Raw genomic sequence first — 72,089 nt, forward strand, 5'->3', positions numbered from 1 at the left:
GAGCCTCTTCTCTCTGATCTGAGAGTCGACGGTTGCTGTGCTGATATTGGTGAAGCTTCAGGATTTTGTTATATTTTACAATACAAGAACAGTGCGTAGCCTTTATGTTTTAAAGTTACTAACAAAAGAAAACTGTGGTGTAATAATTGACATTTGAGGTATGACTTATTTTTGTCAAAAGAATTGTAAAGTAGATTCTCACTGGATTTTTTTTCTATTAGTTTTGAAATGATAGATTTCTTTAATGTCTGATTCTTGTTTTATAGATGGGACCATCTAAACCCCAGGAAAGGTAATTCTGCTCAGACTCATATGATGAAATCTTTGCACTTCATTCATATATATATATATACAGGGGTGCCGCTAAGGGGGGAAAAGTTTGGACGATTCTAAGGGCCCACACACTTTTGGGGCCCCCAGAGATCGATGTTATTAATGGAATGGGTGGGGTAGGGGGCCCAACCTCATATTCTTTCATAGGGCCCAACATTTCTAGCCGCGCCCCTGTATATATATATATAACTGTATTGCATTACAATTAATGTCTACAAACTGGATAATTCTGACTAACTTCTTTAAATGTATGAAACGGCTGTATAAATTCAGTGCTGGTCTGTGTGTCGCTGCAGTGAAGTGAGAATCGAACACTCTCTGAATAAGAAAGAGGAGTTTGTAGAGAGAAGAAGAAATTATGTTCTACAAACCTGAAGAAACTTCAGATACAGTGCAGTGAGGTAATAAACTTCATTTATCTGCCTGGATATTTATAAATGGTGTTTTAGCTGATCACCATCAATTGTTTGGTCATTTAAACTGTGTGTGTTTCAAAATGAGGTGCCAAACATTGCATTACTGGGATCTGGAGGAGGAGAAAGAGCCATGGTGGGTTTGCTGGGATCCCTGGATCAACTCCAGAAAACAGGTCTTCTGGACTGTGTGCTTTATCTCAGCGGAGTCTCTGGATCCACCTGGTACACACACACACACACACACACACACACACACACACAAACAGAATGTCATAAATGAGAGCATATGTTGTTCTGCTGTAGGTGCATGGCCTCCTTATATCAGGAGCCGGACTGGTCCACCAAACTAGAGACTGTGAAAGACAAGATCGTCCCGAGACTCAGCGGTCCTGCAGTCAGCTGGGGAGATGCTCTTGCCAAACTGAAGAAATATTACTATGAGAAAGACATATTCAGCTTGACTGACGTCTGGGCAGTGATGTTCGTCACGACAATTGTGAAAGAGGTCTGTAACTATTCATAATACAACCGTCAATGATGTATGATACGATCTTAATGAGGTGCTCACATTCAGTCTTAAAAAGTGCTATTTTTAGCGTTGATCTGAGTGTTTATAATGGCCAAGGAGCCTGAAGCACAGAGGACACAATACTGTAACATTCTTCTGATTACAAACTATTGCAAATTTGCATGCAGTGTGGTTCAAAAGTCTGAGACCATACTGAAGTCATCAAAATAAGATATAAAAGTTCCTAGCAGGTTGTTTTTACTTTTCACTTGAGCTTGTTTGTGACTGAATATATTGTCCCGGTTCTCTCTATCACCAACATGATAAATAACAGCTGCATAATTTTACTTCAGATAGAAGAACACACACTCTCAGAACATTGGGACCAGCAGAGTAAAGACCCGTTTCCCATCTACACAGCGATCGACAAGCAATATAAACAGAACAAAGATGCAGGTGTGCAGGTGTGCGTGTGTGTGTGTGTGTGTGTGTGTGTGCGTGTGTGTGTGTGTGTGTGTGCAAGAGAGACCTACAGAGTTAATGTGTTTGTGTCAGCTGTTATATGGACGTGTTTCTGTCTGCAGACCCCTGGTTTGAGTTCACTCCATATGAAGCCGGTTATTCCCTCACTGGAGCGTTTGTGGAAACATCCGACTTTGGCAGCAAGTTTGAAAATGGCCGTAAGATCGAGAACCAGCCAGAGATTGACATGCTGTACCTGCAAGGTAATAAACTCTGTGACAGGAGAGTTTATTCATATTTATAATATAAACTTGGATTCTCCAGATTCTCCTTTATACATTGACCTGAATTAGAGAATCGTCTAAAATGGATCAATAGTATCTGGGATTGATCTGGCGATAAGGGCTTTCAAATCTAAATATTACAATTAGAATTGTTTAAAAAGCAATTTCACCAACACACAGCGGTGCTGTTTTTCAACATTTTTGCATGACAATTTTATGCATCAGTGTTGCGTATCTGCTCCGAGACTTGAGTGAAGATCCAAACGCAGTGACAAGCAGAAAATCAAAACCATACAATGAAAAACCCCAAATGACTAAAATATTTATAAAAATTATACATTGGTTTACTGTAGTAAACACTTTTACACTTAAATTCTTTTCTGCAGCTCTGTGCGGCAGCACTTATGCTAATGAAGACGAGAAAAATAAGTTACTCTTGGAACGAATAAAAGGTGCAACTTCATTTGTTCTGAAGATTCAGTTTTGTCATCAGTTCTCTTTCATAGGTTCACTCAACGCTGCGGAAAGCGCAGTGGGATATCCTCTGGATGTGATGTGCCGATTGCCTGAAGCCCTATAGAATCACGCCAATTCATTGGCTGATGGCGCTCGCGCAAGCTGGCTCCGCCCCGATGCTCTTACGTCGTAGCATGACGAACGCGCGCGCGCCATCCTCTCCTCAGATTTCTCTGCCTTCACGAAGCGGTCACATCTTTCCCTTCGTTCGGTTTTTCTGAGCCCGAATTTTTCTAATTCAACTACAGCTTTCGTCTTCAGCGACTGGCATAAGTGGAACTCTGTTCTCCTTACAGTGAAGTGTCATGGATTATCGACGCTGTTCTCCGCCATGCGTTCGTTTCATTTCGAACGACGACCCTCACAGTAAGTGTGTTAAATGTATGGGTTTTTCGCATGCGCGTGAGGCTGTATTAGGATTGTCAAAATGTAAATTTTGTGACAATCTCCTTCTGAAAACCCTCCGCTCTAGACTCGCGGTTTTTGAGAAGGAGTCATTCGTTTCCCCCCGTCGCGCTCCCGAGACCGCTGAGGCCTCTCGTGGATCCGCGGCCTGGGGCTCGGATGTTGAGCTCGAGGATATTGAGTACGAGCAGACGGGCCTCGCCCTTTCTCTCCCTCCCTCCCCCGAGCACGCACGTGGCGCGGTTGAATTCGCGCATGATTATTTATGCCCCAGCCCGGGAGCCCGCGAATCGGTTTCTTTCGGTCTGGATGACGTGATTTACACTGCAGCTTCCGACTCCGAGGATTTCGGGCCTGCTTTGACTGATGACGTTATCCCGCCTAGCGGCCAGGACGCGCGGCCTACTCCGGCCTACACTGAGCTTATTGACGTGCTTTCGCGCGCTACGGAGAAGCTCTCTATAGACTGGCCTGTTGAGCCCCGCGAGTCTCAACCGTCCAAACTCGACGAGAGATTCCTTAGTGGCCCTAATTCTAGGCCAGAGCGAAGAAAGCTGCCCTTTTTCAGCGATCTGCATCACGAGATCTCCAGATCCTGGAAGCAGCCTTTCTCCGCACGCCTAACTAATGCGGCAGCCGCTGACTTCACCAACCTTGTGGGTTTTGTGGAGCAGGGTTATTCCAGCGGTCGAGGACACGCTGGCTAACCACCTCGCCCCGTCGTCTGCACCGTCCTGGAAGTCGTGTCCCCTCCTTCCTTCCAAAGCTTGTAGGACAACTTCCTCCCTTATTGGGAAGTCTTACATGGCGGCTGGTCAAGCAGGCATGGCCCTGCATACCATGGCCATCCTTGAAGCCTACCAAGCGGACGTCCTTAAGGACATGGACGAAGGAGAGGGACTGACGCCCGAAGCTGTCAAAGAGCTTCGCAAAGCCACAGATCTGGCCCTAAGAGCCACCAAACACACTGCTCGGGCTGTAGGTCGCTCTATGGCGGGCTCGGTTGCCGCAGAGCACCACCTCTGGTTGAATCTCACGGAGATCCGAGAAAAGGATAAGAGTTTTCTTCTGGACGCCCCTATCTCCCACTCAGTTCTTTTCGGGGAAGCGGTCAACACGGTGGTTGAGAAGTTCCGTGCCGCTAAGTCTCAGTCGGCCGCGCTCAGGCAGTTTATGCCAGGGAGATCTAGAGAGCCAAGAGACTCCAACCCTCCCCCTTCTCAGACCGAGAACGCTCTGCTCATAGGGTTGAATTCCCTACTAGAAGGAATGACCCGGCTCATCCCCCACCAACTACGGTCTGGGGAGCCCGAGGTCGTCCGTTTCCCCACCAGAGCCCTCACAAGCGCCTTCAGCTGAAGCGGTCCAACAAATCGGCCGCTCCAGCCTCCTCGAGCCGTTCCTGACCTGCAGGTCAGAAGGAGGAGAGCCGCACCAGATCTACGAGGTTGGGACAGACCGCGCAAGCGTTTCTGCCCTCCTCCAACCGGCTCTCCTCCTCCAACCCTGTCACCTTCGCCACCCAGTGTGTTTCAAAGTGCAGGTCCTGTTTCACTCTCTTCACCCAGTCCGGAGCAGGAGGAAGGAGACGCGTCTTGCTTTCTCCCCTAACTCCCGGTTACTTCTATCCAGGTGGTGGTACCCCCCAGTACGTGTCAGGACGCCAAGCGCTCTCCTCCACGGTCAACCACGCCTCCCCATGGACAGCGCGACACCCTATCTCAGGTATGTCCCCTGCACTGCAACACTCCTCTCCCTCTATCACATTTCGTTCAAGAATGGGAGCGTTTACCAGGGGTATCGCCTTGGATCCTTCGCACAGTTCGGCTCGGCTACACGCTTCAGTTTTGTCGCAACCCCCCCTGCTTCGACGGGGTCTTTCCTACTGTAGTCGACAGCGCCGCTCAGGCTTCTGGACTGCAGCAGGAGATTTCATCCCTTCTGCTGAAGGGGACGATAGAAGAGATTCCTTCGGGGGAAGTCGAACAGGGCTTCTACAGCCGTTACTTCCTGGTCCCGAAGAAGGGAGGCGGCCTGCGGCCGATACTAGATCTTCGCCGGTTGAACTTCTCTCTTTACAAAGGGAAATTCAAAATGTTGACGCTGAAGGCCATCATATCTCATATCCGGCTGGGGCACAGTAGACCTCAAGGATGCTTATTTCCACATCCAGGTCGTACGGCGACACAGGAAGTTTCTCAGGTTCGCCTTTGGAGAGAAAGCGTACCAGTACAGGGTCCTCCCCTTTGGCCTCGCTCTATGGCCAAGGACGTTCACAAAGTGTATGGATGCTGCTCTGGCCCTGTTGCGGCTCCAGGGCATCCATATACTCAACTACCTGGACGATTGGCTCCTTTTAGCCCACTCCAGAGAGTTGGTGACTCACCACAGGGACATTGTCCTCCTTCATATTCAGTGACTCGGTTTGAGGTTGAATACGGAGAAGAGCGTTCTTACTCCAGCTCAGAGCACGGTTTTCTTGGGGGTACACATGGACTCCGTTCTTATGCAGGCCCGTTTGGCTCCTGCACGGATTTCCAGTCTGGAGACATGTCTGTCCCGCTTTGCGCTAGGCCACCATGTTTCCGTGAGCACCTGCCGGCCTCCCCTGTGCTACCTCTAGGGCTACTCCACATGAGACCTTTTCTGTGGTGGATGAAGCTCTCAGGGGCTCGGCCCACGGGGCCAGCCCTTCGCCTATTGAAGGTGTCGCGCAGTTGCTTTCGCGCCCTGTCAATCTGGCGGGACCCCCTCTTCCTTCAGAAAGGAGTCGGTATGGGTGCGGTATTCCGTCGTCAAATGGTTACGACGGATGCCTCTCTGACCGGCTGGGGAGCGGTTTTCGAGGGCAGGCCAGCGTGTGGGGTTTGGACTGGCGAGACCCTCTCGTGGCACATAAACAGCTTGGAGCTGAGGGCTGTCTTCCTGGCTCTTTGCCACTTTCTCCCTTTCCTCGAAGGGCACCATGTCATTGTCAGAACGGACAATATGGCAGTAGTGTCCCATGTAAACAGACAGGGGGGTTCACGTTCGCGCACCCTAGACAGGCATGCGCGTCACCTTCTTCTGTGGTCCCAGGACAAGTTCCTCTCTCTGAGAGCAGTTCATGTCCCAGGGATTCTGAACCTCGCAGCAGATTTCCTGTCGAGGCAGAAGCTCAGGTCTGGGGAATGGATGTTGAACCGTCAGACGGTGGCCTTGATCTGGGAGAGGTTCGGAAAAGCGGAAGTGGACCTCTTTGCATCTCAGGAGTCGTCCCAATGCCCGCTTTGGTTCTCCCTGAGCCCTCCAGCTCCGTTGGGGATAGATGCATTCGCCCACCCTTGGCCGATGCAGAAACTCTATGCCTTCCCGCCCATCAAGCTGATCCAGGCGGTTCTGTCCAGAGTGAGAGAGAGCGGAGTCCGCCTCCTTCTGGTAGCCCCATTCTGGCCGTCCCAGCCATGGTTTTCGGAGCTGATCCCTCTGTTGGTATCCTCCCCCTGAGAGATCCCGGTCAGGGAGGACCTGCTTTCCCAGCTTCAGGGCAGGATATGGCATCCTCGCCCCGACATTTGGAAGCTGTACGTTTGGCCTATCAGAGGCCATTAACTTTAAGCTTTGATCTCCCAACCGACGTTCAGGAGACCATTGCGAGTGCTAGAGCCCCTTCTACGAGGAGGCTGTATTCCTCCAAGTGGAGGGTATTCGAGGCATGGTGCTTAGCACATGATAGGGACCCAGTTGGCTGCCCAGTAGGCTCAGTGCTGGAATTCCTGCAGGAAAAGTTTGCTTCCGGAGCGGCTGCTACCACTCTCAGAGTATATGTCGCAGCTATTGCCGCTCATAGAGAATCAGATGAGATTCCCTTGGGGAAACTGAGGTTAGTTTCGCCTTCATGCGTGGGGTTAGGCGCCTGAAACCGGCTCGCCCCCCTGGTGTTCCCTCGTGGGACCTGTCAGTCGTCCTGGAGGGTTTGACAGAGGCTCCCTTCGAGCCCTTGGAGTCAGCCCCTGAGCGGATTCTGACTCTTAAGGTTGCTCTTTTGTTGGCTTTATCTTCACTAAAGCGGATGGGGGATTTGCAGGCTATCTCTATTAGTGAGTCATGCTTGGCCTTCGCTCCTGGCCTGGTTAGGGTTACCTTGAGGCCAAGGTCGGGGTATGTACCCAAGGTTCTTTCCACGGCGTTCCGCTCTCAGGTTGTTAACCTTAACGCTTTCCACCCTCCTCCTTTTGCCTCTGAGGAAGAAAGGAAACTTAACCTGCTCTGCCCGGTCCGTTCTTTGAAGTTGTATGTAGATCGCTCAGGCGGTTGGAGGAAATCTAACCAGCTCTTGGTGTGTTTTGGTGCTGGCCGCCGCGGGCTTGCGACATCAAAGCAGAGGATTTCCCACTGGGTAACGGATGCTATTTCGCTGGCTTACGAGGTGCGTGGTTTGCCTTCACCTCTTAGCATCAGAGCACATTCCACCAGAAGTGTGGCTTCCTCTCAAGCTCTTTTTAGAGGGGCCCTCTTGGAAGACATTTGTGTGGCGGCAGGTTGGTCCTCTCCGCACACCTTTGTGAGGTTCTATAATTTAGATCTTGACATGACTCCAGGTTCCCAGGTTCTATCTGCTTGAACCTGTCATGGTTATTATTATTTGGTCTGTTACCAGTTATGGCAGCGCTTAAGTTTGGCGAGTTTGGTATTTCGTTCCCACTGCGCATTCCGCAGCGTTGAGTGAACATATGAAAGAGAACATCTCTGGTTACTTGCGTAACCTATGTTCTCTGAATAGGGAACGAGACGCTGCGTTCGCTGCCAAGCTCCTCGCGCTGCCGACAGTTCTTCTTTTCGGCAGAGAAATCTGAGGAGAGGATGGCGCGCGCGCGTTCGTCATGCTACGACGTAAGAGCGTCGGGGCGGAGCCAGCTTGCGCGAGCGCCATCAGCCAATGAATTGGCGTGATTCTATAGGGCTTCAGGTAATCGGCACATCACATCCAGAGGATATCCCACTGCGCTCTCCGCAGCGTCTCGTTCCCTATTCAGAGAACATAGGTTACGCAAGTAACCAGAGACGTTCAGTCATCAATTGAAACTAATTCTGTTGTTTTTTCCACCACAGAGTTCTTAAAACATGTACCTCTAGTTGAAACGGAGATGGTTGAGGAAATGGGGAAAGGTAAAGCATTACAGCTTTTATGTATTGATAAGATCTTTATTTTGTGTCTAATGATCTGTTTATGAATGCCAGCAGAGTAAAAATGTAAACGCTTTAAAGTCCCCATGAAATCAATTTAAGTTTTTTGGCTTAGGGGGGGAGCGCAGGGCACAACCTAACGCGGGGTTAAATGTAACGCGGACCTTTTACATAGTTAGTCAGGATCAAGCAGATTGTGTTTCCGCTCTTTTTCTCCTGCTGCCAGAAGACGCTCTCCCGCGAATTTGTGGAAAGTTTTGATAAGATTTCGTGAAGATACTGGACAAAGAGTGTTTTGACACCATGCAAGTAAATTTTTTCATCATAGGTTTTTTTCGGTTTCTGAGTGTGGTGTGTACGTCACCAAATCTAACTTTATCTGACATTAATCACTGTCTTGTTTGCTAAAACATAGCACCGTTTTGAAACATGTCAGCAACTGTTAGCTAGGCTTAAAATATGTTTTACACAGCGGGGTTAGTTGTAGCACAGTGTTACAACTAAGCCGCCAAGTGTACAATGATAATCAAATGAAAACGGGAGCCACACAACGTTTCAGGTTTGAGTATTTATTTATATATTTAACTTTGTTAGACTTTCACAAACAATGTTGGAATTTTTGTTTTGTTTACTATGCATTGATCACTTGTTTAGCCTGTTTTTAATGAAATAAACCATTTAATTTTATTTTAAGCTCGTTTTTATTATTTTTCACTGTTATTATTAATAATAATTTTACATGCAGCTGCCACACACAAATGTAATTCAATTGCAATTACAATATTTGATGTTTTTTTTATTTTTTTTATTTATTGCAAAACTGTGCAGCCCTTTCCTATATCTCTATCCATGATATTGATCCATAACAGAATGATGATTGGATTAGGGATGGATATCTATCTATACAGATGCACAAACAATATCAAACTATACAGATACAATAGTACTGAATGATGTGTGTTTCACACAAGTGTTACAACTAACCCCTCTGTCTGTTACAATTAACCCCGCATATGGGGTAAGTTGTAACATTTAGACTTCTGTCACTTTCAGTGCAACTGTACGAAAATGGTAGGTCCTAGAAAAAAACTTTAAGTGTTCATTTGTAGCAGATATGTGTATGTTGCTTGTGTAAAAAGAAAGATGAATCTAACTTCATTATTTTTTTAATAATTGAGCCAAAACCAAAATATGTTAGGTTGTGGCCAGCTCTCCCCTATAGTGAATTAGTTAGATTTGTTGAATATGTTGGACTTAACATATTGTTGACTTTTAGACTTCAGCTCTAAAACAATGAAAATTCGCATTTTAAAGATTATATTTCAGCTCTCTAGAATCTGAAGCTCCGCCCCTTCATTATAAACAGATGCTGAAGCTGCGGCTGAAATCGGTCACTTGTTCACACATTTGCTATTGTCTACATGGTGAATGGCACCTAGGGGATAGGGAATGATTCAGACAGTGTAATTATGCTTTGTTGATCCGAAAAAATCATCAGGCCCAGACAAATTGGAGCCTTTTTTTTTTTTTTTTGAAATAGCTGCAGATTTGATAGCCAACCCAGTTACATATTTAATTAACCTTTCTTTAGCTACGAATCAAGTACCAGCCATTTGGAAATCTGCCAATGGGCTCCTACTTCAAAGGTGGCGATCCTGCAAATATAAATAATTATAGGCCTATTGTAAATTGTCAGTATTAGCTAAGTTAATGGAATCACTCATCAGTATGCAATTAAAAGATTATTTAATTAATAATAATATTCTCAATGAATTTCAATCTGGTTTTAGGAAACAACGTAGTACAATAACAGCTGTTTCAAAAGCTGTCAATGACCTGATTAAAATCTTGGATAATAAACAGCACTGTTTATTGACTTGACAAAAGCTTTTGACACAGTAGACCATAAAATACTCCTTCAAAGACACATCTCTATTGGACTATCAGAAAAAGCAGGGGGATGGTTAAACAATTACCTGTCAGGGAGAACACAATGTGTACAAATATTTGTTAAAAATATTTTAAAAGGGGTGTCTCAAGGCTCAATCCTTGGGCCTCTTCTTTTTGTTTATACAAATAACCTCTACAATATAAAAAATACAAACTATAATTTCTATGCTGATGATACTGTTCTTTATTGTTCTGGGTCCACATTAGGTCAAGCAAACACAAATTTAATTTAAATCTGCTTTTAACATCTTGCAATATAATTTGGCTACTTTAAACTGGTTCACAACTCTAAAAAAAACTAAAGTTATGACCTTTAGTCTGGGAAAAGCAACTAAAAAATGTCCCAAATATTTGTACACTTTCTGGTATAGAAATCGAAGTAGTGTCACATTACAGATATTTGGGCATTACTATTGATCAATCGCTGTCTTATACAATGCATGTCCAAGATTTGGTTAAATTGAAGTCCTGTTTATCTTTTGAAGCAAAAAAAAACAACTAGTAAAAGCAACATTCTTATCTATCTTGGAATAATGGAGATATTTTATACATGCATTCAACCTCCAAATGTCTTCATGCTTTGGACACTGAGGCCTAGCCTGGCTACGCCCTCCTACGCACTTCCGCTCAATTTCATTTTCCTTCAGTACTACGTCTGGGATTGCGCTGTAGACTTTGGTTTTCTCCGATCAATTTTTTACCGGGCCAATCAGCGAACAGAGGGAGTGGCTGAGAACGATGACGTTGATGTCGACTCGTGCGTTATTTTGAGTTGTAGTTCAAAATAAGAAAGATGCGAGCGAAGCCATTCGGTCCGTTGTGGCAACGCTGCCGAATATCAAGAAGTTAAAGCCGGATTAAGAACAATCTTTGCTTAATTTTGTGTTTATGGCCATCCTCCCACGGTGTTCGGGAAAAGACATATGTCACGACCAAACGTTAGCGATTGGTTATGGCAGATAGAGTGACTCTGGGCAGATCCAATAGTTTTAGACTTCAATAGAATACCCGCCTACAAGGAAGTTAACGCTTGTCAATGGAGCGGTGCCAGACTCTCTGTACAAATGAAATGTACGAGAGTCTGGTAGAACCAGGCTAACTGAGGCCCTGTTTACACGACAACGATTCCGGGTGAAAACATAAAAATATTTTATCGGATGTGCCTTTCGTTTACACGGCGACGGTGTTTTGGGGGCTTAAAAACGCAAAAAATTGAAACCACCCTCCAGAGTGGAAATCTTAAAAACGCTCCACCGTCGCGTTCCCGTCTAAGGGGTAAAAACGCAAATCTGCTCACTGGCTCTTGTCGCGTACGTGTTTACGTCACAGGCATGCGCCAGTACAGGAACATAAGAACCAACATGTCAGATTATTTCCATACGTCGGACCTTCAAGTTGCCCTAGCAGCTCTGAAAAACGTACAAGAGTCTTTTCAGCAGTTGTACAAAATATTCTCAGATATTGGTGTTGTTGTGTGGCAGTGCTTCACATTACTGCCTGGAGTGCACACTACATCGAATTTGACATGCTTTTCTGTCACCAAATGCACGTGGATTTCCCCCTCATAACGCTCATCTAAACGCAGAATAAAAAGTGATAACGCAACGCCACTTTTGCGTTTTCTCTTCAGATCGTTTCCGTGTAAACATAGCCTGAGCCTTGAGATTCATCACAAATTTATAATCTCTCACTCAACACGGTTTACTGTATTCTCGGGTAGGGTGGTTCTCCCTCTCCATTCCGCGTTGGATGCACTAGCATCTTTTTATTTATAAGGCAGTATTAGGACTCCTTCCACCTTATCTGAACACTTACATTCTCCCAAGGTCTGCAGGGAAATATCATCTGCGCTCACAGTATTTGTTTTTATTGACAGTCCCTAAAGCCTGCACTGTTTTTGGCAAAAAGGCTTTTAATTTTGGAGCACCATCTGCATGGAATCAGATTCAGAATGAGCTACACTTGAAGGAGTTGATTTAATTTTATTCTTTTAAAGGACCTTGCAGAAAGGCTGTCTGTTCTTAAATTAAATTGATTTAGGACCCAGGTTTTTTTATGATGACATTGTTGTTTGAATATGATGAGTGAAAGTGTCTATGTATTACATGTAAGTGTTTCTGTATCTATTTGTAGGTGCGTTGCTGCCACTTGCCAGGACTCTCTTGTAAAAGTTTTTTAATCTCAAGGAGTTTTTATCCTGGTTAAATAAAGGTTTGAATGAATGAACCACCGCAGCTCCGATCCAGAGACACAATAGCCCAGAGCGGATCATGTGATCGAGTCGCCGCAGACCAGAAAACGTATAGGAGGAGAAACGGTTTAGGATTAGGAGGAAACTGTGGCTTTACTGAGCTCAACGGATCTGAGCTGTGATATAAAACAAACGCTATTTTTAAAAAGGGAGGAGCTGTTTGATATGTCCCGCCCAGTTTTCCTGTTGTAGTGTGTAAATTACGTACCCATTGAATAATGCAGCACGTTTCAAGGCACTGCACTGGGCATTTAATGATGAAAAATAAAAGTGAGCCATAATGATTGTAATAACTTGGAGGAGACAAATCCATTCAAGGCAGTTAATTTACTCAAGGAACATCAAGCCAGCAGTACACTTGAAAACAGTCCAGGTGGAACACATGTCTACTCACAGTTTCTTCTTTGCTACTCTTAAGCCCAAAGCCAAAAAACATTAGATTGCCCCCTACAGGTTAATCTACCAAAAGCTCACTCTACAACATCCCCTTCCCCCTAAGTTTACAATATAATTATCATATATGAACTTCATGTGACCACAATACAGTTACAATTTTTAAAAAAAATTTTTTTACCTAATTTCATAATCTTCCAAATGACCAGGCAATTTCCTGGTTCTTTGTGACCTTCTCATAATCACAACAGGACTAACAGATTTGTCCCTTTCAGTTATTATCTCAGCAGCTTGAGAAGAATCCCCAGCTGCTTCAAAGGGATCGACGTCCTCCGGAATGTCCTCAGCCCCTGTTGTCTCTGAAGCAGAAGCAGAGTTGTCAAAAAAGTCATAATCAGGAGATTTACCCTCCATTTCCTCCCCTGGACGTTTCACCCGCAATTCCTGTCGGCCATGAATTTGATCCACATGTCTTCAGACCACTCTCCCATCGCCCAGCATCACTTTATAAGAAAGTGGTCCAGTCACAGTCTCTATGTTCCCCGGAATCCATTTCGGTCCATAGCTAAAGTTGCAAACCAGAACTGGATCTCCCACACCAAAACTACGTTCGTGGGCCTTCTTGTCATGATGTGCTTTTTGCATCTGTTGTTGTTTCTTAATCTTCCTAGTCAAGTCAGGATGCATAAAGTCCAGAGAACACTGCAATTTCCGTCCTTGTAAAATTTCAGCTGGAGAGAGACCGGTGGTGGTCTGAGGAGTAATCCTATAGCTGAATAACACTCGGGCCAATTTAGTTGCAATCGTCCCTTCAACACATTTTTTTAGCATGCCTTTAATAATTTGTACGGCCCGTTCCACTAACCCATTACTCTAAGCATGATAAGGTGCAGAAGTCACATGCTGAACTCCATTTTTGTTCAGGAACTCTTTAACTTCAGCACTAACAAAACAAGTAGCATTATCTGATACAATAATCTCCGGTAGTCCCTGGTTACTGAAACTTTTACGCAAACATTCAATGGTGGCAGCAGATGTGGCTGAGCTCACGGGATACACGTCCATCCATTTTGAATGTGCATCAATCAAGACCAAGAACATTTTACCCATAAATGGTCCAGCATAATCCACATGCAATCTTTGCCATGGTTTTTCTGGCCAATTCCAAGGATGCAGTGGGGCTACAGCCGGAACGTTCCTATGTTCTTGGCACAGATGACATGTTTTAACCAACCTTTCAACATCTTGATCTAACTTGGGTCACCACACGTAACTTCGGGCCATAGCTTTCATCCTGGACACTCCTGGGTGACCCTGATGCAATTGTTTCAGGACTTTTGATCTACCCACTCTGGGAATGATGACCCTGGCCCCCCAGAGCACACAACCATCCTGTACACTTAATTCATATTTTCTTGATGTAAAAGGGTAAAACTCTGCTCCAATTAACTCATGCCCACCACGTTGCACCATTTCTCTCACCCTGGATAATACCGGATCTTTTTGCGTCCACCCTCTCACTTGTTCTGCAGTTATCAAGGTTATGTCTGCATTCTCCAGCATCAGGACTCTTTCCTCCTGTTCAATGCCTGATTCCGTTGACACTCGTAACCGACTTAGAGCATCTGCATTTCCATGATCTTTTCCCGGCTTGTAGATGATGTTGTATTCATAGGTTCTTAGTGTCACAGCCCATCGCTGGATCCTAGGAGATGACATTTGGGGAACAGATTTTAATTCATTAAATAAGTACAACAAGGGTTTATGGTCCGTAACTATAGTAAACTTCCGACCATACAAATACTTATGGAAGCGTTGTAAGCCAAACATGATGGCCAAATCCTTCCTTGTCCAACTGCGAATAATTCCGCTCCGCTTGATTAAAAGTCCTTGACATAAATCCAATGGGTCTCTCACTACCATCCGGCATCTTATGCAAAAGAACTGCACCTAGGCCATAAGGGGAAGCATCACATGATAAAATCACATCCTTCTGGGGGTCATAGAGGACCAGAACTTGTACTGAGTTGATCATTTCTTTGGACTGAGCAAAAGCAGCCTCTTGTTCCTCCTCCCAGTTCCATTTTCCATCTTTTCGCAGCAATTTGTGCACAGGGGCTAAAATGGTAGACAAGTTGGGTAAGAACTTATTATAGTAGTTTAACAGTCCCAAATAGCCCTCAACTCTGTCACATTCTTTGGTGAGGGAGCGTTTTGAATAGCAGTCACCTTTTCTGGTACTGGGTGGAGGCCAGTCTCATCTACTTTATGGCCCAAGAAAGTTACCTCTTTTTCCATAAAGGAACATTTACTCCGTTTCAACCGCAGTCCTGCTTCCTGCAATCTTTCCAATACTCTGGCGAGCGTTTGGAGATGCTCCTCATCATCACGACCAGTCACCAGGGTGTCATCCAGGAAAACCGCCACATACGGAAGATTTTGCAATACTCCCTCAATGGTCCTCATGAAGATGGCAGGACTAGAAGACACTCCAAAGGGTAAAACACGGTAAGTAAACAGGCCCTTATGGGTATTCACTGTGACATATTTCTTGGACTCCGCATCTAATGCAATCTGGTGGTAAGCATGGCTCATATCCTGGTTGGTAAACTTTTGTCCACCTGACAATGTTGCAAACAAATCGTCTATTCGAGGAATGGGATATTGTTCCAACTTTGAAACTCTATTCACTGTTAGCTTGTAGTCACCACATAGTCGTACAGTATTATCCGATTTTAAAACCGGCACTACAGGGGCAGCCCATTCAGAGTGTTTAACAGGTTCTATGATTTTTTCTTTTAACAGGCGTTCTATTTCAGCTTCTACCTTTGTCTTCATTGCATAAGGAACTGGTCTGGCTTTGAAAAATCTGGGGACCGCTTCCTTGTCCACATAAATCTTTGCCGGTGGACCTCTCAATTCACCCAATTCCTCTTTAAACAACTCTGAATGTTGGCTAAGCACTTCAGTCAAGGTTACATTTTCCACCCCTTGAATCTTATGTATGGCCTCCCATTCCATGCCCAATTCCTCAATCCATCCTATACCCAAGAGGTGGGTCCTGTTCCAGGTACTACCACTACCGGTAACTCCTTCATGGCTCCTTTGTGTCTAACTTCCACTTGCGCAGAACCTAACACTGTTAAGGTTTGGCCAGTATAGGTTTTTAACTTCAAAGAACAGGCCTTTAATTCTGGAATTTTATGCTTTGTCCATAATTTGGAAAAATTTGACCCATTCATCAGAGTCACACCACAACCGGTATCCACTTCAAAAGGTATGATTGACTCATTAACCGCCAATGTGATAGTCAGAGGAGCAACCTTTGCAATCTCGGTTTCTTTCAAAATGTGAACTGTAAAAATACCCTCTTCATCAGATGCACTTTTTTCATCTCTGCCCACATAATACGATCTCTGTCCTCCTCTGGTCACAACTCTCTTATGTCTTTCTCCCCCTTGAAAGTTTGTGTCTCTGCTGGAACTTTTTCTATTTGCATACTTTCATTATGTGCCCTTGTTTCCCACATTGGTGACATTTCTCAGAAACAAATCTGCACTCATTGGCCAAATGTTGCAAACTTCCACATCTGTAACATGCTCTGCTTTGACTTTCGTCCTGCTTTACTGATGTTTTATGCACTCTCATTGACATGGATGTTTCTGAGCGTTTAGCTTGCAAATCCCTTACATCCTTATTGGCCGTTTCCATTGCTTGAGCTACTTTCAAAGCCTTTTCAAAGAGTTAGATCCGCTTCTGCCAACAGTCTACGTTGAATACGGTAATCGTTTATGCCACATACCAGTCTATCCCGAAGCATTTCTGTAAATTTTTCTCCATAGTTACAATCATGAGCCAATTTCCTTAATACTGCCACATACTCAAGTACAGTTTCCCCCTCTTCTCTTGATCTTGAATTGAATTTAAACCGTTGTACAATTTCACTAGGTTTTGGGTTGAAATGCTCTTTAAGCAATTCTACTAATTCACCAAATGTCTTTGTTCCTGGTTTAACTGGGCTCAGTAAATTCCTCAGTAGACTGTATGTTTGACTTCCTACAGTGCTCAACAATATAGCTTTTTGCTTGACTACTTCTGTAATTTCATTTGCCTCGAAGAAATGCTGCAAGATCTCACAATATTCCTCCCAAGACTGAGATTGACTATCAAAAGGTGTGACTGTTCCTACCATGTTGGCCATCTTTTCCCAAGCTCCAACTTGTATGGATTAAACTTATTCACACTTTTCCCTCTTCAAGGCGTTTCTTCTCTTGCTTTCATCCTTGTCAAAATGTAATAACTTGGAGGAGACAAATCCATTCGAGGCAGTTAATTTACTCAAGGAACATCAAGCCAGCAGTACACTTGAAAACAGTCCAGGTGGAACACATGTCTACTCACAGTTTCTTCTTTGCTACTCTTAAGCCCAAAGCCAAAAAACATTAGATTGCCCCCTACAGGTTAATCTACCAAAAGCTCACTCTACAACAATGATAATATCAACTGATAACTGAATGTCATAGATTTGGAGATGGAAAGCACTTGCATTCAATAAATTTTATGTTCATGTTTGTTTGTATGTTTGTTTGTGCATTTCTTCAGAAAATACAAACTCTCCTCCCGTAGACAAATGTCACCAAGTACTCATGGATCTCATGGACATGAATATCTCGGTTTTGAAGGGCAAAGATCCATCTGCTCCCGATAAATCCATCAGAACAAAGCTGAACGGTAAGATTTTGAAAAGTGTGCTAGAAGGTATATCTTTAATGGCTTTTCAGCATCATTTAAACAGAAAAAACAAACCACAAGTTAACTTATGAAACGGTAATATGCAAAAACATCAATTTGGCCAACAAAAACTATCAGAAGATGAACAAACCTGAATCAGATTAAAAGAACTCAATCATGTTCTCCTCTTTTCACAGAGATCTCTGAAGGCAAACATCAGCTGAGTTTTCAAAAGAAAAAACTAAATCTCCCTGATAAAGAAGCTGCAAAACGGTAAATGAAACAATACACTGTGGATTTGTTTAATGGTTTGAGTAATTTCAGGCCTTTTGGTTGGTTGAACTTTCTTTACAATGTGTTGATTTGTATAACGTACTGAATTTTTGATATTCTAGCCAGATTAATGCATAAACTGAAATGTGTTGATTCCATAAATCTTCCAATTAGCTTCAACAAATGGTTTGATGCCAAAGAGGAACCTTTAGACACGCAATGATGTACTTTAAAGCTTAAACTATAATTAAACCTTTTTTCAGAAGAACCATATGGTCAACTAAAATCATATACAGAATATAAAACCATATCAGAACCATTTACTGAATTTAAGAACCACTGTATTTGTTTTACAGATCTTTGGGCGAGTATTTTTAGATGCATGAAATAGTGGATCTGGGGCTGAAAATATGACTTCCTTTACAACATGAAAGGTGAGAAAAGAAACTCATAGACAGATTCTAACTGGAAATTCATTGTGAATAATATAAAAATGCTGTGATCCATCAGATAAAGCAGTGCCCGCTGCTCTTCTGGAAAGTGAGACGAGAGACTATATAGACGCTGGACTGTTGCTGAACTCGCCCTATTTTTCAGTGCTGAGAGAAGAGAGAAACATCGACCTCATCATTTCACTGGATTAAAGTGCTGGTGATCCTTTCAAGGTATTATAGGCACAGAGACTCGGTTCATTTAAAAGGGAAAAAAATACCCTAGAAATCATCGTTTACTCACTCTCATATCGTTCCAAACCCGTGACTTGTCTCCAACAGGGGGTATTTTTTTGACCACTTTTTTTTTTTATTATTATTTTTAAATGTAAAGGTCCTTCTCAAAAAATTAGCATATTGTGATAAAGTTCATTATTTTCCATAATGTAATTATAAAAATTTAACTTTCATATATTTTAGATTCATTGCACACCAACTGAAATATTTCAGGTCTTTTATTGTTTTAATACTGATGATTTTGGCATACAGCTCATGAAAATCCAAAATTCCTATCTCAAATTAGCATATTTCATCCGACCAATAAAAGTGTTTTTAATACAAAAATAGTCAACCTTCAAATAATTATGTTCAGTTATGCACTCAAAACTTGAATGGGAATCCTTTTGCAGAAATGACTGCTTCAGTGCGGCGTGGCATGGAGGCAATCAGCCTGTGGCACTGCTGAGGTGTTATGGAGGCCCAGGATGCTTCGATAGCGGCCTTAAGCTCATCCAGAGTGTTGGATCTTGCGTCTCTCAACTTTCTCTTCACAATATCCCACAGATTCTCTATGGGGTTCAGGTCAGGAGAGTTGGCAGGTCAATTGAGCACAGTAATACCATGGTCAGTAAACCATTTACCAGTGGTTTTGGCACTGTGAGCAGGTGCCAGGTCGTGCTGAAAAATGAAATCTTCATTTCCATAAAGCTTTTCAGCAGATGGAAGCATGAAGTGCTCCGAAATCTCCTGATAGCTAGCTGCATTGACCCTGCCCTTGATAAAACACAGTGGACCAACACCAGCAGCTGACATGGCACCTCAGACCATCACTGACTGTGGGTACTTGACACTGGACTTCAGGGATTTTGGCATTTCCTTCTCCCCAGTCTTCCTCCAGACTCTGGCACCTTGATTTCCAAATGACATGCAAAATTTGCTTTCATCCGAAAAAAGTACTTTGGACCACTGAGCAACAGTCCAGGTCAGGCGCTTCTGCCGCTGTTTCTGGTTCAAAAGTGGCTTGACCTGGGGAATGCGGTACCTTTAGCCCATTTCCTGCACACGCCTGTGCACGGTGGCTCTGGATGTCTCTACTCCAGACTCAGTCCACTGCTTCCGCAGGTCCCCCAAGGTCTGGAATCGGTCCTTCTCCACAATCTTCCTCAGGGTCCGGTCACCTCTTCTCGTTGTGCAGCGTTTTTCCCCACACTTTTTCCTTCCACTCTGGGAACAGCCTATTTGTTCAGAAATTTCTTTCTGTGTCTTACCCTCTTGCTTGAGGGTGTCAATGATGGCCTTCTGGACAGCAGTCAGGTTGACAGTCTTACCCATGATTGCGGTTTTGAGTAATGAAACAGGCTGGGAGTTTTTAAAAGCCTCCGGAATCTTTTGCAGGTGTTTAGAGTTAATTAGTTGATTCAGATGATTAGGTTAATAGCTCGTTTAGAGACCCTTTTCATGATATGCTAATTTTTTGAAATAGGAATTTTGGGTTTTGGAATTGCTAACCACAATACAACCATACCATTCCCGCTCTGACCTTCAAGTAGGCTGGGGAACCCATTTACAAGGAGCATAATCCTACACTAGCTGATAACAGATTCCTCCGTTATCTCGACACCTTAATGTGGAGAATTGTTTCCCTCAAAAAAAAGGAATACTTGAATATGAATGAATAGGATGTCGATCCCTCAACATTGAGAAACCAACTTCAGAGAACGAAGTGAAAAAAGCGCGTTCCTTCCCGTTACCTACAATTGATTGAAATGAATTGTAAGTCTACTTTTTGAAAGGTAACTTTGAGAAAATTCAACATGTGAATACAGGGGCTGTTCACACTGAAAAATTTTCTCTTTTTGTTTTTCTTAAACAATGTCTTTGAAGACGACCATTTTTCTGTCGTCCTTTTGCTGCCCAACACATTTTTTTAAACAGTCGCCCTTAAACGACAGAACAGCACTACAGTAAAGACAACAGAAGAAGAGGACAGAAGGATAATAGTAAAGACGACATAAACAGAAGAACATACACATCAACATACTAATTTAACTGAACAACTAGGCAATGACTGTAGACATTACAAGGACAAATGTATAGTACGAAGCACAAAGCAGTCGACTAATTTTTGGCACAGATGGTACCTCATACACGACAGCTATACATTCTATATAGTATAAATGTGTGTAGTATGTATACTACATTCGCCATGTTGTCATTATCATGTCACCTACCAGTGTAAGTTGCGTCACTTCACTGCCATTCACAAATCCTCTCCCGTGGCCTCATGGGATAGTAGAGTGTCAATCGCAGGCACACTTCAGAATCTCGCCAGAAGTAGTAGGCCATCCAGGTATCCAAATTCAGACATACTTTTTTTGTCACACACTGTTTTTCTCCTACTATATAGTTTTTGTTTCTTTTCATGAACTTTCTTATTGTTTCTATCAGTTACAGTTGGTACTCAACCAGAATAATACTTTTACCGCTGCCGTTCCTGCGAAAGTGAGAAAGCGAACCAGAAAGTGTCCAACTTCACGTGTCCATTTGCAGCTCCTCCCGCCTGCACTAGGCAACTCTCGCCGATCGGTTACATCCAGCAGCAGCCGATGTCGAACTCACCTAATAAGTGTCCAACATCGGCGGAAGTCGGACACTTTCTGGTTCCCGAAGTGACCCCGCTCACATGGTTTTTGCATACTTTACCACAGCTGAAGTAAAATAAATGCAATATTTGACAAATACACAGATGTTTCAGAGACATTTTCATTCAGCACTTTATTTACTGCTTCATACAGCGTCTGTTTGAACAAGGATAAAGTTCAACATAAGCCTATAGCTATACTATCAATGAAGTGGAGTCTACGTTTTTTTAATCAGTTTTATTTTGATAAACATGACACAATTATACTTCGAGACTACATGAAAAGAGTGTTTACCTTATAAAAAACTGATTTCTGAGTTTTAGTGGAAACTAAAGCTGTGAGAATAAACACACGTGATCTTTGTCATGCGGTGAATCCGGCCAATCGTAGAACAGCTGTGTCATCATCAGAGCGGCGCTGCTCTTAAAAAGCTGCGCTGGCCTTTAGACTTATAAATAACACAAAAAGTGCAATATTTTTATGCATTATGATGATGTATTCAAAGATACGACTTAACCTTATTATGCTTTTCTTTTCTATTTTTTTGTGTATGTATAATTACATAATTTGATGTATGCAAATCCAGGATATTTATGTTCCCTTTCAGGAACGTCGAGCTGCGTGAAACGCTGCGGGAACGCATATTGCGTTGTGCGTCATGAAGCACGTATGGAATCAGGCCAATGGCGAGACGGAACTTCACGAGTGATGTCATCGATCAGGAAACTATAAAGCACACCCCTGAACACAATGGCGACAGCTTCTGTTGTTTTCAGCAAGCGCTCTGTGTGTGAATCTGTCCCTGTGTTTTGGTCTGTTCTTAGTGATTGCTAGGCAGGAGTTTTTCACTTAAAAAAAAAAAATATATATATTCACATATATCAGTATGACGAGCGAGCAGCAATACAGAAAGTGTGTTCCCCCCTGTACTCGTTTTCTCACGGGTGGGGATACACACGATCTGTGTGTTGTTTATTTGGGAGTACAGCATGCCCAGTCAGCTCTCGAGGGGGCTGATTGTGAGCATTGCGAGCGTTTTCCATTAAGAACGCTCCACTCCCGCCGATCACTCTTCGAGGAGAGTGGTTTCGGTTCGCGCTCCCCACGGCTCGGGTCCCGCTTCTGTCGAGGCAGAGCGGCGGCGCCTGTCGTGCGGATCGCAAATGGATCTGTCAGCGGGGTTTGAGACGGGCTCTGCCTTATCTCAGCCTTTACCTGCCAGTTCCAGTGCCTCAGTTCCGGGTGTGGAAGCATGCATTGCGGTTTCTTCCCCCCAGGCTGAGGCACCAATACTGCAGCTATCCAGTTCTAAGGAGCTGGATGTTGTCAGTATTGAGACAGGGGATGTTGAGGACTCGTCACCTCATTCCCCTGAATACGAGGAGCTTATGGAGGTGCTCACTCGTGCTGTGTCAAAACTAAGCATTTGTGGCCAGCTGTTAGGCAGGAATATGTTTCTAAAAGCAAGCTTGACGAACGATTTTTGCCTTCCCGCGTTCAGCCTCCACGGCGGTGCCTTCCGTTTCTTCCCGATCTCCACACCGAGGTGTAGAGGTCGTGGAAGAGACCCGCCTCTTATCGTGTGTTTAGCCCCCAGACTTCCACATATTCTAATATATCGGGGGCTAAGTTATATGGTTATGGGGCGATGCCCAAGGCGGAGGAGACTCTAGCTAGCCATCTTTCTGCTGAGTCTTCCTCGTCTCTTAAGGCACCAGCTTTACCCACCAAGCCTCTCAGAAATACTTCGGCTCTGGTGGGTAAGGCTTATTCGGCGGCTGGTCAGGCTTCGGCGTGTCTGCACACGATGTCAATATTGCAGGCATACCAAGCCGATCTTTTAAAAGATATGAGTGAGAGTGAGGAGGTCAGCACTGACGTAGTTCGAGAACTGCGTCAGGCTGCAGATTTATCTCTGCGTGGCACCAGGGAATCGGCTAAACTAATGGGCCGTTCTATGGCAGCCCTGGTGGCCGCAGAGAGACACTTGTGGCTTAATCTGTCTGATATGAAGGATAAAGAGAAAGCTTTTCTTTTGGATGCTCCACTTTCTCCATCTGGTTTATTCGGTGACGCGGTAAACACGGTCATAGATAAATTTCAGGAAGAAAAGAAACAAGCTGCAGCTTTTCAAAAATTCCTCCCACTTAAAGTTCATGTCCCAGGGTTTGCTGGGCGAGGGCAGACCAAGCCGTCGACTAGTTCCTCATATAGGGCGCAACAAAGGCAGAGTGTCGCGTCTCGTGGCCCCCCTTCTAAACAGTGGGAACAGACGCGACAGTCTCAGGCGAAGCCTTCTAGTGGTAAGACTGATCTGACGACAGTCATTATGGCAAGAAAGGGTTCGTCTAAGAAGTCCTGATGCCACTGTTGTCAGGATGCTGAGGGTGGTCCCCACCGTGAGAGGGAGGTGTTCACCGCTTCAGACGGTGCCCGTTCTCTCACGGTGCCCTCAGGGGTCCCTTCTGCCAACCCTGCCTTCGTGTCGGGGCGCAGACGGGCCCAGCGAGCGCTTTCCCGAGGGACGCTCGCCCCCTCTAAGGAGGGGTTTAGAGCAGTCAGACCAGTTGTCCCCTGCCGGTGCGCCGTTACAGGGCGCTGTGTCTGCTGCTCAAAATATTCCAGAGGCCAGCCTCGAGAGGCTGGTACCCTTAGTAGATTTTCTGGCAGAGTGGAAAAGTCATCCAAAAATATCTCAGTGGGTTCTGCATTTGATAGAAAGGGGTTATGTCATTCAGTTCAGATCTCCTCCTCCTCGATTCAACGGGGTCCTGCCCACCGTGGTGGGCCCCGAGCAGGCTCTGGTAATGGAACAAGAGGTGAAAACGCTCCTTCAAAAGGAGGCTATAGAACAGGTTCCTCCTCCCAGCGAGGAGTCGGGTTATTACAGCCGATATTTCATCGTTCCAAAGAAGGATGGGGGGTTGCGTCCAATTTTAGATCTGCGCCTATTAAATCTTGCTGTAGCCAAGCTCAAATTCAAGATGCTTACGCTAAAGCAAATCGTGTCACAAATCAGGTCCGAGGACTGGTTTGTCACGATAGATCTGAAGGACGCATACTTCCACATCTCCATCCTTCCGCAACACAGGAAGTTCCTGAGGTTCGCTTTCGGGGGCGAAGCGTACCAATATCGTGTTCTTCCGTTTGGCCTAGCTTTATCTCCCCGCACGTTCACGAAGTGCATGGACGCAGCGCTAGTCCCGCTGCGGCTCCAGGGCGTTCATATACTGAACTACATAGACGATTGGTTGGTGCTCGCTCAATCGCAGCAGCAAGCGGCTCGGCATCGAGATGTCGTCCTCGCACACATCAAAAAATTGGGGTTGAGGCTGAATGCCAAAAAGAGTGTTCTATCTCCATCACAGATAACATCTTTTCTGGGGGTACTATGGGATTCTGTGGCAATGCGGGCTCGCCTGTCGCCTCCCCGCATCGCTTCGATTCTCTCAGCTGTAAAAAGAGTAAAGCTACCAAGGAGAAAAAGACGTACTATTAAATGTATAAAAAATGTACTTGAGTATGTTTTTAGTACAATACAAATATACTTTAATACATTTTTAATACATTTAACAGTACGTCTTTTTCACCTGGGTAGGCCAGTTGCTCACTGTAAAGCAGTTCCAGAGACTGCTGGGTCTGATGGCAGCAGCGTCCAGTGTTACACCCTGCGGCCTGCTGTACATGAGACCATTACAGTGGTGGCTCAGGACCAAGGGGTTCTCCCCGAGGGGAAACCCCCTCCGCGTGATCAAAGTTACACGGAGTTGTCTCCGTGCTCTGGTCATGTGGAGGGATCCTTGGTTTCTGTCCCAGGGACCTGTGTTGGGAGCTCTTTGTCGTCGTGTAACGCTAACGACAGATGCTTCCCTCACAGGCTGGGGGGGGGCGATCATGAGTGGTCCCCCAGCCCAGGGTCTGTGGCAGGACCATCATCGATTTTTGCATATAAATTGTCTAGAGATGTTGGCAGTGTTTCAGGCTCTGAAGCACTTCCTGCCAGACCTGAGAGGTCATCATGTTCTTGTCCGGTCCGACAACACATCGGTGGTCTCTTACATAAACCATCAGGGGAGTCTGCGCTCTCGCCCGTTATACAATCTGGCTCGCCGGATCCTTCTATGGTCCCAGAGGAAGCTTCTCTCATTGAGGGCGATTTATCTCCCGGGGTATTTAAATCAGGGAGCGGACATCCTGTCGAGGCAGGGGCCGTGGCCCGGGGAATGGACACTCCACCCTGAGGTGGTGGAGCTCCTTTGGATGCAGTATGGTCGTGCCGAGGTAGACCTATTTGCGTCCAGGGAGACATCACACTGTCCACTGTGGTTTTCTCTCAGTCATCCAGCCCTGCTGGGGTTGGACGCTATGGTGCAGGCGTGGCCGAGGTCACGCCTGTACGCCTTTCCCCCGATTGCTCTGCTCCCAGGAGTTCTGGAGAGGGTTCGTCGGGACGGGGTCAGTCTATTATTGGTAGCCCCGTTTTGGCCGGCCCGAGTATGGTTCACGGACCTAGTGTCTCTTCTAGACGGCTCTCCTCTGGAGATTCCGATCAGGAGGGACCTTCTCTCTCAGGCGAGCGGGATGATACTTCACCCCCGCCCAGAGTTGTGGAACCTATGGGCTTGGCCTCTGAGGGGGCCTAGCTCGTAGGGGCTGGTCTCTCAACCGTGGTTGTTGAGACCATCCTTCATTCCAGAGCTCCTTCCACGAGGAGGTTATATGCCTTGAAGTGGAGGCTCTTCACTTCTTGGTGTGGAGAACACCTGTTGGACCCAGTTAACTGCCCAGTGGGTGCAGTGCTGGAGTTCCTGCAGGAGCGTTTCTCCCCAGGGCTATCCCCCTCCACACTAAAGGTGTATGTGGCGGCACTTGCTGCTTACCATGTCCCTTTCAGTGGAGTCTCTCTGGGGAGACACCCATTTATAACTCGCTTTCTTCGTGGTACTTTGAGGCTGAGGCCTGTAGTCCGCACGAGGGTGCCAGCATGGGACTTCGCTATCGCCCTTTGAGCCTATTGAAGAAGTTGCTGATAAGTTTATTACTTTGAAGACTATTTTTCTCCTTGCCATTTCTTCTCTTAAGAGAATCGGAGATATTCAGGCTCTCTCGGTTGCTCCTTCGTGCTTGGAGTTTTCACCTGGGATGGTGAAGGCTTTTCTCCACCCCAGGCCAGGTTATGTCCCTAAGGTTCCTACCAATGTGGCCAGACCTATAGTTCTGCAGGCCTTCTGTCCTCCTCCTTTTACATCATCTGATCAGGAAAAACTTAATCTGCTCTGCCCTGTTCGGGCTTTAGATGCTTACGTCCACAGAGCTGCCCTGTGGAGAAAATCAGAACAGCTGTTCGTTTGTTTTGGACCACCTAAGAAGGGGTCCCCAGTGTCTAAGCAGAGGATGATTAAGTGGGTGGTTGAGGCCATCTCACTTGCCTATGAGTCGGTTGGTCAGCCTTCACCTTTGGCTGTCCGAGCTCACTCTACCAGGAGTATGGCGGCTTCCAAAGCCTTATTGTCAGGAGTCTCCCTCCAGGACGTTTGTGATGCGGCAGGCTGGTCCTCACCGCATACTTTTGTCAGGTTTTATGACCTAGACCTCAGCTCCACCCCTGGGGCGCAGGTGCTTTCAGCTGAATTTAATCTTTGATTCACACAGTCGGTCACTTGCTCTTATGGCGACGTGGGTATTAGCGTTCCCGCAGCGTTTCACGGAGCTCGACGTTCCTGAAAGGGAACGTCCCGGGTTACGTATGTAACCCTAGTTCCCTGAAGGAACGAGACGCTGCGTGTCATTGCCATACTCCCGGCATTCCCTTGATCGACTTGCTTCAGACTTTTTCCAAAAGCTGTTGCCATTGTGTTCAGGGGTGTGCTTTATAGTTTCCTGGTCGATGACGTCACTCGTGACGTTCCGTCTCGCCATTGGGCTGATTCCATACGTGCTTCATGACGCACAACGCAAGAGGCGTTCCCGCAGAGTTTCACGCAGCGTCTCGTTCCTTCAGGGAACTAGGGTTGCATACGTAACCCGGGACGTTTTCTGTTGTGTATCATTGTTTGTTCATTGTAAAAGACACAACCTTGCTTAACTTCCCTGAGCTTGTAGTTGTATAAGATTTGCAATAAAAAAAAAAATGTAAAAACAGGGAATGTAGTTTAATCCTCGGCTACTCTCGAATCGCTCGGTACTTTGATGGCGTACGTCACAGTCACGTGGCGTCGGCGCTGTATCAAGTCGAAATAAAATTTCTAACCAGCATGCACTGCTTCAAGTCAGCTGCCGATCGATCTGTGCAGAGCTGCATGAAGTCGAACAATCTCTCTCTCTCAAATTATAAAGGGTTATGAGATTGAACTCTGGATTGTCCAATCAGCATCCAGGACCCCAACTATCAGTTTCATAATGAGCATTTTTCCTGTTTGATATCAAATGACCAGGACAAAACCTTCTTCTTAGACAACAATTTATTAATAAATAGGAACAGGAACAAAGTAATACAATATTTTAATCAATCATAGTTGTAATTCAGTCTGTTATGGTATTATACGGATCATCTGCATTAAAACAAAATTACTTTCAGAACGCTGCACACCTCTGATATTTATCATTCATTATTTGTGCATTTTTATGGCCAGATGAATCTGCTCCAGAAGATTGTCTTTGTTGTTTGTGATGTTTTTTCCAGCGACCTCCATAAGATCAGTGATCATCTCAGCGCTGTAAGGACCTTTAAACGTGCCATATTTGTTCCTCCACTCCTCAATTTTATCTGAAGAAACATTAACACACTGAAATCAGAACACAGTTGATATTTCAGTTTTATTCAGGACCAAGATCAAAAGATCATAACTTGCCTCCACAGTTGACCACATTAAAGAGAGGGATGTGTATCACGGTTGGAGTGTTTTGGCCTTTGAACACATAGAAGTCCTTCGGTTTCTTTACGTCCTTTTCAGGAATGTTGACCTCAGGGAAAGGGATCTTTAGTTTCCCGCATGTCTCAGCAGCGTCCCTCACTGTCTGTGGTAGAAAAGCAGCACATTATTGTTTGATTAAAAAGGTTAGACTGTTTAAATTTAAGAAATTGTTGTTTGAAATTGTCAGCATGAGAACCCCCCTCTGAGATAAATGGGAATGCTAACGGATAGCACTCTTATGTATCATAATATGGTTACATGAAAACCCATGTACTTATTTTTAAATGGTTTTCTTTTATCTGTTTAAATGATGTTATCAGGTGTATTGGTGGTTGTGAATCATGCAAACAAGAAAATACTAGACTAAGTCTTAAAGGGATAATTCACCCAAAAATGAAAACTATCCCATGATTTACTCTCCCTGAAGCCATTCTAGGTGTATATGACATTTTTCTTTCAGACGAATACAATCGGAGTAAAATGTCCTGGCTCTTCCAAGCATTATAATGGAAATGAATGGGCACTATTTTTAAGTCCATACAAAGTGCATCTATCCATCATAAAAGTGTCCCAAACGGCTCCGAGGGGTTAAAAAAGGCCTTCTGAAGAAGGGTTGCATTGGTGTAAGAAAAATATCAAAAGAGCAACCCTTGAACTTGACGCACAACGTAATGACGAACGCGTTTGCCCAGCGCTGTGTGTTTGAACCACGAGAGGCGTCGAAGCTTACACTACTCCTTCATCATACATCGTCAAGTGTTTCTCTTGTGCCGTAAGTCAAAGTACGGCCGTCTGTCGGAAGCTAGTTATTTTAGCCGATGAAGTTTTTAATATGGATATTTTTCTTACAAGATCGCAACACTTCGCTTCATAAGACCCTTATTAACCCCTCGGAGGAAAAGTGTTTGGGATACTTTTATGATGGATCGATGCACTTGTGTGGACACTATAAAAAAATAGTGCCCATTCACTCCCATTATAATGCTTGGAAGAGCCAGGACATTTTTTAATATAACTCCGAATGTATTCACCTGAAAGAATCATGGGATAATTTCCATTTTTGGGTGAACTATCCCTTTAAATAATAATGCTCATGACACGCAGGAGAACACAGGAAAATATAGACATCAACCAAGTTAAAACTAAGACAACATAGAACAATGAACAGAGAAAATTGAGGGTTTAAATACACAAAGTAATCAAAGGAACTATGAACAGGTGAGGAACTAATGAATAACAATGGAAACTAACAATCTCAGAGAACTCGGGCAAAACGGAACTAAAACAAAACATATTTGTAATTATCTGTTAATGTGTTTAAAATCCTGTACATTTTAGGTCAGTGTGAATTATGTTGGTCACTATGAATGTCATGAGAAAAAAAAGCAGCAAGATTATTTAAAAAAATCTCCTTTTGTTCTACAGAAGAAACAAGCCACGGGTTTGGAACGACATGAGAGGGAGTAAATGATGATTTCTAGGGGATTTATTTCTTTGAATGAACTTATGAGTGAATTCTCTGTGTGTATAATACCTTGAAAGGATCACCATCACTGAAATCCAGTGAAATGATGAGGTCGATGTTTCTCTCTTCTCTCAGCACTGAGAAATAGGGCGAGTTCAGCAACAGTCCTCCGTCTATATAGTCTCTCGTCTCACTTTTCAGAAGAGCAGCGGGCACTGCTTTATCTGATGGATCACAGCATTATTATATTATTCACAATGAATTTCCAGTCAGCATCTGTCTATGAGTTTCTGTTCTCACCTTTCATGTTGTGAAGAAAGTCATATTTCCTGCCCCAGATCCACTGAGCCATGCATTTAAAAATACTCACCCAAAGATCTGTAAAACAAATACACAGTGGTTCTTAAATTCAGTAAATATTCTGATATTGTTTTATATTCTGTATACAGTATGTTTTTAGTTGACTATATTTTTTTTGGGAGAAATGTTTTGATGTTTCATTATTATTTCTTTAGATTTAAAATAAATGATTGGATGTCTAAAGGTTCTTCTGTGGCAAACCGGTTAAAACCGGTCTTTTAAAACCGGTTTTGTTGGTGCTAATTGAAGCTTTATGTAAGCTTAGAGGAAAGCACATTGGGTTTATGCATTAATCTGGCTAGAAAATAAATAAATAAGTACATTATACAAATCAACACATTGTAAAGACAGTTTAACCTACCAAGATCCCAGAAACTGCAGCAACGACTCAAATCATTACACACATCCACAGTGTATTGTTTCATATACTGTTTTGCAGCTTCTTTATCAGTGAGATTCAGATTTTTCTTTTGATTCACCAGCCGATGTTTGCCTCCAGTGAGCTCTGGAAAAAGCGGAGAACATGATTGAGTTCTTGTTATCTGATGCAGGTTAAAAAGGTTTTTATCTATCTTGTGTTTGAGTTTTTGTTGCCCAAAATGGATGTTTTTGCATGTTCATGTATCCATATTAGTGGTTTCATCAATTAGCTTGTTTAAGTGTTGCTGAAAAGCCATTAAAGATACATTTTCTAGCACACTCTAGGAAAATCTTACCATTCAGCTTTGTTCTGATGGATTCATCGAGAGCAGACGGATCTTTGCCATTCAAAACTGAGAGATTCATGTCCACGAGATCCATGAGCACCTGGAGACATTTGTCTTCTGAAGAAAGCACATATTGAACAAACATGTGCTAGATATCTTTCCATCCCCAAATATATGACATTCAGATATCAGGTGTTCCCTTTCAAGGGAACTCGAGCTGCGTCGAATGCCCCTGCGTGATTGCGTCATGAAGCACCAGTGAAATCAGTTAAATGGCGTGACGGAACGTCATGTGACGTCATAGACCAGGAAGCTATAAAGCACCCCTGAAAACAGACCGCGCTTGCTTCTCGCCATTATACTCCAGTCTAGATTATATATACAGGTGAAACTCGAAAAATTTGAATATCATGCAAAAGTTCATGTATTTCAGTAATTCAAATTAAAAGGTGAAACTAATATATTTAGTGTATATATAACTACATACATATGCATGATTATACTTTTCAGAGGGCCTACATTTCTGTATTTAAAATCCTTTTTTTTTATATGACGGAGACGGGAATTTCCCTTTCTCTCTTTCTGATTGTGTGCAAACTAATTATGTATTCTTTATTGTTTGAGATTATAATATGAAAATTTAGCCTGTCATTCAGACCATATATTATTGTCTGCTTGTTCTGGCTGCATTTAATTTTTATGAAATTAAATGTTAAACACTCTTCTTATTTGAAGTCTATATTAATAGACTATATTCAGCCTTTCACCTAGACCTTTCTACTTGTCTGGTTGATATTTGGCTGCATTTAATTTGAGAAAATTAAATGTGTACACATCTGATCTCTTTGAGGAGTAAATGTCTGTATTAATATACCATTCAGCTTTTTCATCCAGACCATGTTTACGTGTCTGGTTGATATTTGGCTGTATTTAATTGAGGAAATTAAATATATACTCATCTGATCTTTGAGGATTCATTTAATTATGAGGAAATAAATGGTGAATTCCCATGGGGAAATGGATAACACCTCATTATATGGTGCCCATCTCCCTTCGGTGCCCTCCAGCGAGTTCTAGCTGTGTCTGACTCGCAGGAGGGTTTAGGAGGGGTCAGTTCGGTTATCTCCTGCCGGTCATCCGTTTCAGGATGCTGGATTGGCTTCTCAAGCTATACTAGAGACCAGTCTCGAGAGGCTTTAGTAGTCTTAGCCGTAGTCGTCTTGGAATAAGACATATCTGAGGACAGTCGTTATCCCGATGAAGGCTTCGACCAGGGCTGCAGCTATCGATTCTTTTTGTAATCAATTAATCTAGCACTTAATCGATCGATTAATCGAGTAATCGGATATTTTTTTTCGTGTGTGTTTTATTAACAGAATAGTTATATTAAACTTGTGTCTATTTCAGTTAAAGCTGTTATAAGTTATATACTATAAGTTATATAGTATGCAAGTTATAAAGCTATCCCATATGTGAATTTTCCTTTAAGATGTTATAATATAACCACTCTAAGCATCTAAGCATATTTGTGTATTCTGGTAGTTTAACGCTGAAGAAGAGCTGTAACATGACGTTGTTGAACACGCAGTAAAAGCTGACGTACTTTTTGTTCTGTGCGTTTTAACTGAAAAATGAGTACTCCGAATCTTTATTAAAAACCAACAGGCTGGGGACTTTCATTTTTTGTTTTTGTTTGTAACTATTTGGCAGACGTGAAATACATACTATGTGCAAAGCAAAGACTGCAATACAATATTTGTTCCTCCATCACGTCGCGGTGTGTACAGTGAATGCATGCTGAAATTATTGTTGCGTGGCTACATAAAAGTTTAAGCATATGTGATGCATTGCTGCAATTGGTCTGACTGGCGTGTGAGTGTGTGTGTGTGTGTGTGTGTGTGTGTGTGTGTGTGTGTGTGTGTGTGTGTGTGTGTGTGTGTGTGTGTGTGTAGGGGTTCTTTTTTTAGGCTATACTCTTGCAATTGAACGTGATAGTTACGTTTACTACTTAAAATGTCATCAAAGCTAAAAATCATATCTAGTCAAACCGCATCACGGCATCGCTACAAATACAGTATGGGATTAAAATCAGCGAACATCAATAGGCTTAGACTACGCTACCTTGTTTCAGAGAGCTAAGTGTATTAAGTGAATTAAGTGTGTAATGATCCCACACTTTAGACAATTTCTGCCGTTTATTTACATATTTATTCTCTGCCATCGCGCCAACTAAATTCAAAATATATGCTTCCTGAACAGGTCCGTGTGAATAAACGGTCCGTGTGAAACAATCAAATCCCTGCGCCGCGCGTATAGTGCGCGTCATAGGAATTTAACAAGGCTTCGAGGCAGAGTTTTTGCCTCGAGGAATTTTTGTAATCGAGTAACTCGAGTAACTCGAGGAATCGTTTCAGCCCTAGCTTCGACTAAGAAGAAGTCCTGCCGGTTCGCCATTACAGGGCACCGGAGTGGCTGTTCGACCAATACCAGAGGCCAGTCTTGAGAGACTGGTCCCCTTAGTAGATTTTCTGGTAGCGTGTAAGCTACTGCCAAATATATCTCATTGGGACCTGCTCACTATAGAAATGGTTTCAGAATTCAGTTTGGTTCTTCCGCCCAGATTTCTATGGGTCCTCCCTATGTGGTGGACCCCGAGCAGGCTCTGGTTATGGAGCGAGAAGTACAGACTCTTCTGCGAAAGGGTTCCTCCGCCCAGTAGGGAGTCATGGGTTTACAGTCGTTACTTCCAGTGGCGACTGGTGATGATTATTTTTGGGGGGACGGGGCGAAAATAAATACAAATAAATTTCAGATAGATGTTTGAGGTCTCTTACCCCTGTTGTTGTCCACAAAACTTCAGAACCAACACTTTGAAATCAAAGACAGGGAGAGCAAAAAAGGGCATTGCTAACATCACATCCAGCCAGCCACCTCCGTTTCTCATAACAAGCGCGGGTGAAGCTCCGGGTGTAGCTTCGTCCTCTGTCACTGGCTGCTGCTGGATTTGTAAATCGGGTTGGTCCGGTCCGAGATCCTTTATCTTTTTTTTTTTCTTCCACCGAATGCCTTGTGAAAGTTTTTTTTTTGTAAATCTATGACAGAATTTGGTTTAACTGCTGCCATTATCTCTACGGAAGTGATCAGCCTAGCAAGGTTTTGGCAGAGTCGCCTGCGCACTCGCAGTAGTGGCCAAGAGTGTAAAGTTGAATGACAGGTGACGAGAACCAATCAGATTGAATAAAATAACATCCAATTCTGATTCACCAGGGACGCAACGACCTGCGTCCGGAGGAGAATCTTTAAGAAACCAATTAGAGACCAGCTTCAGGTCACACGCTGCCCTAAAATTTAAGGACTCAGATAGACAACCATTTGTCTGGCGTCCCTCCCCCATGAAACCGCATGAAACATATTGAAAAACATAGAAAATGGTTAACCAATTAAAGCCAGTTTTTATTAAATGCTGAGGCTCTTACTACCAGCCTGCATATCGTATGAGTAAACTATTTTATTTTTATCAAGTTTTTCTATCATTTTTGTATACATATATATTTCTGGAATTTTGATGGGGGCGGCGCCCCTGCGCCCTCTATAGACAAGCCGCCACTGGTTACTTCATTGTTCTAAAGAAGGATGTAGGTTTACATTCAAACAGATTGTGTCACAGACTCAGTCCGAGGGCTGGTTTGTCACGATAGATTGAAGGACGCGTCCTTCCATGTAGCCATCCATCCTCATCACAGGAAGTCTCTGAGGGTTGCTTTCGCGGGCGAAGTGTACCAATATCGGGTTCTTCCCTTCGGTCTAGGTAAAATTAGGCCAATCACTGACTGTTGGGTCTCATGGCAGCTGCGTCCAACGTAATAACTTTGGCCTCCTGTACATGAGACCCCTGTAGTGGTGGCGCAGAACCAAGGGGTTTTCTTCGAGGGAAAATCTTTTTCGCATGATCAAGGTCACGCGGTGATGCCTACGTGCCTTAGTCATGTGGAAGAAACCTTGGTTCCTCGACCAAAGCCCAGTGTTGGCAAAAAAGCCCAAAGCCAAGATACTATGAGTATGGCTGCTTCTAAAACATTATTTTCAGGAGTTTCCCTCCAATATGTTTGTGATGTGGCAGGAGGTTTTTGAGGTTTTTGACCTTGACCTTGACGTCTCGACGCAGCGTCTCGTTCCCCATTCAGGGAAGCAGGGTTACAGTCGTAACCTGAGACGTTTTCAGATGATAATCATCATTATAGCTCACTTTTATTTTTCATCAGCAGATTTTCATGAACAGATCATTAGACACAAAAAATGTATCAACTTGTCAATAAATAAAAGCTGTAAGAAATGCTTTACCTTTACTCATTTCCTCAAACATCCATGTTTCTCTTTTAAGCAGGAAATGATGAAGGAAATCTGAGGGATGAGGGGAGGGGGGGGGGTAAATGGAATTAAGGTTCACATAATGAAATGACTGTCAACTTTAGACAGAACTAAATCATGAGAAGAAATGAAGTTGCACCATTTATTCGTTCCCAGAGGAATTTTATATCCTTGTCTCCATCGGCTAAAGCGCTGCCGCACAGAGCTGCAGAAAACACATTTAAGTTTAAAAGTGTTTACAATAAACCAAAATGTATCATTGTATCATGTATCATCAAACAGTCTGATGCATAAAGTTATAATTTAAGCTCTTATTGTTTAGGATCTCTCCTTTAAATCACTGTGTAATGAGAAGGTTTATGTTAAAAAGCAGCACCTCATCGTGTTGGTGATGTTGCTTTTTAAATTATTTTCAACATTTCTAACTGTAATGTTTATATTTCAGTTTTGACAGACCTGATCTCCAGATCAATATACATCCCAGACTATTGATCAATTTTGGATTATTCTCTAATGCAGGTCAATGTACAATGTACAATAGACAATCTGTAGAATTTGAAACATTCCTTTAAAACAGAGTTTATTACCTTGCAGGTACAGCATGTCAATCTCAGGCTGGTTCTTGATCTTACGGCCATTTTTAAACTTGCTGCCAAAGTCGGATGTTTCCACAAACGCTCCAGTGAGGGAATAACCGGCTTCATATGGAGTGAACTCAAACCAGGGTTCTATAAATAGAAACAATAGGTAACCGGTTCTCTGAAACATGGTGTAGAGAGATCCACCTATGGGAATGCCATCCGTACCTGACCTCTGTAGAAGCATCCAATTGCACCAAGTCTGGCTAGACAGACAGAAGCGTGCGGCCAATGCCAGGTAAGGCCCCGCCCCCTTACCTGAGAGCATATAACGCCTGCATGCGCTCCTGTTCTGCAGTTGACATACGCTTCTGGTGACCTCTGGACATCTTTATCACAGCTCGAGTATTTTTTCGGACGTGCACATTTGTCTTCAGGCGGACATATCATTCAGATAAGCTTCCGTGATTGTCTCGGTCTCCATTTCAGCTGTGTCATCCTGCAAGCCGCCCACGCTCCACTTAGCTCTGCTCCTGTTAGTTTTCTTCTCGAGGGAATAAAGTCAATAAAGATTCTTTGGCTCGGATCTCGCGTGCGATTATGGGTCTGCATATCTACAATATTAATCTAGGTGGTTCATCTCGCTTTTGCCGAGGCAACGTGTAGATAATAGGTCCGCAATGTATAATATGCACAGGGAATTGAGCAGAATTCCTTCTGTCCACGGCTGTCCACCTTTTTTCTCGCTTGTTCCCTCTGTCACGGCTGCAAACTGTTCGGATTTTACTGCCCATTTCACAGGACGAAGCCGCAGATTTTGAGAGCGCCATCGAAATGGGCAGTAAATCCCAACGGTTTGCAGCCGTGACAGAGGGAACGAGCGAGAAAAAGCGAGTGGAGCGTGGGTGGCTTGCAGGATGACACAGCTGAAATGGAGAGCGAGACAATTACATCCGGCGGACGCGGATCTGAGAAATATGTCTGCCTGATTCTGAAGACAAATGTGCACGTCCGAACAAATCTACGAGCTGTGAGAAAGATGTCCAGAGGTCACCACAGAAGCAAATGTCAACTGCAGAACAGCAGCGCATGCAGGCGTTATATGCTCTCAGGTAAGGGGGCGGGGCCTTACCTGGCATTGGCCGCACGCTTCTGTCTGTCCAGCCAGACTTGGTGCAATTGGATGCTTCTGTAGAGGTCAGGTACTTCCCATAGGTGGATCTCGAACACGAGATGACATCCATATAACAGCTGAAACAAACACATTAACTCTGTCTTTCTCTCGCACACACACACACACACACACACACACACACACACACACACACACACACACACACACACACACACACACACACACACACACACACACACACACACCTGCATCTCCGCTCTGTTTGCTATGCTTGTCGATCGCTGTGTAGATGGGAAACGGGTCTTTACTCTGCTGGTCCCAGTGATCTGAGAGTGTGTGTTCGTCTATCTGAAGAGGATCATTTCTTCAGTGACAAACAAGCTCAAGTGGAAACCTCCTGCTAGAAACTGTTTTTCTTTGTGGAAGCTTTGCATTTAATGAGCTAATATAATATTTAAAATCAATATTTTGTGTCCAATTGTTTCCTTTAATCATATTAATTATTTAATTAAATATATACATAAACTGCTGTGTTCTCGCATTTACACAGCTTTGACAAGCTGATATCACTGTTTGCTATTATGGTTTGCCCTGCTAATAATTACGAAAAAGTTTCTCGTTATTATGTCTTTCAAAATCATAATCTAGTGTTTCGTACATATCAATAGCCTACTAAAAATATAGCACTTTTTTAGACTGAATGTGAGCAGCTCATTAAGATCATACGGGATTGTATTATGGACAGTTACAGACCTCTTTCAGATAATTTGTAATGAACATCGCTGCCCAGAAGTCAGTCAAGCTGAATATGTCTTTCTCATAGTAATATTTCTTCAGTTTGGCAAGAGCATCTCCCCAGCTGACTGCAGGACCGCTGAGTCTCTGGACGATCTTGTCTTTCACAGTCTCTAGTTTGGTGGACCAGTCCGACTCCTGATATAAGGAGGCCATGCACCTTCAGAAGAACAACATATGCTCTCATTTATGACATTCAACGTGTGTGTGTGTGTGTGTGTGTGTGTGTGTGTGTGTGTGTGTGTGTGTGTGTGTGTGTGTGTGTGTGTGTGTGTGTGTGTGTGTGTGTGTGTGTGTGTGTGTGTGTCTGTGTCTGTGTCTGTGTGTGTGTGTGTGTGTCTGTGTGTGTGTCTGTGTGTGTGTCTGTGTGTGTGTGTGTGTGTGTGTGTGTGTGTGTGTGTGTGTCTGTGTGTGTGTCTGTGTGTGTGTCTGTGTGTCTGTGTGTGTGTGTGTGTGTGTGTGTGTCTGTGTGTGTGTGTGTGTGTGTGTGTGTGTGTGTGTGTGTGTGTGTGTGTGTGTGTGTGTGTGTGTGTGTGTGTGTGTGTGTGTGTGTCTGTGTCTGTGTCTGTGTGTGTGTGTGTGTGTGTGTGTGTGTGTGTCTGTCTGTCTGTCTGTCTGTCTGTGTCTGCGTCTGCGTCAGCGTCTGTGTGTCTGTGTGTGTGTGCGTGTGTGTGTGTGTGTGTGTGTGTGTGTGTGTGTGTGTGTGCGTATGTGTGTGTGTGTGTGTGTGTACCAGGTGGTTCCAGAGACTCCGCTGAGATAAAGCACACAGTCCAGAAGACCTGTTTTCTGGAGTTGATCCAGGGATCCCAGCAAACCCACCATGGCTCTTTCTGCTCCTCCAGATCCCAGTAATGCGATGTTTGGCACCTCATCCTGAAACACACACAGTTTGACTTCGCAAACATTTGATGTTTATCATTTACAACATCATTTGTAAGAAAAAGGAATACCCAGGCAGATATAAAGTAGCCAATACAATAAGGTATTACCTCACTGCACTGTATCTTGAGCTTCTTCAGGCTTTGCAGAACATCTTTTCTCCTATTGTCTACAAACTCCTTCTCCTTCTTATTCAGAGAGTGTTCGATTCTCACAGAACCACTGCAGCGACACACAGGCATTTCTGTGCTGAATTTAACACCACATACTGATATTTCATATATTTTGATTTTAGAATTGAAATACATTTAAGTCTTAATGAATTAAGAATAAGTCTTATTTGCAGAATTATCCCGTTTGTAATTGACGTTTATTGTGTAAGTTCTGCACTAATCAAGTCCACAATTTACATTTTTTTAGAAATCTGAGCAGATTTACCTTTCCTGGGATTTGGATCCACTCATCTATAAAACAATGGAGTCAACATTAAAGTTAAAATCTATAATTCCAAAACTAATAAATCTTTTGAAAATCTTTTGATCATCTATATAATTCTGTTGATCAAAATTTGTTATACCTCAAATGTCAATTATTAAGCGTGTGTTTTTGTTTTTGTTTTTTAATGTAAGTTGGCAACAGTGCAAGTTATAATGTTTAATAGTTTGCATCAGGCCACAGGTTTTGGCAAGTTTTAATTAAGAATCAAAGCATTAAAGTCTGGATTTATTCATATTACTGTTGTCACTTATAATGACATTAAGCCTGTTAATTTCCCTGTAAAAGCTTTCAAACATACTCACTGTTCTTGTACAGTCTTGTAAAACCTATCTATCTGTAATAGATCAGATAAAACACTTAAAGCAAAAATACTTTTGGGATGGTTTTATTGTGTTGTGGAGGCATAACCCCTGCATCTAAATAATCTGGAAGGAGAGAGTGTGAAAAGTGTTGTAAAAAAAGTTTTTTTTCTTTCTAAAAGTCCATAGGTTCAAACATGCCCATATTGTTGAAGAAACACCTGTAAACTCATTCTCATATAGACAACCATAGCATATAAAATACAAACAAAATTAATTTTATATGTAATGATTTCCCTTGCTTGTACATTCATATTGATATTTTACAAGTAGGCTGATTTTGATTTGATTTTGTTTTCGTTCTGCTGTATGCCACTCTTTTCTTTAGTTTCGGATAAAGCCGGTTTTGTGTAATTTTCAGTTCCCATTAAAAACTGTTCCAGTGGGTTGAGAATATGAATGAAACTTCCCCTGTTGTGGGCATGTCCTCGAGACAAACGAGTGAAACTGAGAGTATTAGTGTGGAAAAATGTGTAGTTCCCTTTCTGTCAGTCACGTTCAGCGTGGTGTCAAACTGACATCAAGTTTTACGAATGGTGATGCTAAGAAATATGCAAGATGAGGAATAACTTTGGAATGAAGACTTCACTGAATAAACACATTGGAATTAGAAGAAACTGGAGGAAAACACAACCAAACATCAACAAGAGCCAACAGAGACTGAAGGAGAAAACGGGGAATATATACATGAGACAGACAAAGGACCTTAACAATATAATTAACTACACACAGCTGAACCAAATGAACTAATGATGACAGTGATGATGGAAACAAGGAGTGGCGGAAAACTGAACGGAGTCTAAAAACACACAAGCCGCATTTCTATTAGCCTTCAAATTGCGCAAATTGAAAATACGGCCAATGGAAACACGTCAATTTCGCAAAAACTCACATTTATCGCAAAAAATATTTTACGCTCGCATGAGGTGATTTTTCAGGCAATTCGAAAAATAAATATTTCAAAAAAACTGCATTGGAAACAGTTTTTGCGCATTTACAGTCATCTGTAGATGCCGCGGTATGTTTGGGCAGAATACGAGACAGAGTTCTTTGTTAAATTCATAAAAGACAAAAGGATTACAGGAATAGCCTACTTGATTCTAAATAGTAATAGAAACGTATAATTCTTGGCTTATATAACTTATATAACTTATATAACTTACAAATTTATTGATTTTCTTAATTTATTTGATGTTAAGTAATTAACATCCCAATTTCCCTGCTCTGGCCCCCACTTTTGAAGCAACTTAGAAAAAGATACAGGAGTTTTTTAGCTACTACCAAATATCTATACGCTGTTCTTATTGAGTGAACATATGACATTTGAGCATTATCATAGCAGCTCTTATATTAGAATAGATTATTTCAGTATATATTTTTTTGTGGTTGTTTTTGTAAACATTTACACAGCTGCATTAATTTAGGCAAGGAACATCTACAAATGAAACTATCACAAAAACGTCCTCAGATTCGTAAGCCAAGTCTTCTGCACATTTATACAAGTTATTTAGTGTACTTATTGGTTAAATTTGAGATACTTACCTTCCAGTAACAAAATTCGTCCTTAGAACCACGCATCCAGTGGGAAACTTTGAATTTAGGGTAGTTTGACGTAACATGTGAACATTTAAGAATGGTCTCACAGCAAGGAATTCCCCGTTTTAAATTGTGTAAGATGTGTAAGATTGTGAAATATGCGGTCAATTTAACCAAAACATCCCCTTTAAAGACAAATCAGTGTCCATGAGGCCAAATCTCAGCTCGCTTTAGCAGAGAGAACATCCCAAACTAAATGAAAGAAGGAATTGAATAATTGCAGCACAGCGTCAGTCATACAAAAGAATAAAACAAAAATAAAGCAAAATTATAGCTATATTATATGTGTATGTGTTAATTAGTATACCGGACGTGTAGTGATATCTTTGACTATGGGCATTTGGCCCTGTTGACTTGATAATAAACTCTCTTAAAACATTTCTTACACTTTTACTAATTTTATTTTAGAATTAATTTAGGAAAATTCTGTCATCTTTGTCATTTTTCTTAAAGTCGCATGAATTGTTTTTGACAGCACTGTGCAAACTCATAGAAGATAAACAATCCAAGGTTCTTGTTTAGTTCAGTGGCTAGATAAACAAATAAACAGACACCTGAATCAAATTGTAAGAGCCATAAGATATGTTTCTTTACATAGATGTGGAATAAATAATTGTGTGCATTAAGCAATCAGTAAATAATTAGTAGCTAGTAAATAATTTCATAGGTGCATGTTGTATAATATTATGTATTGACGATTATGTAATTTCCTGCAATGATGGTTAGTTTTTGTGATGTAATATTGGAGCGATACAGCTTTTTGACTGTGTAACATTTTTCCAGTTAATTTTGTTCTCAAACTTTACCTAAAAGAAGTTGCTGGACTACGGTATGTTATTCGAGTTCAAATCACGATCACCCACAAGAGCAAGAAGCAGCAAAGATGAAAATTTTGACAGATTGCTATCACTTTGAAAGTCAAAAAACTCGCTCGAAGGATATGGACAACCTGGTCTCAAAGAATTCCGTGAAATGAACAGCCCGATCTCACGGCAATTCGTACGAATTTTACGAGGTGGCTAATTCGTATAAATTCATACGACCTCACTCGTACGAATTAGTACGATTTTTGCTAAATCGTACATATTTTACGAGTTGCCCAATTCGTATAAATTTGTACGAATGACCTTCACCTGACCCTACCCATCACGTGGGTTTAGACAAATCGTACAAATTCGTACGAGTGAGGTCGTACGAATTCATACGAATTAGCCACTTTTTAATCACTCGTACAGATAACGTTGGAAATGAACACGTCCCCTTTGTGTCAGTTTCACGGGTTCGCCGAAAATTCCGTGATGTGCCCACGGAAGTGATGCCTATGTAAGTCAATGACAGGCAGCATCCGTGGTCCACACACGGATTCCCAGTTCCAACACCTGCGCTCCCCCAATTGACGTCGTTTTATTATTTGGAAACGTGTCGCTTTAAATATTCTGAGTTTACTTAAAGTATTCCACTTTAAATATTTAGTTTCAATGTGATTTTAACTTGATATTGCATTGTTCTGTCGTCGTTTGGTCGCTAGGATAACTTCTGGTCACCCTTTTCCGTGACGGTACCACGGAATATTCAGTGGTCGCCACAGATTGTTTCACTTGACGATATTGCCTATTGCTGATTTTGACACTTTTAGCAGGCTATTATTCAAGTTGTCTGTGTTTGCGATGCAGTGTAGTCTAATTAAACTCAACTGTGAACCTCTTATCTCCCCTGATCAGTTTGTATGCTATAGCCTTTTGCTTATTGTGAAAATCTGTGATGGCACCACGGATTAACGGATCACTAGAGGCAGGCTTGATCAATCAAACTCCCCACCACTCCATCCATCAGCCACCCCTTAGTTTAAATAATATTTGGACTAATTTTTTTTTTTTTTACTGTTTACTGAATTGACATATAGGCGTATACAAACAACAAAAACAAAACACGATAATGACTGATAATAAATCAATGTTAAATCGGAAGAGTCTGTTGCCATGACGGCGACACGTCACACTTCCTTGCCCGCATCCTAGAATTTCGCGGGTTTTTTGTGTTTTACAGTCTTTGCGCGAGGATCCTCTACAGATCGGTATGTATCTCAAACCTGCGTTACTTATTTATTTACATCACCTTTATTGTTTATTCCCGGACTCCAATTGCAATAATGTAGGGTGATATCAGGTAAAATGGGCCATTTAACGTTTGGGGGTCACAGCTCCTCTGGAATTTAGAGCCAATGACTGCAAAGGATTTCAAACTGTTGTCATAACTGTGCTTGACAAGTAACAGGTGATTTGATTAGTTTATGGTTGATATGGTGGGCGGGGGAATCATTCAAATCAAGACTACACCAGAAAGCTGCATAATAAGTAGCCTGGCATACCAAATCTAACTTAACTATTATAAGGATGATAAATCTATGCAAAAAAACAAACATGCACATTAAAAAAAATATGCATAATATATGTCTTGATGGCATCAATCAGAAATAATGCTGTTAGTTTGGTATATGAACATTTTTTTTAAAAATGATGTTTTTTTTGGTGGCCCAATTTACCTTAACCCAATAAGGTAAAATGGGCCACATGGCTTCAGCTAAAATGGGCCATCGTGTGTGTGTGTGTGTCCTTGTTATATTACATTGCGGGGACCAAATGTCCCCACAAGGATAGTAAAACCTGAGATCAACTACATTGTGTGGACCAGCCAGCAGTCCGACGAGGGAAATGGTTTAATAAATATACTAAACTTTGAATTTTGAAAATGTAAAAATGCATAAAGTTTTCTGTGATGGGCAGGTTTATGGGGCAGGATTAATGTAAAGGGACAGAATATACAGTTTGTACAGTATAAAAACCATTATGCCTATGGAGAGTCCCCACAAAGGTAGCGAACCAGACGTGTGTGCACACACACACACACACACACACACACACACACGCACGCACGCACGCACGCACACGCACGCACACACACACACACACACCACGGACATCAGTTTACTGATGCTGTTCCAAAATTGACTTTTTTAATTGCACATTTGAATATGTGGTTTACCACCAAAATGTTTTTTAATGGGGCATATGAATATGTTTGTTTAATGCAGTTTAAATGTCAAGTGGCTGTATAAGCAATTGTGTTTTAAAATTAAAATTGAGGATAAATTAGCCTACTATTTCCCTTTGCAGTTTGACTGGCCCATTTTACCTGAAACTGCTCATGCAAAAAAAGTTGGCACAGCTGATGTTTCAAGAAATGTAGGGCCTAAATAATTATATTTTATTACATAATTTCAACACAAAATTATCAAAAACAGTCATTATTAATCATAAAAACACATGGAAAAGGCATATATGGTATTGTATGATTGTCCCAAACGATTTACCAAAAAGTGGCCCAATTTAGCTGATATCACCTTAAACTTTGGCTAACGTTAACCCCTTATTAAATCCAGGCAATTGGTTGATGAAACATTGATTAAAATTAAGATACAATTTATACAAAACGAAATTCACTTTAAATAAATGCTTTGTGCTTTCTGTTGGAGGTATCTGTGAAAGTTTTAAGTATTCTATAGTGCCACTTTTAGAGCGGTCACGTCCGTAACATTGTTTTTTCCTTATAAATGCGAACACGAAAAATAAAATAAAATGAATATTTTATGTTCTGTGGAGAGCCAACCCTTCTTCGTCCGGTGGGTACCATTACTTTTAGTTTGCGCAGTGTAATTCACAGAATTACTAAAAAAAAACATTTTGCCAAAGATTAAAGATTTTTTTGTGTCACGCATGTTTATTTATTTCCCTCATATTAAATATAAAACGCATGTGTAGACTGATAATTTTCTAATGTCTGGACTCATTTATTAAGGGAGTATGGAAACGTTTCAATATATTTCTAACAGCAGAAGTTCCTTTCTCTTTCGGATGTTTGGAGGAAAATCCAGGGTCTTAAAATTGTATCATAACTGAACCAGGACAAAGTCGTGTTTGTGAGACTGGTATATACCAGAGAATGTGATAGATATAAGCATACAGCTTAAAGACAAGTTAAACTAAAGCATATTAAAGGACAGGCTTATTGATATTAAAGCTCATGCAGTGTTGGCATAGCTGTAATTATATACAGTACTAGCCTATCGTAATTTTTGTGATCCAATTTATATTGGATATGTAATTTAATATTGTGAGTATTTTGTCTGCTCTGCAGATTAATTGCAAGACACACAATATGTCTCGTACCTTTTTACTTTCTGTAATTTTACCCCCTTTTTTACAATTCCATACATTAACTAGGCTAAAAAATATATTCTACACTGTAGGCTACAAACCAAATCTCATGTCTTCAAAAGTTTCAAAATGCACCACAGTGTTAGGCTTACGCTTTGTCAGCACATATCTGCAGTGCATATCTTTTTGTATTGTAGCATTAGGGGAGTAGCCTAAAGTAGGCTGTGTGTAGCACATGTACCCTTCGGCGTACCCTGACGCGGACCTCTCCAAAAATGTAACAACGCGTCAATTCTACGCGGACGCAAGCGCTGTGATTGGTCTGCTAGAATAGTGGTTTTCAAACTTTTTCAAGAGGGACCCTTTTTTTTTTTTTTTTTTTTTTTTGACGCGACCCATAGGCTTGGGCGCAGAAAAAAATAAGCTCAGCACTTTTTTTAACCACTTTTGATGATGCACGTGCACTTGCTGATCCAAGTCGATTCTGAACTAATTTGATCAAGCTACAGGCATACATACAGGAATTTTAACCAATTAATAGTCTATCGTTTGCTGCATACTTAAAAAATACACAAAACATATTCCACAACAAACTCTTTAAATGTAATATTCAGAACAGAACAAGAATTAAAAAAAAATAATAACTATAAACAAGCCAAAACGAAATAATTTAAAGCGAAAGTAAAAGTAAGGGGCATTATGCTCACGTAACTCTCTCATTAGAATCACAATGTTTCAACATTCGCGAATCGCGATGTATTTGATGGTAAACTATTCTTTATTATAGGCTTTGTACAGTGCTTGAAGTGGGGAAAGAAAGGTGCCGGTACTATCTTGCATTGGCAAATCATGACATTTGAGATTTCTACAGTGAAAAACAAAACTTATAACAAAACTTATTGTTATTTATTAACAACAAAAATGTACTAAAACAAGTCGTGCGTGTGTGCACGTGCGTGCGAAAACGGAACTCCTCCATGTCTGCAAGTCCAAAAATACATTTAGATTACTACATTTTAATTAAATGCATTTATGGTGAGTATAAATGAGTTTGCTTAGGACTGTATTTGCACTGGTTCAATATAGCTGTTCTCGCACTGGTGTGCCGGTCAGAACACAGGAGGCAGGAATCAGAAGTAACAGTTTTAATTAGGTCCAGCATGAATATTTAGCACAATGAACGGCACAGTCAGACCACAGGACATTGAATGGCACTATCCTATTAGACATGGTATCTGAGGTAGTATGTTGTGTGGTCTGAAACAGTGAATAACAGTAATTAGATAATATCAAACATTTCCATTATCATTAATAACAGCTGGCATTTATCCCAATATCATTCTATTATGAACATAACATTATACAATGTAATAGCGATTTTTACCACTAGGTGGCGCATAGCGCTCATAAACGGAATTATCCGAAATGTCTTTGCTCAGTCATTACACAATAAGCTAACAAATCTATATAATCACAGAACGGATCTATACAGTGTTTAAACATACATTTATACACAGTAAAGCATTAATCAGTGATCGTTATTATTCTGAACTCAAGTATATTTGGAATATATCCATGTTAAATGAACATCTTAGGCTAGAATCTAAGATCGTCGTCACCTCAGACAAACAAACTCACGATGGTTTGATTATTCATAGTATTTGACATCCGATAGAAACACTCAGTAAATTACTTACATAGTATCATTGACGCACAACTTAAACATATCCACTTTGACCATGGAAGTAAAGTTAAGTTAACATCCTTGAGAAACCCAAGTGGTAGCGTGGTAGGCTCATCAGGAACAGAAAGTGATTGACGCAATGGAGCAACAACTAATCTGATTGGTTGTTCCTTCCCAACATCGCCGCCCCCAAATATGTTGAACATATTTGCTACTTTAATGGGACAGTCATTTAGGGGGATCTGAGTCTTTGTCATGTTCGTCATCTGAAAGGACTGGAAGTGGGATTAGTTTTGCAACTGGCCGAGTGTATACTTTATTCTTCACTTGGATTTCCACTGCTCTGATATGACCATCTGATCCAGGAAAGGTCTTAACTACCTTGCCGACCAACCACATGGCACGTGGGAGTTGTGGGTCTACAAGCATAGCAATAGTTCCCGGGGAAATATCACTCGTATCTTTACACCACTTGTGACGAGCTTGGAGTGTTGGCAAGTAATGGCGCATAAAGCTTGACCAGAATTGATCAGTTAGCACCTGGCTTTGCCTCCATCTCCGCCGCCCCATGAGCTCTGTAGCTGGATATATAACAGGTGGTAATGAACTATCAGGCCGCCCCATGAGTAGGTAATTGGGCGTAACTGGGTCAAAGTCAGCTACATTGGAAGATGTGTACCCAAGAGGTTTACTGTTCAAGATCCCTTCCACTTCAATAAGCACTGTCAGGAGCACTTCCTCAGATACTGTCTGTGAGCCAATGGTGATACGAAGAGCATTCTTTACAGAGCGGATCTCTCGTTCCCAGGCACCCCCAAAGTGTGGAGCACTTGGTGGGTTGAAATGGAAAGATATTTTCTGCTTGGCCAGATGCTGTTGCAGTTGAGGGCTGAGAGATGCAAAGGCCTCTCGAAGTTCTCTTTCTCCACCATGAAAGTTTGTGCCATGGTCTGAGAATAATTCACATGGTTTGCCACGACGGGCTACAAACCTCCGCAGGGCCATTAAGAAGGAATCAGTATCTATAGAGGTAAGCAAGTCGAGGTGAACACATCTTGTGGTAAGGCACTTAAAGATTATCCCCCATCTCTTCTCACTGCGTCTGCCAATTTTGATTTGAAATGGTCCGAAACAGTCCATGCCCGTACTAAAGAAAGGTGGTTTCTGGAGTCTCAGTCTGGCTGGTGGCAGATCTGCCATCTTTGGAATGATTGGTTTGCCTTTCCACTTGCGACATTCTTTGCATAGATGTTGCTGCCTACGGATGGCTTCACGCCCTCTTAGCACCCAAAAGTTTCGCCGTATTTCCGCAAATACCCTCTCTGGTCCGGGGTGGCAGAGCTTGTCATCATATTCTTTTATTAGTAGTTTGGTGACTATGTGATAAGGATCTAGCACTATAGGGTGGATCACTGATGGCTCCATTCCTTCTGCACGACGAAGACGACCACCAACTCGGATTATCTGGTAAGACTCATCATATTCTGGGGCTAAGGTTAACAGCCGGCTGGTGGAGAGAATTGGTCTTTTCGCTTTGAGCAGTCTGTACTCCTCAGGGAAACTATCAATTTGTGATTTCTGAAAGAGGAGCATTTCTGCAGCCTGGTAGTCCGCTGCAGAGGTGGTTTCATTGGGGTTATGAATTTGAACTGATGCTTTAACGCGGTCACTCCAGGAAGTATAGTTGGCCGGGTCAGGAATGTTAGGGGCAGTAGTTTCTGTTAGTAATCCACAGAAAATACCCTTTCGCTGTTCGTCTTTATCCATGGGATCTTGTATAGGAGGAGTAACTGGCCATTCCGGTTCGGGTCGGAGCAAGTATGATGGACCTTGGCTCCACCTGTTGGCTATTGATAACTCTGCAAGCATTTTACCTCGGGTAAGGTCATCAGCTGGGTTACTGTACGAGTCTACGTACCTCCAGGTACATCCAGTAGTCAGTTCGTGGCTCTCTGCAATCCTCGTCCCAACGAATACTTTGAATCTGCAGGATTCAGACGTTATCCATGCAAGGACAGTTGTGGAGTCTGTCCACATGACCACTTTACTGATTTCTAAAGTGAGTTCAGCTTCAAGGAGTTTGGCCAGTTGAGCACCATTCAATGCCCCACATAATTCCAGTCGGGGAATGGTTTGTTGTCGCTTAGGAGCAACTTTAGATTTCGCCATAATGAAGGCTAACTGAACTTGGCCTTGTAGGTCTTCTGACCGCAGATAGGCGACGGACCCATATGCCTTCTCCGAAGCGTCACAGAATATGTGAATCTGTCTGGTAACCGTAGACTGGTCTGTATTTGATGTCACAAGACAACGAGGCAGTGTAATGGTGGCCAGGTTAGGGAGTTCCCTTTCCCAGTTATTCCAGGACTCCAGGAGATCCTCAGGCATGTTAGGATCATCCCATTCTCTCTGCTTATCCCATAGTCTCTGAACCAGCAATTTAGCCCGTGTGGTGAATGGAAGGATAAATCCAAGGGGATCATACTGAGTTGCTAATACTCTATAAATGTGACGCAGAGTACATTTTCCTGGCTTTACATGGCGGGGCTTGTAACCGAATGTGTCAGATTGACAGTGCCATTTCAATCCTAAAGTGGATTCCTGCGTGTCATTTCGGTCTTGGGATAACCACAGCTCAGTGCTGTCAGATCGTGCTTCAGTTGGCAAATGCTCAATCACGCCAGGCACATTACTTGCCCACTGACGGAGTTGGAAACCTCCGGTAGCTAGGAGTCCACACAGTCTATCAACTAATTGTTTGGCCTCTTGAGGAGATGGAACACTCCGCAGACAATTATCTACATAGAAGTTCCTCTCAACTGTGGATCTGACCTCATCACCAGGGTCACTGTGATCATTGACATGCCGCTGCAAAGCATAAATGGCACAACACGGGCTGCAAGTTGTACCAAAGGGTAGCACCTGCCACTCAAATATGTCCGGAGGCCTGTTTCTGTCCAGGTCACGCCACACAAAGCGAAGGAGATGTTTATCTTTAGGTAGAAGGCGGACCTGGTGAAACATTCCCTTGATGTCGCCACTCACAGCCACAGTATACTCACGGAAGCGTAGAAGGACGCCTAGCAATGATGGACCTAGAGCTGGACCAGGCAGCAGGTAGTCATTCAAAACTTGGCCTCGACACTGAAAGGAGCAGTTGAAAACTACACGGTTCTTGCCATTATGCTGAACTAGATGGTGAGGTAGGAACCATGACTCGCCCTCTTTGCTGGTTTCATGGGGGGAAAGTTTTACAGCATAACCAGCGACTTCCAGCTTCTTTATTTCTTCCTTATATGCAGCCGCTTTGACTGGATCTCTCTCAAGGCACCTTTCAGTGTTCCTTAAATTAGGTAGCACTGCTTCCATTGAGGCCCGAAGGAGTGGCATGTCCTTCTTGCGCAGTAAGGGGGTGGCATATCGATACACTTCATCAACTGATACTCTTGTGGTCTGGGTTTGTGAAGGTCTATAGCTTCTTGGTCTTGCTTTGATCGTGTGACTGACCTCTCTGATTTGATTGGAATGACATCAGCCTGCCAAAGCCTTTCCACATTTTGAAGCAACTCTGCCTGTGAAGGGATAAAAGTGGCATGTAAACACTGCTGAGTGTTAAGCGTTACCTCCAGTACACGAGCCGGACCTTGCAGAGCCCATCCCAGTCGTGTCTTAACAGCTGCTGGGCCCCCTGGTGGTCCAAGGCGAACTGGCTCTATTGTGGTAATGAGATGTGGATGGTCAGCTCCGATCAACAACAATGGACGAGCCTTATGAATGGGCTGGAGTGGGAGGCCTTTCAGATGACTGTATTTCTGCTGTAAGGTTGCCACGGGATACGAGTACTCCGCCAGGCTCAAGGGTTCAGCTGTAAAGGCATTCTGGATTTTATAACTCTTGTGTGGTTGAGTGGGTGTTGAAATTCTGAAAGACACTGCTGAACCTTTGAGTGTAGTAAGATCTTGCCTGATGGTTCTTAAGGTTAAATCCTCTGTCTTTCCTTTGAGTCCTAGCATTTGGGCTGCTGATGACAGGAGGATGGTGCGCTCAGATCCATCATCTAGTACGGCATAGGTGTCCAGATTCTGCCCGTTATGCTCCAGGACAACTCTAACCACCTTCAAAAGGACTCGTTTAGAACTTGGAGGTCTGTCCAAGTGCAGTGGTTTTGTGGTAGAGCTCACCAGACAAGTACCCTCATTTGCTGTCTTAACGTTGACGTCATGTAAGATCTGCAAGTGTTTGCCATTACACCTGTGGCAGGGCTTCTTTAAAGTACATTGCGCAGATCGATGTGAGCGTGCACACTTCCAGCATCTGTTGTTCCTCTTTATCCAGTCTGTGATTTGGTCTTTAGTGAGTTCTTGGAAAATGGTGCACTGGCTGAGATAATGTTCTCTGTTATCACAGTATGGACAGAATGCATTACTCTTCTCAAATTTATTTGATGGTTGCCGTACTATTTCAGCTGAAGTTGTCTGATCTGCACCATGAAGAATTGTGGCTGGTCTGGACTTGAATCTGGGTTCTCTGTTTAAGTCAACTTTGTGTCTGACTCTGTCTCTCTGGGCTTTGTTTCCCGCAAAGCTATCATGGTCCTGACACCATGACTCAAACTTCAGCCACTTTGCCAGATCATTGAGTGTGTACATGGTACCAGGTTCATTACTGATGCTCCTTCTAAAGGCTGCACGTAGCTCTGTAGGTAATTTAGTGAGAAGTCGCGCCACATGGGAACCACAGCGTAGTTCAACCTCTCCCTCTGACCCCAATGTCCTGAGGAGGCCTACTAGTGCTTGGACTTGGAGAGCAAAGCGTTCAAAGCTAACCGTGTCACCAGGTTGGATATCTGCAGAATCCATAACAGCTGCTATCTTGTTTAGAGCCAGTTGATGAGGACGGCCATATCTCTCAGTTAACGCCTCCATGGTGTCTGTATATGGGGTGAGCGAGTTCAAGAACGAGTCCGCTATCAGGCGTGCCTCCATTAGTTTCAAGTGGTCAATGAGCACCTGGTATTTAAAAAGTTCATTTGCATCCTCTGGTAACAAGTTTCCCAAAGCTAACTTTAGCCTGGTAAATTCACCTGGGTCTCGATGGATGAAGTCTGGTATGGTTGGCTGTGGACCCCTATAAGTTGTCTCCTGTCTAGTTGAACTGGAATGCCACGCCACTGGGTTTGCTGGTGGTCTATAAGGTTGAGAATAGGAAGGAACAGATGGAATAAGAGGAGTAGAAGATGTCAGTTTTGTTTTCACCTGCCGTGAGTCCTGTTGGTTACTAAAGGGGTTAAGCATGTTTGAAGGAACATGAGTAAATCCATCACTAGTAAAGGTGTCTGGGTAATGACTCCAGGCTGGGGGAGGAACGAGATGAGCCTCAATATCTGTAGCATCAAGATGTGGAGTCGGAAGTCTGCGTGGGGCTGGTACTGGCTGGACTCGAGGGGCTGGTCTAGGAACAGGTTGCTCATTATCTCTGTAGACAGTTCTAGGTGAAGGTAATGGAGGTGTTGGAGCTAAGGGCTGTGGTTTAGGAAGTGAAGAAGCTAAACTTGTTTGGTTTCTCATTAGCATTTCTTGCATACCTTTCTGAATCTCCAACAGTTGTCCGATTTCCTCTTTCATTGTTTGCTGTGCTTGACGAAGCTGTCTATTCTCTCTTTCAAGGTCATACAATCTTTCCCTGGATTCCCTAGGTATTGAATAGCTCTCCATCTGTAGTGAATAATCATCTCTTTCCCTCCACAGATCTTTGATATACCAGGGCTTTCTTCCTGGGTCTCCTGCATCCAACGAATCAGGTGTTCGGATGCCAGGCTCCTCGTCTATACTTTGATGACTGATATCGTGCCCGTGTGCCATCCTTCTATCACTGTGATCAGTGTGCTGATAATTTTCTAGCCCATGTGACTGCTGTGCCGTTAGAGAAGCTCTAGTTTGATTTGGATACTGAACTTCAAATTCTTCCAAATAGGCTGGATGGCGGACTGAACGTCTAGGACGTGCACCTTGAGTCTGATATTCATCCATTCTGGTCCAGTGTAAGCACAATGATCCGGCTCGAAGGACCAATATTAATGAGTTTGCTTAGGACTGTATTTGCACTGGTTCAATATAGCTGTGCTCGCACTGGTGTGCCGGTCAGAACACAGGAGGCAGGAATCAGAAGTAACAGTTTTAATTAGGTCCAGCATGAATATTTAGCACAATGAACAGCACAGTCAGACCACAGGACATTGAATGGCACTATCCTATTAGACATGGTATCTGAGGTAGTATGTTGTGTGGTCTGAAACAGTGAATAACAGTAATTAGATAATATCAAACATTTCCATTATCATTAATAACAGCTGGCATTTATCCCAATATCATTCTATTATGAACATAACATATACAATGTAATAGCGATTTTTACCACTAGGTGGCGCATAGCGCTCATAAACGGAATTATCCGAAATGTCTTTGCTCAGTCATTACACAATAAGCTAACAAATCTATATAATCACAGAACGGATCTATACAGTGTTTAAACATACATTTATACACAGTAAAGCATTAATCAGTGATCGTTATTATTCTGAACTCAAGTATATTTGGAATATATCCATGTTAAATGAACATCTTAGGCTAGAATCTAAGATCGTCGTCACCTCAGACAAACAAACTCACGATGGTTTGATTATTCATAGTATTTGACATCCGATAGAAACACTCAGTAAATTACTTACATAGTATCATTGACGCACAACTTAAACATATCCACTTTGACCATGGAAGTAAAGTTAAGTTAACATCCTTGAGAAACCCAAGTGGTAGCGTGGTAGGCTCATCAGGAACAGAAAGTGATTGACGCAATGGAGCAACAACTAATCTGATTGGTTGTTCCTTCCCAACAGGTGAGATTATTATATTTTCATGTCAATCTGTGTTTTGTCCACTAACTATGAGCTGTCACTTTAATTCAGCGCGTGCAGCACAGCAAAAATAGACTCGGAACGATCACTTACCTGCTGTATACGCACAGCACCAGGAGCGCATTGACGGACCGCATGCGCGTGCAGTGTGAAAGCTCGAACCTGTTAATATGGGTGCGGAAAAAATACGCACTGCATACGCAATGCAAACGAGGTATATCAACGGGCGTGACACTGGCGCTTTTTCTGTCAGTGGTCGAGTACCGGCTACATGCGAGAAGTAGCGGTAGGCTACGCAAGAAAAAGTGCAGGTAGTGAAAGAAGTGCCGGCACTGCGTACCGGTGAGTACCGCCCCACTTCGAGCACTGGCTTTGTAGCAACTTCACTCACGTTGCAATATCGACAGGAAAAAATCATCCTTTTCACATGCGCAAAAATGTGCACGGAAACATCACCGCTCAACTGGTAATGCACTTGTAGTAGGCTACAATTCGTACCATTCAGCGTAAGCACCGCTCAACTGTGATGTTTCCAGAATAAAGTTAGTGTTAATTACAATTTTAAAGAAAACAAATATATTGATCTGAAATGTGTGTGTTGCTGCCAATGGAGCGAACGAGAGTGTGTTGCGGAAGCCGCAAGGAACGACGAGTGTTTGTGTGTTGCTGCCGATGGAGCGAACGAGTGCGTGTTTTGTGTAGGTCTACATATATTAATGAGAAGGGTGAGCCTGCTTATTCTGCATAATCTGGTCCCAAGCCGGTTCGCAGGACGAGAGGGCAACACGCATGTCAGGAGAAGCATTCAGTTTGTTTCGTTGTTTCGTCGTCATTTTGGTCAGGTGACGTGGATTATTTATTTTCATGAATTTTTTAATTTTTATTTAAATCACTGGCGACCCATTTTTTAATGTTTTAACCCCACCCGAGGGTCGCGACCCAGGGTTTGAAAACCACTGTGCTAGAACCCCTCCCTCGGGTTTCACATGTTCCCTCTGCATGTGTAATTGCGCGTCAACGCGGAGGACAACGACGCAGAAGTATAAATGAAGACAAACGCGTAGTGTATAGCGTAGTAGAGGCTAGGGTTAGAGGCTATTGTCAATATCGATCCTGAGAAGAAGTGGTGTGACACGACTCCACTGGATCAATCAAATCAATCTAACCATAGTTGTGACCAGTAGTGGTGGCTTTCTTAATCCATTTAAAATAATTTTGCAAGGGTTCTTGCAAATTTGTATTTATTCCCCCCCCCCAAACAATATTTATTTATTTATTATATATATATTATTTATTATTTTATTTATTTATTTATTTTATCAGGTGAAAGTGAGATCTCAGCTATTCGTTCAGTCCTGGTTTGGGAGTAAACACTTTTTTATATTTACCAACTCAGAACCTTTCTTATGCATTTCAAAATTATTTACAGTAGGCACGTACTCTGTATCACCACAAGAGGGCAGTAAACAATAATATATTCATAAGAAGTAACACTGTAGCAAAGACTGTAACCTATAGGTTCACTCATATTACTATCAAGATTATTGGATGGTAAATTAGTTAATGTTGTCCTTTTAAAATGGTTGGCTATAAATGATACATGCAAAAAAGGACTTCAAAATAATAAAGTTAGAAAATAAATTACATTTGCTTTGTGATGAAATTCACACACAAGCACCATTTATGGAAAGACTTTAAAGGTTGTGGGAGACAGAAGCCAAAAGCAGCGTTAATGCAAAAATCTTTTTCAGCCACATTCGTGCATTAAACCGGGTTTACAGCCAATTAACTCTGGATTTGCACAAATTTTATTATTATTTGTGATTTTACCTTGTGCACTATTGGTTTATAAAGTCAAAGGAAATCATGCAATTTACTTATTTTTATTTTAGTTTAATGTGAATAAAGTAGTCTATTTCTTAACATGAACGTTGTCAAATTTACACTGTATGACATGAACAAAAAGTATAAATAATATTTTTCTGATTTTTTAGAATAGACATAAAACCTACATTTCACATTAAAATATAGGCTACAGGATTATTCTATAATATTATTCTAAATTTAAAAAATAGCAACATTATAACAGCAGTTTGCGACCTGATTGAATCATTCTATTAAATAATGAGAATGTAAAAAAAAAAAAACAATAATAATTAATTATTAATCTAATTCTACTCTTACAAAAAGTAGTTCTATAATAATCACATGAAGTTCCAGCAGTATTCCTGTATATGTTCAGTGTCTTTCCGGGAGAAATTACTCAAATCCACTAGCTTATTTGTCTAAATAAGTGAAAAAAAGAAACACTAAATAAAGAGACTTATTTATTAAACAGGTTATGTTAATGGCAGCATTCAACTTTTCAAATTCCTCTGTTTCTTATATTTAAGATTTAGGTGCGTTAATGTGGATCGTGTATTTATACACTTTAAAATAAAAGCACTGGTTGAAATCAGCTTTTGAAGACAAGAGTAGGCCTATAAAGTTTCATACTTATATTTTTTATCTGAAATCCTAAGTTTGAAATAACCAATTATGTATTATTACATTAATAATGTAAAACGAATCATATAAAATTACTTGAAATGCCCAATCCTAAAAATCACAATTTAAGCTAACGAAAACATAATTTAGCCTACACTTAATTTTATAGTGTCCTTTTAAGATTGCAATAATAAAATAAAGTTCTGTGTAATATAAATTAACATGTCCTTATATAGGGTTTAGTTTGCATGTATAATTATGCAACTAATATACTATAATAAGTTCTAGGACACTGTAAGAGAATCTGTCCTCAGGGATGTTGATTGTCTGTGGGCAAACAGACTGATGTCTTGTTTCGGGTGTAATTCTCCTGCAGCTGGAAGATCTTCCCATCAGCCTGGACTCTCCATGTCACACTGGATCCAGCGTCCATCTTCTGCTCTGAGAGGATCTGCTGGATCTGGAGACAGAGTTCATCATCAGTGCCAGTGAGCGAGACGAGCTCAGTCATGAGAGACGATCACCTCACCTTCTCTTCTAAAGCTGTCGTCACTGCAGCTTCATCCAGAGGCCCGGCGGATCTCACGGCCACGCGCACGAGCTGCAATCTCCCTTTAGCTTACACACACATACACGCACGCACGCACACACACGCGCACATACACGCATGCGCACACACACACACACACACACACACACACACACACACACACACACGCACACGAAGAATCAAGAGAACAGCATTCGTTTGTCAGACTGACCTTGTAAAAATGTAGTGTGAATTCACAGTTTTCTTGACTCTTGAACTGAAATTGCTTTTTCTTTTTAAACAGTAATATGCAGTGTTGTGGCAGAAAATTACCTGAAAAGGATCTTGCACTTATTTTATTTTGCAAAATATGAATATAGTATTTACTGCAAATAGTTGTTTCAACTTAAAAAATGTTGTTCTGTGTTAAAAAGCTGTAAAATATGTAGTGTGAATTTACAGTATTCTTGATTATTTGTCATTAATTGCTTTTTTTTTGTTTTTACAGCAATTAGTTGTTTTTGTTGACAGAAAATGACCAGATGCCCATTGATTTCATAGTGAAAATTAAATACAGTATTCACTGTAGGCAGTTTGTGCTGCCTTAAAAACTGTTGCAAAAAATGGTGCGAGTTTACAGTATATTTTCGCTTATTAATTGTAATTCTTTGTTTTTGACAGAATCACCTGAACATGATCTTGCATTCATTGATGCATAGTAAAAAAATACAGTAGGCCTATTCACTGCATAAATAAATAAATAAATAAAACATCAAACTTAAAAAAAAAAGTAAGTGTTGATGTTGCAAGTTGTTAAGTTAAATCTGAGAAAGTTATTATAATGCTCCATTTTAGGTTGTGGTATCTAATTGCAGCAATAGGTTTTTTTACTTAAAGAAATGACTTTTCATTGTTTTAAAATCCAGGGGATATTTTTAACGGATATTTTAATATCTGTATTTATTTTTTACAGTAACTGAGTGCAATCCAGTTTATAGAAATAGGCAGAAATAACACTCACTGCAGAAGAAAGGCAAGCGAAGCGACTTATAACTTTATTATGGGGCTGGTAAGGGTTAGCTTCCCTTGTCGGCAGTATCCAGCTCTGTGTTTACAGGATGCTGGAGACACCCGCCCAAGGCTTCTGAAAAATTAAAGAGGAAAATACCCCTAGAGTCTGCGAGAGCAGGGGCGGAAGATGACTCAATGGTGAACAACATGGTTAACGACTTTGGAATGGAAACGGATATGAGTATGGAGAGTACTTCACAAAAGACTAGTTCAGGTTCAGCAGTTAGCAAAGCCATTGAACTCCAAGCTTGTGTCTGTGGCTGGAGCAAGGCGACAACGGTCAGGGGTTTGAAGATTCATCAAGGAAAAATGAAATGCTTGAGGGAGAAGGGACAAGGGCCTCGCATTGATCAGTACTTCTTACGGAGTCAGTCAAGTCAGTCGAATGAAATCCAGCGACAGGAAGCAAACCACAGTTCGCAGGATATCAGCACCCCTGTCATAGAGGAGATGAGGGTTTGCACAGTTAGTGATGAACACATTGATTCTTGTGAACCCGGTCAGACTAACCAGCATAAGAGAGAAAAGAACCTCAACGGGCATAGGCCTGGAGTTAGATGGCCAAGAGCTAGTGAGAAAACTGCATGGGACACGGTAAACCCAGATCTATGCTTTGCATTGGAAAGATTAACTGGTACAGTTGAAAAGAAGCTGGATAAATTTGGGGACATCATTTACGCATATGGAAGTGAGAGGTTTGGTGTGGAAAAAAGGAAGGAAAAAGTACAAACTACTCCTGGATTGTCTAGACGGCAGCCGAAAATTGAAGGGTTAGTTAGAGAAAGGAGACAGCTGAGGAAGCAATGGAAAAGAGTGGAACAAAGTCAGAAGGAGGGACTCAATCTCTTACAAAGGGCCATAAAAGATAAGCTTGCAACATTACTCAGAGCTGAGCGCCTACGGAAACGCTACAAAAAGAAGGAACGTGCGAGGGCTAATTTCTATAAAGATCCATTCAAATTCATAAAGAAGTTATTCACCAGTGAGAAGAATGGCACTTTAAAAGCATCTAGGGTTGAGCTAGAGAGATATATTTGGAGGAAACGCATACAGATGCAAAAAGGCATGAGCCTATGTCAATTCCGTCAGACATCCCACCTGTCAATCCACCAGAATACCAAATGGAGGTCTGTGCACCTAAGTGGAAAGAGATAGAGCAGGTTGTGAGAAAGGCAAGGGCTTCATCATCTCCAGGGCCTCATGGAGTTCCGTACAGAGTGTACAAGAGTGCTTCAGGAGTTCTAAGGATTCTGTGGAAATTGATAAAGGTGGCTTGGGAAAAGCAGGTTGTACCTAGATCATGGCGCCGAGCAGGGGGAGTCTTTATACCCAAAGAAAAAGATGCTACAAGCATCAGTCAGTTTCACCCTATTTCACTATTAAACGTCGAAGGCAAAATTTTCTTCAGCATTATTGCTCAGAGATTGTCAACCTACCTATTAAAGAATGGCTTCATTGACACTTCAGTTCAAAAAGCGGGCATTCCAGGATTCTCAGGATGCTTAGAACATATCAGCGTGTCAATCTGGCAACGAATACAATCAGCTAAAAAGGAGAGGAAGGAGCTCCACGTGACATTCCTGGATTTGGCTAATGCATATGGTTCAGTGCCACATGAGCTTCTTTGGGCATCATTTGATTTTTTCAGGGTACCGATGTCGATAACAAATTTAGTGAAAGCCTATTTTGGAGATTTGCAATTTAGTTTCTCAACTCCAGAATTCAGCACTACATGGCAATGCTTAGAGGTTGGAATAATGGCAGGATGCACCATTTCTCCACTGGCTTTTACCATGGCAATGGAAGTAATCATTAGGGCATCAAAATGGGTAGTAGGAGGAGAGCGCTTGGCTTCTGGGATGCGACTACCACCAATCAGAGCATACATGGATGACATGACAACCATGTCTACAACGGTAGCCTGCACTAATCGGTTATTGGGGAAGTTAACAGATAATATTGAATAGGCACGAATGCAATTTAAGCCCTCTAAATCAAGGAGCATCTCAATAGTTAAAGGCAAGGTAGTAGATAAAATATTCTTCATTAATGGTGAGGCAATACCAACAGTTTCTCAGAAGCCAGTGAAGAGTCTAGGGAGATGGTACGATGGGGATCTAAAGGACACAGTTCGAGTGGGAGAAGTTAGACGACAATCAGTGGAAGGGTTGAAGAGCATAAACAGCTGTGCTCTACCAGGCAAACTAAAACTCTGGTGCTTTCAGTTTGGTCTACTGCCAAGGTTGCTGTGGCCACTGACTGTGTACGAGGTTTCTTTGACAACAGTGGATAAGCTGGAAGCGTTAATAAGTTCATATATCAGGAAATGGTTGGGAGTTCCACGCTGCCTCAGCAGAGTGGGACTTTATAGTAAAGGAGTATTGCAGCTGCCAGTCTCTGCTTTAACCGAGGAGTTTAAGTGTGCCAAGGTCAGACTGGAAATGACTTTAGCAGAGTCACGCGACAAATGTGTAAGGGAGGCAGCCCCTGTGGTAAAAACTGGTAGAAAGTGGTCAGCAAAGAAATCTGTAGTAGAGGCAAAGGCTGACCTTCAAATTGGGGATATCGTGGGACAGGTACAGCATGGAAGAGGGGGTTTTGGGCTCAGTTTAGCTCCTCCTAAATGGCACAAGGCAGGCCCAGCTCAAAGGAGGAAGCTGGTAGTCAACGAGGTGCGAAAGCAGGAGGAGAGGATGAGATTTATCAAGGCCATTTCCCAGGCCAAGCAGGGAGAGTGGATGAGATGGGAGAGTGTGGAACAACAAAAAATGGGCTGGCAAGACCTTTGGTCAATGGAAGAGAGTAGGATCAGTTTCCTTATTTGGTCAACATATGATGTTCTCCCATCACCGCAGAACCTAAACCTCTGGGTAGGAGAGGATCCCTCTTGTCCTTTGTGTTCATCACCTGCCACATTAAGGCACATTTTGACAGGATGTAAGGTGGCTCTTAGCCAAGGTCGGTTTACTTGGCGCCATGACCAAGTATTGCGATGTTTGGCTTTAGCATTGGAAGGCAAGCGTAGTATGACCAATAAGTTGCCGCCTGTTCTAGCAAAACATTACACGCAGAAGACAATATTCCTCCGCCCAGGCGAGCAACCACCAAGAAAAGGTGCTAACACCAATTCTCGCCCAGGACAACTGGAAGCTGCTAGGGCCTGGAAGATGCTGGCTGATCTTGATCAACGGCTTATTTTTCCACCTGAGATTGCCACCACTAACCTACGACCAGATATTGTTTTGTGGTCTGGATCAGCACGCATTGTTCAACTGATAGAGTTAACAGTGCCATGGGAGGATGCGGTAGATGAGGCATATGAGAGGAAGAAATTGCGGTATGCTCATCTGGCCACTGAAGCAGAACAGCGAGGATGGAGAGTCCAGGTTTATCCAGTGGAAGTGGGTTGTCGAGGTTTTGTGGCACACTCTACAACCCGGTTCCTCAGAGACGTCGGATTCAGTGGTCAAGAGTTGCGTCGCACAGTAAAGAACTGATCTGAAGCAGCAGAAAGGAGCAGCAACTGGCTGTGGTTGAGACAGAAAGATTCTAGCTGGCTGAGTATAGGTTGCCATGCTACGGTTTCGTAGAATTCTTGAAAACTTGAAGGTTGTTGGTTTATTTGTATAGGTTGTATAGTATTTACAGTCATTACGTTCCTGTGTATATTGCGTGAATGACGGGATGTTGGGCAGATATTGTGTTTTGGGGTAGGTGGTATGCCATACGGAACCGTTGCCATTGAAACTGCATATTAACGCACCAGTGGGGCTCGACAGCCTTAGTCAAACGGGTTGGCGCGTATGGTTGGGTTGCGGAGAGATTGTGAGATTGTGGTTAGGTCTCAGCAGCACTGTTGGTTTATTTGTAGAGGTTGTATAGTATTTACAGTCATTAGGCTCCTCTGTATATTGCGTGAATGACGGGTGGTTGGGCAGATATTGTGTTTTGCGGTAGGTGGTATGCCATACGGAACCGTTGCCACTGAAACTGCATATTAACGCACCAGTGGGGCTCGACAGCCTTAGTCAAACGGGTTGGCGCGTATGGTTGGGTTGCGGAGAGATTGTGAGATTGTGGTTAGGTCTCAGCAGCACTGTTGGTTTATTTGTAGAGGTTGTATAGTATTTACAGTCATTACGTTCCTGTGTATATTGCGTGAATGACGGGTGGTTGGGCAGATATTGTGTTTTGCGGTAGGTGGTATGCCATACGGAACCGTTGCGGAGAGATTGTGAGATTGTGGTTAGCTCGACAGCCTTAGTCAAACGGGTTGGCGCGTATGGTTGGGTTGCGGAGAGATTGTGAGATTGTGGTTAGGTCTCAGCAGCACTGTTGGTTTATTTGTAGAGGTTGTATAGTATTTACAGTCATTACGTTCCTGTGTATATTGCGTGAATGACGGGTGGTTGGGCAGATATTGTGTTTTGCGGTAGGTGGTATGCCATACGGAACCGTTGCGGAGAGATTGTGAGATTGTGGTTAGGTCTCAGCAGCACTGTTGGTTTATTTGTAGAGGTTGTATAGTATTTACAGTCATTACGTTCCTGTGTATATTGCGTGAATGACGGGTGGTTGGGCAGATATTGTGTTTTGCGGTAGGTGGTATGCCATACGGAACCGTTGCCACTGAAACTGCATATTAACGCACCAGTGGGGCTCGACAGCCTTAGTCAAACGGGTTGGCGCGTATGGTTGGGTTGCGGAGAGATTGGGAGATTGTGGTTAGGTCTCAGCAGCAAGAGGGAAGTGGAGGTCAGTAAGCTGGGCTGAGTTGAGTGGGGGACGGAGGGGGGTGACTCTGGGACGCCAGAGTCACTGTCGAGCCCTCTTGTGGTGTCGTGGGCTAGTCGACGAAACACTGAGGACGGAAGGTGCCCACTTGAAGACCCTAGAGATGTTCCCTACTCCGCTCAATCCAGAGGGTTGTTATGGGGGCACCGCACTGTGGTTGCAGCCGTTGTGTGTGCTGACGCGCAAATACACTATTAACACCAGACAGAAGGAGATTCACGTCACCAGATGGAAAGAAGCGTAAATGGATGGAGAAGCATAGGTTACTGTAAAGCTACATCTTAGTTGGTGCTTATCTTGGCGAAAGCCGAGAACATATCAGCATGAAGTTTTAACATCTACTCTCGTGTAATGGAAATCAGGCTCTCCTGAAGACCATGTCATTGGCAGCCAGTTCATTTTGCTCTGGTCCGACCACTGCCACAGGTTCTTGTACAAGCCGATCCAGCCCTCATCTCCACCGTTTGTAACGAGTAAATCTACTATGAATGAGTTGTCAGAGAGGTCATTAATGATGGCCAGGTCGATGTAGTTCCTTCTGCAGTGACGTTGAGCATCATACCACGTCAGTTTGATTTCATAGAAAAAAAAGTTTCCTGTGGCTGTTTTTGTCAGACCCGACAAAAGGTCAAACTACTAGATGCACTGCACAAGATCATAACTGCAGCATGAGACTCCCGATCTGTCCCACAAGACTGGAGGGACGCACAACTGATTACCCTTTTGAAGAAAGGCGACAGACGTGTATGTGGGAACTATCGAGGCATCTCACTTCTTTCTGAAAAGTATTTGACAGAATTCTCCTCAACAGATTAGCAACCCATGCAGAAACAATCCTCCCTGAGCCCCAATGTGGTTTTCGACCAGGTAGAGGAACGGTAGACATGATTTTCTCTCTAAAACAGATACAGGAAAAGTGCATTGAGCAGCACAGGCCTCTCTTCATGGTATTTGTAGACTTTACTGAAGCCTTCGGTACAGTGCACAGAGAAACATTATGGAAGATCCTGCATTAAATTGGTTGCCCTGACCTGTTCATTGACCTGATCGCCTCCCTCCATAATGGCATGAAGGCTTCAGTAAGCATGAAGGGGGAACTATCTGACAACTTCGATGTGCTAAATGGAGTGAAACAAGGTTGTGTCCTAGCGCCAACCTTGTTTTCCCTCTTCCTTGCCACAGTCCTAGATAGTGCTTTTGCAGATTGCTATAAAAGGTGTGATGACACAGACAAGGCCAGGAGCTGACCTCTTCAACGTCAATCAGTTCAAATCATCAAGTAGAACTAAACCCCTCCTTGTCCGGGAACTTATGTAGGCCGATGACATTGCCTTTGTTGCCCACTCACATCAGGATATACAGGAAATTATCACCCGCTTTGCCACAGCGGCAATGGCCTATGGACTCAAGATAAATATAAAGAAGACAGAAATAGTGTTCCAGCCACCCCCAGGTACCAACGAAAGCAGCCAAAACAACATCCAGATCGGATGCGAAAATCTAACCTCAGTCAAAGAGTTAAAATACCTCGGGGCAATACTCACCTACAACAACAAACTAGATGCTGAATTATATCTATGTAAATCTAAAGCTTCGCAGGCATTCGGCCAACTACAAGAAAGAATCTGGTCCAACAAAGACCTCACCATAAAGACTAAATGTGCAGTATATCGTGCAATTGTTCTCTCAGCTCTTCTATATGGAGCGGAATCTTGGACAGTTTACATGACCCAAGCACACAACCTTAATGCCTACATGATGAGACACCTGAGTCAAATTCTAGGCATTAAATGGTGGCACCATATATCCAACAAAGAGTTGCTAGACAAAACCAACACACCTAGTATCTACGAAACACTAATCCAGCGCAATCTGAGATGGGCTGGCCATCTGAGCAGACTGGACAATAGTCGACTACCAAAACAAATGATCTACTCCCAGCTCAAAGAGGGGCACCGTGGCATAGGCAGGCCAAAGCTGCGCTTCAAAGACAGTTAAAAGGAATCTCAAGCATAAACAGATCCCACTAGGCAGCTGGGATCGCCAAGCAAAAAACAGGAGTCTGTGGAGAAATCTAATTCGAAGGAAGTCATCATCGGACACGATGGACAGCAATTGTATCTATCCAAACAGTTGCTGGTCCCCCGTTGACTTCCATAGTAAAAAATATACTATGGAAATCACTGGGGACCAAGCAAATGTTTTGATTACCAACATTCTTCAAAATAACTTTTATTTTCAACAGAAGAAAAAAACTTGCAGAACTTAAGAGAGTAAATGAGGGGGGGGGGGGGGGGGGGTGCTAACACAGAAACCGAAAATTCTCGGGACAGCAGCATTTGTCCGAATTTCAATCTTAGCCGTTCGATTTCATCAGAAACGATCTTAAAACAGGGCTTTAAGTGTAAAATACCGAACTTGTCCTTTAAAAAATTAACATAAACAAATGCTGTATAAGTGCCGTTCATTATTAGTTAATGTTAACTAATGTAGTTAACTAATGTTAACTAACAAATCTTATTGTAAAGTGTTACCATAATCTTTTACATTGTAATCCTTTTATTTGTAATATTTGGCGTGTTTGTCTCCTGTGTGTGGATTAAGTGTGTATAAGAGTGTACGTTCGTTGTGGGCCCGCCTATTATGGAAGCAGATTAGTCTCAAATATAATTCACGCAAAAAACATGATTCACACATGCGTAGACAATTTCACATGCATGAAACCTAATTCACGTACACACACAAAAAAAATTCACGTGCGTGAAAAAAATATAAATTCACAAAAAGCAATTCACATGCGCAAAATAAAATTATATATTCATAAAATACATTTCACAAATGCAAAACACAATTCGTAGATATACAACTGTGCACAAAAACCTTTGAATGTTTAAAATGTACGAGTGTGTCCTTGAATTTTAATGTGCAAATCGTCATTCACGTACGAATCGCCTTGGATGTGTGTGTGTGTTTTTGAGACTTTCCTGGCAGCGCTTTACTCGTAACACAGAGAAGTCGTACTCTTTAGCCAATCAGATTTAAGCTTATCAATCGACCAATCAGTATCACGCGAGGGCGGACCATACCTGCATTACGTCATCAGCGTTCGACCAGTTCATGGCTGGGCAGAGGTAAGTGCAGTTAATCGTTCATTTCTGTGTTAACTGAAGTTAAAGAAGTTTGAGATCAGTTGAAGCAATAGTTTATGAACTATTAACTGATGTAAGCAAGTGCTGTTGAAATCAGATGTCCCATATTGTGTCAAAAATGAAGAAGAATGATGCTTTTTTTTTTGTATTTTAGCTGCAGGTAAAGGCAGCTCTCACAGCTACAACAATCACGCTAATGATTGCAAAACAATCATCTGTGGTCAATACCCACCCTAGCTCTCTTAGCACTGGCCTCATCGAGATTGTTCTTTAAATGGTGAATAGACCTATTTTAATGAGCACCCAGTGTTTATTTGCCATTTGTGTATGTTGTTAAATTATTATTAACATTTGTTTCCCTGTATATTTCAGGATTACTCACCTTTGGTGTGACATCTGGATAGCAGTCACAAACATCTTAATTCATGTTATTTCTTTATTCTCTTTTATACTTTTTTTGTATTAATGTCTTAATTGATAACACTTTACAATAACGTTTCATTAGTTAACATGAACTAATAATGAACTGCACGTAAACAGCCTTTATTATTTTTTGTTAATGTTAATTTCAACATTTACTAATACTTCATTAAAATCTTGTTAACATTAGTTAATGCACTGTAAACTAACAATAAACAGCTGTATTGTTAGCTAACGTTAACAAAGATTAACAAACACCGCAACAAATGTATTGCTCATGGTTAGTTAATACATTAACTAATGTTAACTTAGTTATTGTACCATATTGTAGACTGTTACCAATATATTCAACATGCATTTCCTTATGTTTTGTGCTGTATTGTAATCTCAAGGTTTTTAAATAAGGTTTTTTATTGTCATCTTAAGGTCTCACAGGACAATATTGTGAAGCATTAATTTTACTTTGCCTAGTAAAATAGGCAATTCTGATTTTATGCTGATAAGACAAAGGTACTTATCATAGAGAGGCAATTAAGATTATGCGACTAAGATTACTCAGTAAACTCTATTCAAATACCATCACTTAATCTCCCACGTCCTCTGTCTGCACCTTTCCTACTATAGGTTTTTACTATTTTAAATATCAGGACAAAATATTATATGTCCTAACAGAGAGGTCTACTGATGACTGGATTGAACACAATTAATTTGTTCACTTTTCACTTGATGTATTGCACTTATATTTATATACTTTAAAAGCAAAGTAGACTCTGACTGGATCTCACAACTCTGGAAGAGATGTATATTTCTCTGTACTGAATGTAGTGCTTCATACTCAAGACTGTCAGTTCATAATCTTCATATGTAACAGGAACATTAATCACGATCAAGTCATTTTATATATTTTATTCCCAAAGGATTTCGAAAACTTTCAAATTAATAAAACGTGTACATCAAATTGAACTAGGTCTTTGAATCTTTTATTTCTGACAAGAACATTTAATAATGCATGCATAGCAGGGCTGTATTCCTAGAGCGTGTACATAAAGTCCGCAGGAGACAAATGGATACAGTAACAATTTATCACTTTAAACCTCTTGTTGAAACAACTGTCAAAATGGATGGCTTGCAACATGACTGTTTTCAAATAATTACAGTAGCAATGGTAAGATCACAGTACTGGTTGTCTGAAACTTCATACATCATCTGTCTCGGAAATCTGAAACAATAAAACTACATAATATATGTAGTTTAAAACAAAACATGTCTCCTATGTAATTACATACATTATCATCAGTTGAATGTGTGGTGGACAGGACATGAAAATCCATCAATACTAAAAATAAATGTTTATGTTCACATGTGGACTAAACAGCAGTTAATACACTATTGCTTCAACTGATCTCAAACTTCTTTAACTTCAGTTAACACAGAAATGAACGATTAACTGCACTTACCTCTGCTCAGCCATGAACTGGTCGAACGCTGATGACGTAATGCAGGTATGGTCCGCCCTCGCGTGATACTGATTGGTCGATTGATAAGCTTAAATCTGATTGGCTAAAGAGTAGGCCTATGACTGCTCTGTGCTACGAGTAAAGCGCTGCCAGGAAAGTCTCAAAAACACACACACACAGCAACGCGATTCGTACGTGAATGACGATTTGCACATTCAAATTCAAGGACACACTCGTACAATAGGCTTGTTTGAGATGCCCCTTGCCTCGCCTGAAATGTAGTCGAGAGTAGGCGGCTGCAGTGAGAGGAGGAGTGAAAAAAGCGCAGGCAAGCCGTACAGTTTTCGCTTCTCGCAGTGGATCTGACACCTGCGAGATCAATGATGGATATCGCGGGATTCACGCTCGTGCAGTGTTGCTAATAAACTGGATGTATTTTAAGTTCTGTTGCTTTTATATGATAATAAATATAATGAACAAGACACCCAAAGTACTTATTTAATTCCATTCCAAATGAGTGTTTATCAGTCATTTTTTTCTTTAATACAGACATAGTGTTTTTTTATGTGTTTTTTTTTAATAATAAAATGACATTGCATAACCCATAGAGATCACACTGTCCGAGAGTTTGGGAATATTCACACATAACATATACACATAAAACATGATATCCGAGTTTTAAAATCAAACATTTTAAAAGAGAACAATACATCACGGTTGTTTAAACCAATCAACATTAAGCTGTGTCGTCAGCAAGTCGTTTCCCATCATGCTTTTGATCAGCGCAGTCGGTGGAGAGCAACTGCGCGCGACTGCAGAATCCAACACGTGCGCCTTGCGCTCGCGAGAGTTTTTTGACACACGTCAGAATGACATCACAGCAAGGCGGACGGCTCTCGGACACATTTCTAACCGGCATGCATTACGCGCTGATCACCGGTGATCGGTTCTGCGCAGATTTTGCTCATCTCAAACAAGCCTATTTTAAACATTCAAAGGTTTCTGTGCACAGTTGTATATCTACAAATTCTGTTTTGCATTTGTGAAATGTATTTTATGAATATATCATTTTATTTTGCGCATGTGAATTGCTTTTTGTGAAAAAAAATGTTTCACGCACGTGATTTTTTTTTGGTGTGTGTACGTGAATTAGGTTTCATGCATGTGAAATTGTCTACGCATGTGTGAATCATATTTTTTGCGTGAATTATATTTGAGACTAATCTGCTTCCATAGCCTATAGGCGCATATTACTAATGTGTCCTTTAAATAACAAAAACAAAATACTGCACCATTGAATTTTGACCAGGTTTTCTGACTTCTGACCTGTAATGCTGCTTAATCATAATCACACACTGTTGGTTAGTTGGCCAGAGAACTGAGTGACTGAGTCAGGGTTCTCACAAGGTTTTTTATATAATTGTTTTCAATTTATATTTCATTTCATATTTATATATATATTCCTACATTTATTTATGTCAACTGTATGTTTGTCTACATGTAGCACCAAAGCAAATTCCTCGTATGTGTAAAACACTACTTGGCAATAAAGCACCTTCTGATTCTGATTCTGATTCTGATTTTCTCCATTCTGTCACAGTCACTGATGGAGTTTTGGTTCCTTCACTGTCGCCTTGGCTTTTGGCTTGCTTAGTTGGGGACATTTAATATTCAACAATATTATTGATCTACCTTACTTCAGGTGGACGATGACGCAATTTTCTTCAAGAAACAAACTTTGTTGTATTATTTTCATGTTATCACTTACCCCTTTTCCACCAAAGCGTTTTGAGAGCCGGTTCGGAGCCGGTGCCTGCGCGCGAACCAGTTCTTTGTGTTTCGACAGCCAAAGAACCGGTTCTCGGCCAGGAAAACTGGTTCCAAAGCGCACCAACTCTTTGCTGGACTAGAACCAGAGAACCGTTCTTTTACCACGTCATGCTTACGTCGGGGGCTGGGGGCGGGTTTAGATGTGTCCTAAACATCTTTTCTGACCGCAAAGCCAGGAGAAACATTTGCAGAAACACGATGTAGTCCGCCATTGTAATTGTTATGCTTGAAGTTGGCGCAAGCGTTTCTAGCTTTTTTTAAATTTTTTTTATTGAAAACATTATGTAAGCAAAGAAGAAAACAGTCACAAAATAGAACAAATAAACGGAGAGAAAAAAAAGACAAGACAGGTGTACATAACTAATCAGAAAAGATTACATATCAAAGGAAAAGATTAAAAGACTTACATATTTCAATTGTTTTTAAAGCCTTCTTGGTTCACGAGTTAGAGATAATCCCAAAGTAATGTTGTACTTGCAAGCGTTTCTAGCTGAGACGTAAAGCGACGTACACAGTGACGTAACGACGTCGTTCGCTGGGCGCTCTAGAAGTGGAAAAACAAACAGGTTCTGAGGAGGTTCGCAAGTTGAACCAACTCCGAACCAACTTTGAACCAGCACCAGTTCCGAACCCGTTCTTTTTTGGTGGAAAAGGGGTATAAGTGTCTTTAAAATAAGACAAATGTCTGTCATTAGAATCTGCATGATCAGGAGTTTCGTTTGACGGGGAAAAAGTTCCCGACTCAATTCTCTTGTGTTCAAGTTGGTCACTAATTTTGTTGCTTGCTTTGAAAGTGAAAGCAAGCAAACCTTTTCTTTTGAGCCGCAGCCTTCTCAGCGTGAAGAACGGTCCTCGGATCCGGCTTCTGCTTTGAAGGCTTTGGCTGCTGTGTTGTGTATGAGAAACTAGACGGCTGGAGCTGCTCACGCCCAGCAGCCCCAGGGGGTTGGACATAGCGAGGGAGAGATTATCTTGTATCTTTCTCTATGATTCCCATCAAATTGAGCCAGAGGTGTCTCTCAGTGACCACAAGGGCTGCCATCCCTGAGAGATAAATCTGTGGCCCGACGGAGTTCTCAAACCCCATCGGGCCAAACTCCCTCACTTCTGTCCAAATACCGCAGCAGGTCAGCCTGATATGCTTGTAGCACTGCTATGGTGTGCAAGCAGGCCCATGCTAGACCCACTGCCATATATGCTTTTCCCACTAGATTAAAAAATAGTTTTCTTTAATGGTTTAGTGAGAGAAGCCGACGCCTTCAGGTACGATACTGAACCGGGAGACAGATAGCTCGCAAGCGTCTGTTCTACCCGGGGTATTGCCCCATAGCCATACCCTCTTAACCCCCAAATATCTGAATATACATGAATGTGGGGGCTAAAAGACAAGAGGAGTAAGGCTTTTTCCATGATCTAGACAGCTCGCTGTGCAGATCGGGAAAAATGGAAGGCCCCGTGATGGAGGTGGAAAAATAGAGGGAAGGAAACTCGTTTAATTTATTTTATTTTTAGGACGAGTGCCCCCTTATTTCTGCTGGTCATAAATATTTAATTTATCTACAGCCTTAGTAAACACTTCCACCAGCTTATTATTTTTTATATATATTTTTTATATATATTCACTTTATTTTATATATAATATATAAACTATCATATATATATATATAGGCTATATATATTTCTCATACGCTGGGGAAAGAGATGGCAAATTCACTTCCCCCATGATTGTGTCACTTTCAATGCCCAGCACATCTACCTCCTCGGAGGTAGAGCACTGAAGCATTGATTTCTCTCTCTCCCCGGGCGGAAGAGACCGCAGCGCGGGCTTCCGAGACCGGCGAGAGAGCACTGGATCCCTCGTGGAAAGGGAGGAGATAAGATCCGCGGACCCGTCTCCAACCCCGTAAAGAGATCCTATTCGCGATCCACAGGAATGCATTCTCCGCGCTGCCTCGGCAGACGCGGGACCTGTCACCCTGAGAATTGCGAGCCCGGCCACTTTCCTCGAAAAGTGACAGGCGGGAGCGGAGCATGCGAAGCGAAAGCTTCTCACAATGTTGGCAATCAGCCCCCTCGGAGGCTGATACCGCATGCTCTACTCCCAAACACATCACACAAAGCTCGTGTGTGTCCCTACTCGTTAAATAGCGCGAGCAGGGAGAACACAGAGTTTGTGCAATTGTTTAGTTTCCATAAATATATATATCAGACAGACAACAGTAAATATAACAGACAGTTTGACACAGATCGCTTGCTGAGGCAACAGAAGCTAATGCCGGTTTGCACCGGATGCTCTTTTATCACTTCCTGGTCATGACGTCACCCGCCCGTGACATTCATTCCTTCCATTGGACTAGTTGACATAGATGCTTCAGACGCATTCACGCTGGGAGCGTTCCCAAAGCGTCGTTGACGCATCGTCTCGTTCCCTTTCTCAGGGAACTATGGTTACAGTCGTAACCTGAGACGTTTTGTTCACTTTTTCTTAACAAAACACTAACGATACCAATTCCTCAGAACTGGAAATCGCAGCACACTGGATCTGCAGGTGAAAGCTGAGATAGGGCGGGGCCCGTCCCAACCCACGCTGTCAGATCCGATTTCGAACCCCAAAATGCGAGTCGCCGCCGTGTCTAGGCAACAGCGGGACCCGCGCGGGGAGCGCAAACCGTACCGTCCTCCTCAAAGAACGATCGGCGAGAGCGGAGCGTCTTCATAGATAGACTCATACAATGCTCACAATCAGCCCCCTCGAGGACTGACTGAGCATGCTCCACTCCCAAACAAGCAACACAAAGCTGATGTGTGTGTCCCCACCCGTATATAACGAGGGCAGGGAACAAC

At 42.5% G+C, this 72,089-nt stretch overlaps 2 protein-coding genes across 2 annotated transcripts; one reads left to right on the forward strand and one right to left on the reverse strand.

Annotated features, from left to right (window-relative positions):
• The first annotated feature begins 833 nt into the window (after window positions 1-833).
• On the forward strand, window positions 834-18,122 carry LOC143732187 (cytosolic phospholipase A2 gamma-like). Its single transcript, XM_077222969.1, has 9 exons — window positions 834-971; window positions 1,053-1,254; window positions 1,611-1,713; window positions 1,842-1,982; window positions 2,390-2,455; window positions 8,016-8,072; window positions 17,287-17,415; window positions 17,613-17,747; window positions 18,045-18,122. Exons 1-8 carry the CDS (start codon window positions 880-882, stop codon window positions 17,690-17,692), a joined length of 870 nt encoding a protein of 289 aa, XP_077079084.1. The 5' UTR covers window positions 834-879; the 3' UTR covers window positions 17,693-17,747; window positions 18,045-18,122.
• Window positions 18,123-27,579: 9,457 nt separating this feature from the next.
• Window positions 27,580-38,498, reverse strand: LOC143731286 (cytosolic phospholipase A2 gamma-like). Its single transcript, XM_077222058.1, has 13 exons — window positions 38,355-38,498; window positions 38,096-38,238; window positions 37,321-37,522; window positions 36,813-36,915; window positions 35,442-35,582; window positions 34,994-35,059; window positions 34,828-34,887; window positions 30,496-30,603; window positions 30,141-30,284; window positions 29,720-29,797; window positions 29,489-29,643; window positions 27,892-28,057; window positions 27,580-27,806 (listed from the first exon to the last, which is right to left on the reverse strand). The coding sequence occupies exons 1-13, from the start codon at window positions 38,484-38,486 to the stop codon at window positions 27,649-27,651; spliced, it is 1,656 nt and encodes a 551-aa protein (XP_077078173.1). The 5' UTR covers window positions 38,487-38,498; the 3' UTR covers window positions 27,580-27,648.
• Between the last annotated feature and the right edge of the window lie 33,591 nt (window positions 38,499-72,089).

This window comes from Siphateles boraxobius, unplaced genomic scaffold, assembly GCF_051911475.1.
Source record: "Siphateles boraxobius isolate OS27281-9 unplaced genomic scaffold, OSU_SipBor_1 120, whole genome shotgun sequence".
Classification (NCBI taxonomy): Eukaryota; Metazoa; Chordata; class Actinopteri; order Cypriniformes; family Leuciscidae; genus Siphateles; species Siphateles boraxobius.

Bases quoted from the DNA above. Each gene is read 5' to 3' on its own strand.
- LOC143732187 (XM_077222969.1), top strand. From the start codon at position 880: ATGGTGGGTTTGCTGGGATCCCTGGATCAACTCCAGAAAACAGGTCTT. The intron at 972-1,052 runs GTACACACACAC...GTTCTGCTGTAG, and splicing joins GGAGTCTCTGGATCCACCTG to GTGCATGGCCTCCTTATATC. The intron at 1,983-2,389 runs GTAATAAACTCT...TCTTTTCTGCAG, and splicing joins TGACATGCTGTACCTGCAAG to CTCTGTGCGGCAGCACTTAT.
- LOC143731286 (XM_077222058.1), bottom strand. From the start codon at position 38,486: ATGCCTGTGTGTCGCTGCAGTGGTTCTGTGAGAATCGAACACTCTCTG. The intron at 38,239-38,354 runs GTAATACCTTAT...TGTGTGTTTCAG, and splicing joins TCAAGATACAGTGCAGTGAG to GATGAGGTGCCAAACATCGC. The intron at 29,644-29,719 runs GTGAGAACAGAA...GTGATCCATCAG, and splicing joins CTTTCTTCACAACATGAAAG to ATAAAGCAGTGCCCGCTGCT.